The 71811-nt window shown below is 58.1% G+C and overlaps 1 long non-coding RNA gene across 1 annotated transcript; it reads right to left on the bottom strand.

The window, feature by feature from the left end:
- Positions 1-14111: 14111 nt before the first annotated feature.
- On the bottom strand, positions 14112-27093 carry LOC139245308 (uncharacterized). Its single transcript, XR_011589959.1, has 3 exons — positions 26869-27093; positions 24074-24160; positions 14112-15068 (listed from the first exon to the last, which is right to left on the bottom strand). It is a non-coding gene; the product is annotated as an uncharacterized lncRNA (long non-coding RNA).
- Between the last annotated feature and the right edge of the window lie 44718 nt (positions 27094-71811).

Consider the following 71811-nt stretch of genomic DNA (forward strand, 5'->3'; position numbering starts at 1 on the left):
CTCTGGGAGATGGGACATGTGCCGTGTGAGGGTCCTCTAGGATATGGGACATGTGCTGTGGGCGGGACCTCCGGGAGATGGGACATGTGCCGTGTAAGGATACTCCGGGAGATGGGACATGTGCTGTGTGCGGGTCCTCTGGGAGATGGGACATGTGCTGTGTGAGGGTCCTCTGGGAGATGGGACATGTACTGTGTGAGGGTCCTCCGGGAGATGGGACATGTGTTGTGTGAGTCCCTCTGGGAGATTGGACATGTAGTGTGTGAGTCTTTCTGGGAGGTGGGACATGTGCTGTGTGAGGGTCCTCTGGGAGATGGGACATGTGCTGTGTGAGGGTCCTCCGGGAGATGGGACATGTGCAGTGTGAGGGTCCTCCGGGAGATGGGACATGTGTTGTGTGAGTGTCCTCCGGGAGATGGGACATGTGCTGTGTGAGTCCCTCTGGGAGATGGGACATGTGCTGTGTGAGGGTCCTCCGGGAGATGGGACATGTGCTGTGTGAAGGTCTTCCAGGAGATGGGACATGTGCTGTGTGAGGGTCCTCCGGGAGATGGGACATGTGCTGTGTGAGGGTCCACCGGGAGATGGGACATGTGCTGTGTGAGGGTCCTCCGGGAGATGGGACATGAACTGTGTGAGTCCCTCTGGGAGGTGGGACATGTGCTGTGTGAAGGTCCTCCGGGAGATGGGACATGTGCTGTGTGAGGGTCCTCCGGGTGATGGGACATGTGCAGTTTGAGGGTCCTCCGGGAGATGGGACATGTGTTGTGTGAGGGTCCTCCAGGAGATGGGACATGTGCTGTGTGAGGGTCCTCTGGGAGATGGGACATGTGCTGTGTGAAGGTCTTCCGGGAGATCGGACATGTGCTGTGTGAGGGTCCTCCAGGATATGGGACATGTGCTGTGGGCGGAACCTCCGGGAAATGGGACATGTGCTGTGTGAGGGTCCTCCGGGAGATGGGACATGTGCTGTGTGAGGGTCCTCTGGGAGATGGGACATGTGCTGTCTGAGTTTGCTCCGGGAGATGGAACACGTGCTGTCTAAAGTTCCTCCAGGAGATGGGACATGTGCTGTGTGAGGGTCCTCTGGGAGATGGGACATGTGCTGTGTAAAGGTCCTCTGGGAGATGGGACATGTGCTGTGTGAGTATCCTCCGGGAGATGCGACATGTGCTGTGTGAGGGTCCTCTGGGAGATGGGACATGTGCCGTGTAAGGATACTCCGGGAGATGGGACATGTGCTGTGTGAGCCCCTCCGGGAGATGGGACATGTGCTGTGTGCGGGTCCTCTGGGAGATGGGACATGTGCTGTGTGAGGGTCCTCTGGGAGATGGGACATGTACTGTGTGAGGGTCCTCCGGGAGATGGGACATGTGATGTGTGAGGGACCTCTGGGAGATGGGACATGTGCTGTGTGAGCCCCTCCGGGAGATGGGACATGTGCTGTGTGAGGGTCCTCCGGGAGATGGGACATGTGCAGTGTGAGTCCCTCTGGGAGATGGGACATGAACTGTGTGAGTCCCTCTGGGAGGTGGGACATGTGCTGTGTGAGGGTCCTCTGGGAGGTGGGACATATGCTGTGTGAAGGTCCTCCGAGAGATGCGACATGTGCTGTGTGAGGGTCCTCCGGGAGATGGGACATGTGCTGTGTGAGTGTCCTCCGGGAGATGGGACATGTGCAGTGTCAGGGTCCTCTGGGAGATGGGACATGTGCCGTGTGAGGGTCCTCCAGGATATGGGACATGTGCTGTGGGCGGGACCTCCGGGAAATGGGACATGTGCTGTCTGAGGGTCCTCCGGGAGATGGGACATGTGTTGTGTGAGGGTCCTCCAGGAGATCGGACATGTGCTGTGTGAGGGTCCTCTGGGAGATGGGACATGTGCTGTGTGAAGGTCTTCCGGGAGATGGGACATGTGCTGTGTGAGGGTCCTCCGGGAGATGGGACATGTGCTGTGTGAGGGTCCACCGGGAGATGTGACATGTGCTGTGTGAGGGTCCTCCGGGAGATGGGACATGAACTGTGTGAGTCCCTCTGGGAGGTGGGACATGTGCTGTGTGAAGGTCCTCCGGGAGATGGGACATGTGCTGTGTGAGGGTCCTCCGGGAGATGGGACATGTGCTGTGTGAGCCCCTCCAGGATATGGCACATGTGCTGTGGGCGGGACCTCCGGGAAATGGGACATGTGCTGTGTGAGGGTCCTCCGGGAGATGGGACATGTGTTGTGTGAGGGTCCTCCGGGAGATGGGACATGTGCTGTGTGAGTCCCTCTGGGAGATGGGACATGTGCTGTGTGAGGGTCCTCCGGGAGATGGGACATGTGTTCTGTGAGGGTCCTCCGGGAGATGGGACATGTGCTGTGTGAGGGTCCTCCGGGAGATGGGACATGTGCTGTGTGAGGGTCCACCGGGAGATGTGACATGTGCTGTGTGAGGGTCCTCCGGGAGATGGGACATGAACTGTGTGAGTCCCTCTGGGAGGTGGGACATGTGCTGTGTGAAGGTCCTCCGGGAGATGGGACATGTGCTGTGTGAGGGTCCTCCGGGAGATGGGACATGTGCTGTGTGAGCCCCTCCAGGATATGGCACATGTGCTGTGGGCGGGACCTCCGGGAAATGGGACATGTGCTGTGTGAGGGTCCTCCGGGAGATGGGACATGTGTTGTGTGAGGGTCCTCCGGGAGATGGGACATGTGCTGTGTGAGTCCCTCTGGGAGATGGGACATGTGCTGTGTGAGGGTCCTCCGGGAGATGGGACATGTGTTCTGTGAGGGTCCTCCGGGAGATGGGACATGTGCTGTGTGAGTCCCTCTGGGAGATGGGACATGTGCTGTGTGAGGGTCCTCTGGGAGATGGGACATGTGCTGTGTGAAGTTCTTCCGGGAGATGGGACATGTGCTGTGTGTGGGTACTCCGGGAGATGGGACATGTGCTGTGTGAGGGTCCTCCGGGAGATGGGACATGTGCTGTGTGAGTGTCCTCTGGGAGATGGGACATGTGCCGTGTGAGGGTCCCCCAGGATATGGGACATGTGCTGTGGGCGGAACCTCCGGGAAATGGGACATGTGCTGTGTGAGGGTCCTCCGGGAGATGGGACATGTGCTGTGTGAGCGTCTCTGGGAGATGGGACATGTGCTGTCTGAGTTTCCTCCGGGAGATGGAACACGTGCTGTCTGAAGTTCCTCCGGGAGATGGGACATGTGCTGTGTGAGGGTCCTCCGGGAGATGGGACATGTGCTGTGTGAGGGTCCTCCGGGAGATGGGACATGTGCAGTGTGAGGGTCCTCCGGGAGATGGGACATGTGCTGTGTGAGTGTCCTCCGGGAGATGGGACATGTGCTGTGTGAGGGTCCTCCGGGAGATGGGACATGTGTTGTGTGAGGGTCCTCCGGGAGATGGGACATGTGATGTGTGAGGGTCCTCTGGGAGATGGGACATGGGCTGTGTGAGCCCCTCCGGGAGATGGGACATGTGCTGTGTGAGGGTCCTCCGGGAAATGGGACATGTGCTGTGTGAGGGTCCTCCGGGAGATGGAACATGTGTTGTGTGAGTCCCTCTGGGAGATGGGACATGAACTGTGTGAGTCCCTCTGGGAGGTGGGACATGTGCTGTGTGAGGGTCCTCTGGGAGATGGGACATATGCTGTGTGAAGATCCTCCGGGAGTTGGGACATGTGCTGTGTGAGGGTCCTCCGGGAGATGGGACATGTGCAGTGTGAGGGTCCTCCGGGAGATGGGACATGTGTTGTGTGAATGTCCTCCGGGAGATGGGACATGTGCTGTGTGAGTAACTCTTGGAGATGGGACATGTGCTGTGTGAGGGTCCTCTGGGAGATGGGACATGTGCTGTGTGAAGGTCTTCCGGGAGATGGGACATGTGCTGTGTGAGGGTCCTCCGGGAGATGGGACATGTGCTGTGTGAGGGTCCACCGGGAGATGTGACATGTGCTGTGTGAGGGTCCTCCGGGAGATGGGACATGAACTGTGTGAGTCCCTCTGGGAGGTGGGACATGTGCTGTGTGAAGGTCCTCCGAGAGATGCGACATGTGCTGTGTGAGGGTCCTCCGGGAGATGGGACATGTGCAGTGTGAGGGTCCTCCGGGAGATGGGACATGTGCTGTGTGAGTGTCCTCCGGGAGATGGGACATGTGCAGTATGCAGGTCCTCTGGGAGATGGGACATGTGCTGTGTGAGGGTCCTCCGGGAGATGGGACATGTGCTGTGAGTCCCTCTGGGAGATGGGACATGTGCTGTGTGAGGGTCCTCCGGGAGATGGGACATGTGCTGTGTGAGGGTCCTCCGGGAGATGGGACATGAACTGTGTGAGTCCCTCTGGGAGGTGGGACATGTGCTGTGTGAAGGTCCTCCGGGTGATGGGACATGTGCTGTGTGAGTGTCCTCCGGGAGATGGGACATGTGCAGTGTGAGGGTCCTCCGGGAGATGGGACACGTGCTGTGTGAGTCCCTCTGGGAGATGGGACATGTGCTGTGTGAGGGTCCTCCGGGAGATGGGACATGTGTTGTGTGAGGGTCCTCCGGGAGATGGGACATGTGCTGTGTGAGTCCCTCTGGGAGATGGGATATGTGCTGTGTGAGGGTCCTCCGGGAGATGGGACATGTGTTGTGTGAGGGTCCTCCGGGAGATGGGACATGTGCTGTGTGAGTCCCTCTGGGAGATGGGACATGTGCTGTGTGAGGGTCCTCTGGGAGATGGGACATGTGCTGTGTGAAGGTCGTCCGGGAGATGGGACATGTGCTGTGTGAGGGTCCTCCGGGAGATGGGACATGTGCTGTGTGAGGGTCCTCCGGGAGATGGGACATGTGCTGTGTGAGTGTCCTCCGGGAGATAGGACATGTGCAGTGTGAGGGTCCTCCGGGAGATGGGACATGTGCTGTGTGAGTGTCCTCAGGGGGATGGGACATGTGCAGTGTGCGGGTCCTCTGGGAGATGGGACATGTGCCGTGTGAGGGTCCTCTAGGATATGGGACATGTGCTGTGGGCGGGACCTCCGGGAGATGGGACATGTGCCGTGTAAGGATACTCCGGGAGATGGGACATGTGCTGTGTGCGGGTCCTCTGGGAGATGGGACATGTGCTGTGTGAGGGTCCTCTGGGAGATGGGACATGTACTGTGTGAGGGTCCTCCGGGAGATGGGACATGTGTTGTGTGAGTCCCTCTGGGAGATTGGACATGTAGTGTGTGAGTCTTTCTGGGAGGTGGGACATGTGCTGTGTGAGGGTCCTCTGGGAGATGGGACATGTGCTGTGTGAGGGTCCTCCGGGAGATGGGACATGTGCAGTGTGAGGGTCCTCCGGGAGATGGGACATGTGTTGTGTGAGTGTCCTCCGGGAGATGGGACATGTGCTGTGTGAGTCCCTCTGGGAGATGGGACATGTGCTGTGTGAGGGTCCTCCGGGAGATGGGACATGTGCTGTGTGAAGGTCTTCCAGGAGATGGGACATGTGCTGTGTGAGGGTCCTCCGGGAGATGGGACATGTGCTGTGTGAGGGTCCACCGGGAGATGGGACATGTGCTGTGTGAGGGTCCTCCGGGAGATGGGACATGAACTGTGTGAGTCCCTCTGGGAGGTGGGACATGTGCTGTGTGAAGGTCCTCCGGGAGATGGGACATGTGCTGTGTGAGGGTCCTCCGGGTGATGGGACATGTGCAGTTTGAGGGTCCTCCGGGAGATGGGACATGTGTTGTGTGAGGGTCCTCCAGGAGATGGGACATGTGCTGTGTGAGGGTCCTCTGGGAGATGGGACATGTGCTGTGTGAAGGTCTTCCGGGAGATCGGACATGTGCTGTGTGAGGGTCCTCCAGGATATGGGACATGTGCTGTGGGCGGAACCTCCGGGAAATGGGACATGTGCTGTGTGAGGGTCCTCCGGGAGATGGGACATGTGCTGTGTGAGGGTCCTCTGGGAGATGGGACATGTGCTGTCTGAGTTTGCTCCGGGAGATGGAACACGTGCTGTCTAAAGTTCCTCCAGGAGATGGGACATGTGCTGTGTGAGGGTCCTCTGGGAGATGGGACATGTGCTGTGTAAAGGTCCTCTGGGAGATGGGACATGTGCTGTGTGAGTATCCTCCGGGAGATGCGACATGTGCTGTGTGAGGGTCCTCTGGGAGATGGGACATGTGCCGTGTAAGGATACTCCGGGAGATGGGACATGTGCTGTGTGAGCCCCTCCGGGAGATGGGACATGTGCTGTGTGCGGGTCCTCTGGGAGATGGGACATGTGCTGTGTGAGGGTCCTCTGGGAGATGGGACATGTACTGTGTGAGGGTCCTCCGGGAGATGGGACATGTGATGTGTGAGGGACCTCTGGGAGATGGGACATGTGCTGTGTGAGCCCCTCCGGGAGATGGGACATGTGCTGTGTGAGGGTCCTCCGGGAGATGGGACATGTGCAGTGTGAGTCCCTCTGGGAGATGGGACATGAACTGTGTGAGTCCCTCTGGGAGGTGGGACATGTGCTGTGTGAGGGTCCTCTGGGAGGTGGGACATATGCTGTGTGAAGGTCCTCCGAGAGATGCGACATGTGCTGTGTGAGGGTCCTCCGGGAGATGGGACATGTGCTGTGTGAGTGTCCTCCGGGAGATGGGACATGTGCAGTGTCAGGGTCCTCTGGGAGATGGGACATGTGCCGTGTGAGGGTCCTCCAGGATATGGGACATGTGCTGTGGGCGGGACCTCCGGGAAATGGGACATGTGCTGTCTGAGGGTCCTCCGGGAGATGGGACATGTGTTGTGTGAGGGTCCTCCAGGAGATCGGACATGTGCTGTGTGAGGGTCCTCTGGGAGATGGGACATGTGCTGTGTGAAGGTCTTCCGGGAGATGGGACATGTGCTGTGTGAGGGTCCTCCGGGAGATGGGACATGTGCTGTGTGAGGGTCCACCGGGAGATGTGACATGTGCTGTGTGAGGGTCCTCCGGGAGATGGGACATGAACTGTGTGAGTCCCTCTGGGAGGTGGGACATGTGCTGTGTGAAGGTCCTCCGGGAGATGGGACATGTGCTGTGTGAGGGTCCTCCGGGAGATGGGACATGTGCTGTGTGAGCCCCTCCAGGATATGGCACATGTGCTGTGGGCGGGACCTCCGGGAAATGGGACATGTGCTGTGTGAGGGTCCTCCGGGAGATGGGACATGTGTTGTGTGAGGGTCCTCCGGGAGATGGGACATGTGCTGTGTGAGTCCCTCTGGGAGATGGGACATGTGCTGTGTGAGGGTCCTCCGGGAGATGGGACATGTGTTCTGTGAGGGTCCTCCGGGAGATGGGACATGTGCTGTGTGAGGGTCCTCCGGGAGATGGGACATGTGCTGTGTGAGGGTCCACCGGGAGATGTGACATGTGCTGTGTGAGGGTCCTCCGGGAGATGGGACATGAACTGTGTGAGTCCCTCTGGGAGGTGGGACATGTGCTGTGTGAAGGTCCTCCGGGAGATGGGACATGTGCTGTGTGAGGGTCCTCCGGGAGATGGGACATGTGCTGTGTGAGCCCCTCCAGGATATGGCACATGTGCTGTGGGCGGGACCTCCGGGAAATGGGACATGTGCTGTGTGAGGGTCCTCCGGGAGATGGGACATGTGTTGTGTGAGGGTCCTCCGGGAGATGGGACATGTGCTGTGTGAGTCCCTCTGGGAGATGGGACATGTGCTGTGTGAGGGTCCTCCGGGAGATGGGACATGTGTTCTGTGAGGGTCCTCCGGGAGATGGGACATGTGCTGTGTGAGTCCCTCTGGGAGATGGGACATGTGCTGTGTGAGGGTCCTCTGGGAGATGGGACATGTGCTGTGTGAAGTTCTTCCGGGAGATGGGACATGTGCTGTGTGTGGGTACTCCGGGAGATGGGACATGTGCTGTGTGAGGGTCCTCCGGGAGATGGGACATGTGCTGTGTGAGTGTCCTCTGGGAGATGGGACATGTGCCGTGTGAGGGTCCCCCAGGATATGGGACATGTGCTGTGGGCGGAACCTCCGGGAAATGGGACATGTGCTGTGTGAGGGTCCTCCGGGAGATGGGACATGTGCTGTGTGAGCGTCTCTGGGAGATGGGACATGTGCTGTCTGAGTTTCCTCCGGGAGATGGAACACGTGCTGTCTGAAGTTCCTCCGGGAGATGGGACATGTGCTGTGTGAGGGTCCTCCGGGAGATGGGACATGTGCTGTGTGAGGGTCCTCCGGGAGATGGGACATGTGCAGTGTGAGGGTCCTCCGGGAGATGGGACATGTGCTGTGTGAGTGTCCTCCGGGAGATGGGACATGTGCTGTGTGAGGGTCCTCCGGGAGATGGGACATGTGTTGTGTGAGGGTCCTCCGGGAGATGGGACATGTGATGTGTGAGGGTCCTCTGGGAGATGGGACATGGGCTGTGTGAGCCCCTCCGGGAGATGGGACATGTGCTGTGTGAGGGTCCTCCGGGAAATGGGACATGTGCTGTGTGAGGGTCCTCCGGGAGATGGAACATGTGTTGTGTGAGTCCCTCTGGGAGATGGGACATGAACTGTGTGAGTCCCTCTGGGAGGTGGGACATGTGCTGTGTGAGGGTCCTCTGGGAGATGGGACATATGCTGTGTGAAGATCCTCCGGGAGTTGGGACATGTGCTGTGTGAGGGTCCTCCGGGAGATGGGACATGTGCAGTGTGAGGGTCCTCCGGGAGATGGGACATGTGTTGTGTGAATGTCCTCCGGGAGATGGGACATGTGCTGTGTGAGTAACTCTTGGAGATGGGACATGTGCTGTGTGAGGGTCCTCTGGGAGATGGGACATGTGCTGTGTGAAGGTCTTCCGGGAGATGGGACATGTGCTGTGTGAGGGTCCTCCGGGAGATGGGACATGTGCTGTGTGAGGGTCCACCGGGAGATGTGACATGTGCTGTGTGAGGGTCCTCCGGGAGATGGGACATGAACTGTGTGAGTCCCTCTGGGAGGTGGGACATGTGCTGTGTGAAGGTCCTCCGGGAGATGGGACATGTGCTGTGTGAGGGTCCTCCGGGAGATGGGACATGTGCAGTGTGAGGGTCCTCCGGGAGATGGGACATGTGCTGTGTGAGCCCCTCCAGGATATGGCACATGTGCTGTGGGCGGGACCTCCGGGAGATGGGACATGTGTTGTGTGAGGGTCCTCCGGGAGATGGGACATGTGCTGTGTGAGGGTCCTCCGGGAGATGGGACATGTGCTGTGGGCGGGACCTCCGGGAAATGGGACATGTGCTGTGTGAGGGTCCTCCGGGAGATGGGACATGTGCAGTGTGAGGGTCCTCCGGGAGATGGGACATGTGCTGTGTGAGGGTCCTCTTGGAGATGGGACATGTGCTGTGTGAGGGTCCTCTGGGAGATGGGACATGTGCTGTGTGAGGGTCCTCTGGGAGATGGGACATGTGTTGTGTGAGGGACCTCCGGGAGATGGGGCATGTGCTGTGTGAGGGTCCTCCGGGAAATGGGACATGTGTTGTGTGAGTGTCCTCTGGGAGATGGGACATGTGTTATGTGAGGTTCCTCTGGGAGACGGGACTTGTGTTGTGTGAGGGTCCTCTGGGAGATGGGACATGTGCTGTGTGAGCCCCTGGCATGTATGTATAATAGCTCACTCTGAAATAGTTCCTACAGATTGGAAGGAGGCTAATGAAGTCCCCATTTTAATAAAAAGGTGACAAGGCAGACCCGAATAACGAGAGTCCCAACACTTTAACATCAGTAATAGGTAAGATTTTTGAAAGAATCATAAGGGATGCAATATATGAATACTTGGCTCGGGAGGGACATGTTAGGGACACCACAAGCCATAATAAAGAGTTCATGTCTCACAACTCTAATTGTATTTTTTGAAGTTACAAAGTTGATAGATGAGGGAAGCCCAGTAGACATTGTCTGCTTAGATTTCCAAAAACCTTTTGACAAGGTACCGCACAAGAGGCTTCTCTATAAGATCTGGTATTAGTGGAAATTAATTGAGCTGGATACAGAACTGGCTGGCAGGATGTAGGTAAAGAGCAGTTATCGATGCATTTGGATCTGTTTGGAGACCGGTCACCAGTGGTGTCCCGCAGGGATCAGTTTTGGGATCATTACTTTTTACTATTTTTATTAATGATTTGGATTGTGGGGGTTGGGACACAATTTGCAAATTTGGAAATTATTCCAAGATCTGTGCGAGTGCTCGAGCTGTAGAAGAGGCTCATCTGATTCAGGCAGATCTTGAAGTGTTGGGAGACTGGTCTCATGACTGGAAAATGATGTCTAACTTAGATAAGTTCAGTGTTATGCATATGGGTAGGGCAAATGCTCAACATTCATACACCCTCCAGGGAAAGGCATTAAAGACGGGGGAGATCGAGACTTAGGCATTCTCGTGAATACATCCTTAAAGGTACACGAGCAATGTTGTGCAGCGATAGCTAGAGTCAATAGGGTGTTGGGGTGTATCCATAGGACAAGTTGAGGCAAACTCTTTTGTCCTTATACAAGACCTTAGTCAGCCTGCACTTGGAATACTGTGTCCAGTTTTGGTCTCCTCACATGGTGGGTGATATTGCGGCTCTGGAAAGGGCCACGAGACTAATTCCAAGTCTGAAGCATCTTAGTTACCAAGATAGGTTAAAAGAGTTGTGACTCTTTACCTTTGAACAGCGTAGACTTAGGGCGATATGATTGCGGTTTATAAGATAATGAAATGTTCCAGCTGACCGTTTATTTCAATTAAGTAGGTTAGGCAGGACCAGGGACACAAATTTCAGTTGTACAAGGCTAGATATAGGTTAGACATCAGGAGGTGGTTCTTTTCCCAGAGAACAGTAGACCTCTGGAACAAGCTGCCCTCTCATGTGGTGGCTGCAGACTCACTGAATTCCTTCAAGTAAAAGCTGGATTTGTTTCTGGCTGCGGCGGAGATTAACACTTACAGAAGGTAGGTACTGCAGGGAATTTAATGGTCAGAGTGATCTCCTGGACTAGTTTCCATCACTTAGATGGGTCGGAGAGGAATTTCCCAGATTTTATTTTCCCAAATTGGCCTAGGTTTTTTTTTTAATCTGTATTTTTGCCTCTCCCAGGAGATCACATGGATTCGGGTGGAGTGGAGTGTATACGCTGAGATATATCGCAATTGTGTGGGACAGGCTTGATGGAAGAGATGGTTTTTACCTGTCCGTAATTTTTCTTATGTATTAAAACGTTTCCTCTACACTGTCCCATCGAACACTACCAGAGCAGGTACAGCACTGATTCGATTCAGAGTAAAGCTCCCTCTACACTATCTCATCAAACAATCCCAGGCCAGGTACAGCACGGCTTAGATACAGAATAAATCTCAGGCCCCGAATTAGAGCCCACAGGCCCCGTGGTGACAGGCCCGGGTGAGCTGGGTCACGAGCCGCCATCTTGCATAGGGCGGGATCAGGGTGCATGCGTGGCTATCTTGCTTCAGGAAGCGAGAGTGGGCAGGGCTTCAGAATCTCTGTTCCCAACTGGGTCCCAGTGCCCGGGAGATGGAACATCCTGGGCAACACATTTTTCATCATCTTAGAATCAGAGACTGGTTACAACATGGAAGGAGGCCATTTGGCCCATTGAGCCCATGCCGGCTATCTGCAAGAGCTTCTGCTAATCCCACTCTATCTATTCTGTCCAGACCCCTCATGATTTTGAGCACCTCTGTCAAATCTCCTCTCAATCTTCTCTGTTCTGTGAACAACCCCAACTTCTCCAGTCTATCCACGTAACTGAAGTCCCTCATCCCTGGAATCATTCTCCTAAATCTTTTCTGCATGCTTTCAAAAGGCCTTCGTATACTTACTAAAATGTGGTAGCCAGAATTGCTCCACCTCAGTCAACAAGCTCCTCGCTGGAGTGGAACTAAACTACAGAACCGGTGGGAACCTGTTCAACCTTCGTCATCTCCAGGCCAGGTCCAAGACCACCCCAACCTCTGTCGTTGAGCTACCGTACGCGGACAATACCTGCGTCTGCGCACACACAGAGGCTGAACTCCAAGTCATAGTTGACGTATTTACTGAGGCGTATTAAGCATGGGCCTTACACGAAACATCCGTAAGACAAAGGTCCTCCACCAGCCTGTCCTCGCTGCACAGCACTCCCTCCACCCACCCCCCGCCCCCGCAATCATCAAGATCCATGGCATGGCCCATACCTCGGGAACCTCTTATCAACAGCAGCAGACATTGACGACAAGAGTCAACACCGCCTCCAGTGCAGCCTTCGGCCACTTGAGGAAAAGAGTGTTTGAAGAGCATGTCCTCAAATCTACCACCAAGTTCATGGTCTACAGGGCTGTAGTAATACCCACCCTCCTGTATGGCTCAGAGACATGGACCATGTACAGTAGACACCACAAGTTGCTGGAGAAATACCGCCAACAAGGTCTCCGCAAGATCCTACAAATTCCCTGGGAGGACAGACGAACCAACGTTAGCGTCGACGACCAGGCCAACATCCCCAGCATTGAAGCACTGATCACATTTGATCAGCTCCACTGGACAGGCTACATTGTTCGCATGCCAGACACGAGACTCCCAAAGCAAGCACTCTACTCGGAACTCCCTCACAGCAAACGAGCCAAAGCTGTGGCAGAGGAAACGTTTCAAGGACACCCTCAACGCCTCCCTGATAAAGTGCAACCTCCCCACCGACACCTGGGAGGCCCTGGCTAAAGACCGCCCTAAGTGGAGGAAGAGCATCCGGGAGGGCGCTGAGCACCTCGAGTCTCATCGCCGAGAGCATGCAGAAATCAACCGCAGGCATCAGAAAGAGCGTGCAGCAAACCTGTCCCACCCACCCCTTCCCTCAACGACTATCTGTCCCACGTGTGACTCTCGTATTGGACTGTTCAGCCACCTAAGGACTCATTTTTAGAGTGGAATCAAGTCTTCCTCGATCCGAGGGACTGCCTATGATGATGATGATGATGATGATCCAGAACTGCACACAATACTCCAGTTGAAGCCGAACCAGTATTTTATGCAGGTTCAACATAATATCCACACTTCTGTACTCTATACCTCTATTCATGAAGCCTAGGATCCCGTAAGTCTTTGTAACCACTTTCTCAACCTGTGCTGCCACCATCAGTGATTGGTGCACACATACTCCTGGGTCTCTCTGTTCATGCACCCCTTTACAATTGTACCCTTTAGTTTATAGTTCCTCTCCTCTTTCTTCCGACCAAAATGTATCACTTTTGAACTTTTCTAGGTTAAGTTTCATCTGCCACATGTCTGCCCATTCCACCAGCCTGTCTCTGTCTTTCTGAAGTCTATCACTATCCTCCTCACTGTTCACTGTACTTCCAAGTTTTGTGTGAGCTGTAGATTTGGAAATTGTGCCCTGTCACCCAAGTCTTGGTCATTAATATAGATCTAAAAAAGCAGTAGCCCCAGTACCGACCCCTGGGGAACACCACTTCCTCCAGTCTGAAAAACAACCCTTCACCACGACTCTGTTTGTGTCACTTAGCCACTTTCATATCCATGCTGCCACTGTCCCAGTTATTCCATGGGCTTCGATTTTGCTGGTATTGGTAACACGCCCGGGATCACTAAACACAAAACCCAGTCTGTCAATCACTTTCAGCTACTGGACTTAAAATGTGCCCCACAGCATCTCTTCTACCTTCAATATGTGAATAGAGCATCACGCCTGTAAACCTGGTTTAAGTTTATATCCACTCAGCAAATCTATTTAGGAAAAGCCTGTACGCCGATGAGACACTGTTAAGGTGCCAGTGTGCTGCTGGTTTGCTTGGCATTTTGCCTGTAATGGACTCCGTATTTTGGTCTCCATATTTAAGGAAGGATATACTTGCATTGGAGGCTGTTCAGTGAAGGTTCACTACATTGATTCTGGAGATGAGGGGATTGACTTATGAAGATAGCTTGAGTAGGTTGGGCCTATACACATTGGAGTTCAGAAGAATGAGGTGATCTCAGTGTGGCCCTGAAGGACTGTGTCCAGGCTGAAGTTCTGTTCCCCCTGTACGATCCTCCGCACAGATTGCCCTTTCTCAGCTCCAGCCAGGTGATGCTAAACATTCAGGTGGGAAAGACAAAAATCCACAGCAATGTGTTGAAAGCAAAACGAATTTATGTGTCTATAGCCCAAATATTAAACCCCTTTCCAGTTATAGGAGTCATTACCATCAGCATTACAGGAGTTATAAACCCCAACTGTCAGAATAAAGACGATGCAGTCCAGGATGTGATTACCAGCAGCAATAACAGCAGAATCCAACCCCTGCAGTCACTTGTGAACTCGCTGGTGTCTCAGCAGGTTGCCTGACAGAGAGAATCCCTTCCCACACTCACAGCAGGTGAACGGCCTCTCCCCAGTGTGAACTCGCTGGTGTCTCTGCAGGTCGGATGACTGAGGGAATCCCTGCCCACACTCAGAGCAGGTGAACGGCCTCTCCTCAGTGTGAACTCGCTGGTGTGTCAGCAGATCATGACCGAGTGAATCCCTTCCCACAGTCGGAGCAGGTGAACGGCCTCTCCCCAGTGTGAACTCGCTGGTGTGTCAGCAGGTCGGGTGACCGAGTGAATCCCTTCCCACACTCGGAGCAGGTGAACAGCCTCTCCCCAGTATGAAGTCGCTGATGCCTTAGCAGGTGGGATGATGTAGTGAATCCCATCCCACAGTCAGAGCAGATGAATGGCCTCTCCCCAGTGTGAACTCACTGGTGTGTCAGCAGGTCGGATGACAGAGTGAATCCCTTCCCACACTCGGAGCAGGTGAACAGCCTCTCCCTAGTGTGAACTCGCCGATGTGTTTCCAGCTGGGGCGGGTAGTTGAAACGTTTCCCACAATCCCCACATTTACACGGTTTCTCCCCAGTGCGACTGCACTTGTGTCTCTCCAGTTTGGATGATTGGTTGAAGCTTTGTCCACACACAGAGCATGTGTACCGTTTCTCCCCACTGTGAATGGTGCCTTCTGCTTCCATGGTCAAAGGCTAATGATATTCCAGTCCTGATGGATCGAGTGACTCTGTCAGATCTTGAGGTGATGTTTGGTTTGAGCTTCCAGTCTACAAATCTTCCCCTTTTAACACCCTGCAAAGTAAATTTCCAACAGGAAAAAGGGAGTGTGAGAGAGAACCCACAAAAACACAAAGGCAGGTTGTGAAATTGAGCTTAATGAATCTGGTCATTTGGGGGGCCGGCACTAGAAAAAAGTGACCATGAAATCTGCCGGATTGTCATAAAAACACATCTGGGTCACTGCTGTCCTTCTGGGAAGGGAACCCACCTCCCTCGACAGGCCCACATGGGAAATTGTTGGTCCCACTGGGCCCAGAAGTACTGGGGGTGAAACCCAGCAGTTTCTCCCCACTCTCTATCTAGCTCAAACTGATGTAACAAACAGAGCCACACAGGAGGCCAGAGAGAACATAAGAACATAAGAATTAGGAACAGGAGTAGCCCATCTAGCCCCTCGAGCCTGCTCCGCCATTCAACAAGATCATGGCTGATCTGGCCGTGGACTCAGCTCCACTTACCCGCCTGCTCCCCGTAACCCTTAATTCCCTTATTGGTTAAAAATCTATCTGTGACTTGACTGCTTCCTTGGGCAGAGAATTCCACAGATTCACAACCCTCTGGGAGAAGAAATTCCTTCTCAACTCGGTTTTAAATTGGTTCCCCCCGTATTTTGAGGTGGTGCCCCCTAGTTCTAGTCTCCCCTACCAGTGGAAACAACCTCTCCGCCTTTATCCGCCTTTCATTATTTTAAATGTTTCTATAAGATCACCCCTCATCCTTCTGAACTCCAACGAGTAAAGACCCAGTCTACTCAATCTATCATCATAAGGTAACCCCCTCATCTCCGGGATCAGCCTAGTGAATCGTCTCTGGACCCCCTCCATAGCCAGTATATCCTTCCTTAAGTAAGGTGACCAAAAGTGCACGCAGTACTCCAGGTGCAGCATCACCAATACCCTGTACAGTTGCAGTAGGACCTCCCTGATTTTGTACTCCATCCCTCTCGCAATGAAGGCCAACATTCCATTTGCCTTCCTGATTACTTGCTGCACCTGCAAACAAACTTTTTGGGATTCATGCACAAGTACCCCCAGGTCCCTCTGCACCGCAGCATGTTGTAATTTCTCCCCATTCAAATAATATTCACTTTTACTGTTTTTTTTTCCCCAAGGTGGATGACCTCACACTTTCCGACATTGTATTCCATCTGCCAAACTTTAGCCCATTCGCTTAACCTATCTAAATCTCTTTGCAGCCTCTCTGTGTCCTCTACACAACCTGCTTTCCCACTAATCTTTGTGTCATCTGCAAATGTTGTTACACTACACTCTGTCCCCTCTTCCAGGTCATCTATGTATATTGTAAACAGTTGTGCTCCCAGCACCGATCCCTGTGGCACACCACTAACCACCGATTTCCAACCCGAAAAGGACCCATCTATCCCGACTCTCTGCTTTCTGTTCGCCAGCCAATTCTCTATCCCTGCTAATACATTTCCTCTGACTCCGCGTACCTCTATCTTCTGCAGTAACCTTTTGTGTGGCACCTTATCGAATGCCTTTTGGAAATCTAAATACACCACATCCATCAGTACACCTCTATCCACCATGCTCGTTATATCCTCAAAGAATTCCAGTAAATTAGTTAAACATGATTTCCCCTTCATGAATCCATGAGCGACTTCCACATCCAGCACCCACCTGATAAAGAGCGGCTGGGAATTGCTGGGCATGCTGTATAAATGAAAGTTGTTGTTTTCCTGGTGTGGGGGAGGTGCTGCCCCCGGGGGATGCTGGTGCTGGGCCCAGCGGCTCTGACTCAGGGCCTGAGAGCCACGCTCGGTGTTGCCCGGGGCCCGAGAGCCACACTCGGTGTTGCCCGGGGCCCGAGAGCCACACTCGGTGTTGCCCGGGGCCCGAGAGCCACACTCGGTGTTGCCCGGGGACTGAGAGCCACACTCGGTGTTGCCCGGGGACTGAGAGCCACACTCGGTGTTGCCCGGGGACTGAGAGCCACACTCGGTGTTGCCCGGGGACTGAGAGCCACACTCGGTGTTGCCCGGGGCCCGAGAGCCACACTCGGTGTTGCCCGGGGACTGAGAGCCACACTCGGTGTTGCCCGGGGACTGAGAGCCACACTCGGTGTTGCCCGGGGACTGAGAGCCACACTCGGTGTTGCCCGGGGACTGAGAGCCACACTCGGTGTTGCCCGGGGACTGAGAGCCACACTCGGTGTTGCCCGGGGACTGAGAGCCACACTCGGTGTTGCCCGGGGACTGAGAGCCACACTCGGTGTTGCCCGGGGACTGAGAGCCACACTCGGTGTTGCCCGGGGACTGAGAGCCACACTCGGTGTTGCCCGGGGACTGAGAGCCACACTCGGTGTTGCCCGGGGACTGAGAGCCGCACTCGGTGTTGCCCGGGCCCTGAGAGCTGCACTCGGTGTTACCCGGGGACTCAGAGCCACACTCGGTGTCACCCGGGGACTGAGAGCCACAGTCAGTGTTACCTCGGGACTGAGAGCCACACTCGGTGTTAACCGGGGACGGAGAGCCACACTCGGTGTTGCCCGGGGACGGAGAGCCACACTCGGTGTTGCCCGAGAGCCGCACTCGGTGTTACCCGGGGACCGAGAGACACACTGTTTTAAACCAGCTTCTTCCGCTCACTGAGTGAATGGTGATCACAGGCAGGGCTGGGGGAGGGGAGGGTGCATGCGCTCTTCTGCTCACTGGAAATCGACATGGGGGTGGGGCTGAACCGCGCATGCGCAGCTCTCTGCACTAATTCAGCCTGTAAAAATCAAAGTGCACTTTTCCCAATTTACTTTTCTCAGAATCTGAGCAAAGGAACTGGGCCTGGGGGGAAAGGACAGAGAATGATTAAAGCTGGGAGCCTTGTCCCTTGGAGATGCTCAATTTGGGATCATTCCGTGCAGGGTGTTTCTCTCCATGAGCCCGTCTTCACAAAGCAATCCTGCAGAAACATCGGAGGGACGAGGGAGTGGGAGTGATTGCTGGGATCGTGCAGGAGTTAATATCTGACAGAAACAGTCCGTGATTAGTTTAATTAGAGTAAAACACTCGGTCACTGAGAGTAATACCGAAGGGGCTATAGTGAGAAAGGACTTAATACAATCACTATTCATAATAAAGTACTACTCGGTAAAATAACGGGACTAAAGGCAGACAAGTCACCTTGCCCTGATGGCTTACATCGTAGGGTCTTAAGAGAAGTGGCTGCAGAGATAGTGGACACATTGGTTGTAATCTGCCAAAATTCCCTGGATTCTGGGGTGGTCCCAACAGCTTGGAAACCAAAAATTTAATGCCTCTATTTAAAAAATGAGGCAGACAAAAAGCAGGAAACTATAGACCAGTCAGCCTAACATTTGTGGTTGGGAAAATGTTGGAGTTCATTCTTAAAGAAGCATTAGCAGGACATTTGGAAAAGCATAATTCGTTCAGGCAGAGTCAGCATGGATTTATGAAGGGGAAGTCATGTTTGACAAATTTGCTGGAATTCTTTGAGCATGTAATGAACAGGGTGGATAAAGTGGGTGTGGTATATTTGGACTTCTAGAACGCATGTGATAAGATGCCACATAAAAGGTTACTGCAGAAGATAAAAGTTCACGGGGCTGGGGGTAATATATTAGCATGGATAGAGGATTGGCTAACTAACAGAAAACAGAGAGTCGGGATAAATGGTTCATTCTCGGGTTGGTAATCAGTAACTAGTGGGGTGTCGCAGGGATCAGTGCCGGGACCCCAACTATTTACAATCTATATTAACGACTTGGAAGAAGGGACCGACTGTAACGTAGCCAAGTTTGCTGGCAATACAAAGGTGGGAGGAAAAGCAATGTGTGAGGAGGACACAAATAATCTGCAAAAGGTCACAGATAGGCAACGTGAGAGGGTAAAAATTTGGCAGATGGAGTATAATGTTGGAAAGTGAGGTCATGCACTATGGCAGAGCAAGTTATTATTTAAATGGAGAAAGATTGCAAAGTGCTGCAGTACAGCGGGACCTGGGGGTACTTGTGCATGAAACACATAAGGTTAGTATGCAGGTACAGCAAGTGATCTGGAAGGCCAAGGCCAATTGAATTCAGAAGAATGAATCAGAGGTGATTTATCGAAACGTAAAAGATAATGAGGGGGCTTGACAAGGTGGTAGCAGAGAGGATGTTTTCACTGATAGGGGAGACTAGAACTAGGGGGCATAATCTTAGAATAATGGGCCCCCCATTTAAAACTGCGATGAGGAGGAATTTGTTCTCTCAGAAGGTTTTAAATCAGTGGAATTCGCTGCCTCAGGGAGCTGTGGAAGCTGGGACATTGAATATATTTAAGACAGAGATAGACAGTGTCTTAACCAATAAGGGAATAAGGGGTTATGGGGAGCGGGCGGGGAAGTGGACCCGAGTCCATGATCGGATCAGCCACATGATCGTATTAAATGGCAGAGCAGGCTCGAGGGGCCGTATGGCCTGCTCTTGCTCCTATTTCTTAAGTTCTTATTTTCTTATGTAGTGGGTGTCTGGTATGGGAGTGTGGATTTTACTCATATCTGTCCATCTCTGGTATGTGGATGAGGATTTTACTCTCTATGTTAGTTTCTGATACGAGAGCGTGGATTTTATCCTGTACCTGTCAATTTCTGGTAATTGCCTGTGGGTTATTCTGTATCAAAAAGGGCCACATTACAACATAATTCTAAAAGGACAAAGAGTGTTAAAAAAACAAGCCTGAAGGCTGAGTCACAAAACGAGGAGCATTCGTAATAAGGTGGAAGAATTAACTGCACAGATAGCTATTAACGGATATGATGTAATTGGGATTACTGAGACATGGTTCCAGGGTAACCAAAGCTGGGAACATAACATCCAGGGGTATTCAATATTCAGGAAGGATAGCCAGAAAGGAAAAGGAGGTGGGGTAGTGTTAATGGTTAAAGAAGAGGTTAATGCAACAGTAAGGAAGGACATTAGCTGGGATAATGTGGAATCTGTATGGGTAGAGCTGCAAAACACCAAAGGGCAGAAAACGTTAGTTGGGGTTGTGTACAGACCACCAAGCAGTAGTAGAGAGGTTGGAGATGGTATCAAACAGGAAATTAGGGACGCGTGCAATAAGGGGACAGCAGTTATCATGGGGGTGACTTTAACCTACATATTGATTGGGAGAACCAAACTTGTGGCAATACTGTGGAGGAGGATTTCCTGGAGTGTATAAGGGATGGTTTTCTAGACCAATATGTCGAGGAACCAACTGGAGAGCGGGCCATCCTAGACTGGGTCTTGTGTAACGAGAGAGGATTAATTAGCAATCTGGTCGTGCATGGCCCCTTGGGGAGAGTGACCATAATATGGTAGAATTCTTCATTAAGATGGAGAGCGACACAGTTAACTCAGAGACTAGGTTCCTGAACTTAAAGGAAACTTCAATGGTATGAGACGTGATTTGGCTAGGATAAACTGGCGAATGATACTTAAAGGGTTGACGGTGGATAGGCAATGGCAGATATTTAAAGATCACATGGATGAATTGCAACTATTGTACTTCCCTGTCTGGCGTAAAAATAAAACCGGAAAGGAGGCTCAACCGTAGCTAACAAGGGAAATTAGGGACAGTGTTACATCCAAGGAAGAGGCATATAAATTGGCCAGAAAAAGCAGCAAAGCTGAGGACTGGGAGAAATTTAGAATTTAGCAGAGGAGGACTAAGGATCTAATTAGGAGGGGGGAAAATAGAGTATGAGAGTAAGCTTGCAGTGAACATTAAAAACTGACTGCAAAAGCTTTTATAGATATGTGAAGAGAAAAAGATTAGTGAAGTCTAATGTAGGCCCCTTGCAGTCAGAATCAGGTGAATTCATAATGGGGAACAAGGAAATGGCAGACCAATTGAACAAATACTTTGGTTCTGTCTTCACTAAGGAAGACACGAATAACCTCCTGAAAATACTAGGGGACCGAGGGTCTCGCGGGAAGGAGGAACTGAGGGAAATCCTTATTAGTCTGGAAATGGTAGTAGGGAAACTGATGGGACTGAAGGCCGATAAATCCCCAGGGCCTGATAGTCTGCATCCCAGAGTAGTTAAAGAAGCGGCCCTAGAAATAGTAGATGCATTGGTAGTCATTTTCCGGAATTCCATGTACTCTGGATCAGTACCTATGGATTGGAGGGTAGCTAATGTAACTCCATTTTTTAAAAAAGGAGGGAGAGGGAAACAGGGAATTATAGACCGGTTAGCCTGACATTGGTGGTGGGGAAAATGCTGGAATCAATTATTAAAGATGTAATAGCAGAGCATTTGGAAAGCAGTGACAGGATCGGTCCAAGTCAGCATGGATTTATGAAAGGGAAATCATGCTTGACAAATCTTTGAGTTTTTTGAGGCTGTAACTAGTAGAGTGGATAAGGGAGAACCAGCGGATGTGGTGTATTTGGAATTTCAAAAGGCTTTTGACAAGGTGCCACACAAGAGATTAGTGTGCAAAATTAAGGCACATAGTATTGGGGGTAATGTATTGATGTGGAGGGAGAACTGGTTGGCAGACAGGAAGCAGAGAGTTGGGATAAACTGGTCCTTTCCAGAATGGCAGGCAGTGACTAGTGGGGTGCCGCAAGGTTCAGTGCTGGGATCTCAGCTATTTACAATATACATTAATGATTTAGACGAAGGAATTTAATGTAATTTCTACAAATTTACAGATGACACTAAGCTGGGTGGCGGTGTGAGCTGTGAGGAGGATGCTCAGCAGGGTGACTTGGACAGGTTAGGTGAATGGGCAATTGCATGGCAGATGCAGTATAATGTGGATAAATGTGAGGTTATCCACTTTGGGGGCAAAAACAGGAAGGCAGATTATCTGAATGGTGACAGATTAGTAAAATGGGAGGTGCAAAGAGACCTGTGTGTCATGGTACATCATGCAGGTACGGCAGGCAGTAAAGAAAGAAACTGGCATGCTGGCCTTCATAGCGAGGGGATTTGAGTATAGAGGCAGGGAAGTCTTACTGCAGTTGTACAGGGCCTTGGTTAGACCACACCTTGAGTATTGTGTGCAGTTTTGGTCTCTTAATCTGAGGAAGGACGTTCTTGCTATTGAGGGAGTGCAGCGAAGGTTCACCAGACTAATTCCCGGGATGGCAGGACTGACATATAAAGAAAGACTGGATCAGCTAGGCTGGAAACTCACTGGAATTTAGAAGAATGAGAGGGTATCTCATAGAAACATATAAAATTATGACGGGACTGACAGGTTAGATGCAGGAAGAATGTTCCCGATGTTGGGGAAGTCCAGAACCAGGGGTCACAGTCTAAGGATAAGGGGTAAGCCATATCGGATTGAAATGAGGAGAAACTTTTTCACCCAGAGAGTGGTAAACCTGTGCAATTCTCTACCACAGAAAGTTGTGGAGTCCAGTTTGTTGGATATATTCAGCAGGGAGTTAGATGTGGCCCTTACAGCTAAGGGGATCAGGGGGGATGGAGAGAAAGTGGGAGTGGGGTACTGAAGTTGCATGATCAACCATGATCATATTGAATGACGGTGCAGGCTCGAAGGGCCGAATGGCCTGCTCCTGCACCTATTTTCTATGTTTCTTTACATTCCTGGTGTGTGTGTGTATTTTGCGCTGTATCTTTCCATCTCTGTTATGTGAATGTGAGCTCCACTCCATACCCGTCATTCTTCAGTATGTTAATATTGTTTTACTGTGTACCACCAATTCCTGATAGAGTATCCGTTTTACTTTCTAACTGTCAATTTGTGTTATGGAGGTGAGTGTTTATGTTGAATCTGTCAGTCTCTGGTAAATGAGTCTGAGTTTCACTCTGTATCTATCTGTCTCTGCTGTGTGAGTGTGGGCCATTCTCTGTATCTCCATTTCTGTTAGGGGAGTCTGGCTTTTATTCTGTACCTGTCATGTTCTGACATGTGATTGTGGACCTTACTCTATACCTGCCAGTTTCTGCTTAATTGTGAGTGGACTTTCCTTTGTAGCTGTCAGTTTCTGGAATGAAAGAGAGGTCTTTACCCTGTACCTGTCAATTATTGGTTCGTGAGTATGGGCATGTCACTGTATGTCAATTTATGTTATGGGAATATGGATTGTAATATGTCAGCCTCTGATGTGTGAGTGTGGGTTTTATATGTATCTCTCAGTCTCTGATATGTGAGTGTGTGTATTATTCTGTAACTGTCAGGTTTTGTTGTGTGTTGAGGTTTAATCTGTGCTTCTCAGTTTCTGCTATGTTAGACTGTACCTATTTGTTCCTGCTACTTGATTGTATGTTTTAGATTGTACCTGTCAGTTCCTGCTATGTGAGTGTGGAATTTACTCTGTATTTGCCAGTCTCTGGTATGTGAACATGAGAATCAATTTTACTTTTAACCTGTATTTCTCTGATATGTGAATGAAGATTTTGCCTTCTACGTGTCATTGTTCTGATGTGTGCGTGTGGGTTTTACTCTGCCCCTATCAGTTTCTGCGATGTAAGTAACAATTTTACTTACTGCCTTTCAGTTTTCCGATATGTGCACGTTGGATTTACACTTTACCTGTCACTCTCTGGTATGCAAGTGGGGATTTTATTCTGTTACTGTCACTTTCATATATGTGGGTATGTGTTGTATACTGTATCTCTCAGTCTATGGTATGGGAATGTGGGGTTTATTCTGCACCTGTCATCTTCTGGTATGTTCAGGGGGTTAAATCCTGAATCCGTCAGATTCTGAAACATGGCTTTTGCTCTGTACCCATCAGCTTCTGATATGCGAGTGTGGTTTATACTACCTATTTGACATTTTTTCTGATAGATGATTGTCTTTTATTCTCTACCTGCCAGTTTCTGGCAAGTGAGTGTGGGTGTTTAATGTACCTGTCAGTGTGATCTGTTTCAATGGTGAAACAGCATCAGATTCTACTGTTCCATGTGGCTGTAAGATTCACAATGTAACTCTGCCACTTCGGATCACTGTGGGACTGACAGCTTCTGCTGCCTGTGATAATAGGATTGAGCCAGTTCTGTGTCTCTGCGGTCTGTGAGTGATAATCTACTTACTGTATGTGAGAAGGAGCTGCCTGCACTGTTCCTTGTGTTCTGGGTGGAGGAAAGATCACATTTGTTCTGGCTGGTTGAAGAATTTTGCTATGAGAATAATAATACGAGAACATTATTAGTTCTACGAGATGGATGTGGGGAGAATATGATGTATCTGAGGGAGCGACAATGTATCTCTCGATCACCAGCAACACGGTTCTGGAGAAGTCAGCTCACCGAAACAATATAACCCGTCTTTAAAATATCTTCTCCCACACTCCTCTCCTGGTGCCTGCAATAGATGCACCTTGTGAAACTCCCCACATCCTCACTGTCAGGCTGTGTTTCCCCCCCGACTCAATGCGATCTCTGAGCCCATCTGCGGACACGCTCCCAAAGCGCTGCACTGCTGTAAGGAGGCTGCTGCTCGCTGCCTTACCCCGGGGTCGTGGTGTCTCCATTCCCGGCTGTTTTAAACCAGCTTCTTCCACTCACTGAGTGAATGGTGATCACAGGCAGGGCTGGGGGAGGGGAGGGCGCATGCGCTCTTCTGCTCACTGGAAATCGACACAGGGAGCGGGGCTGAACCGCGCATGTGCAGCTCTCTGCACTAATTCAGACTGTAAAAATCAAAGTGCACTTTTCCCAATTTACTTTTATCAGAATCTGAGCAAAGGAACTGGGCCTAGGGGGAAAGGACAGAGAATGATTAAAGCTGGGAGCCTTGTCCCTTGGAGATGCTCAATTTGGGATCATTCCGTGCAGGGTGTTTCTCTCCATGAGCCCTTCTTCACAAAGCAATCCTGCAGAAATATCGGAGGGACGAGGGAGTGGGAGTGTTTGCTTGGTCCGTGCAGGAGTTAATATCTGACAGAAACAATCCGAGTTCAGTTTAATTAGAGTAAAACACTCGGTCACTGAGAGTAATACCGAAGGGGCTATAGTGAGGGAGGAACTTATTACAATCACTATTCATAATAAAGTAGTGCTCGGTAAAATAACGGGATTAAAGGCAGACAAGTCACCTTGCCCTGATGACTTACATTGTAGGGTCTTAAGAGAAGTGGCTGCAGAGATAGTGGACACATTAGTTGTAATCTACCAAAATTCCCTGGATTCTGGGGTGTTCCCAACAGATTAGAAACCAAAAATGTAATGCCTCTATTTGAAAAAAGGAGGCAGACAAAAAGCAGGAAACTATCGACCAGTTGGCCTAACATCTGTCATTGGGAAAGTGCTGTAGTCCATTATTAAGAAAGCAGTAGCGGGACATTTGGAAAAGCATAATTTGGTCAGGCAGAGTCAGCATGGATTTATGAAAGGGAAATCATGTTCGACAAATTTGCTGGAGTTCTTTGAGGATGTAATGAGTAGGATGGATAAGCCGGAACCAATGGATGTGGTGTATTTGGATTTCCAGAAGGCATTTTATAAGGTGCCACATAAGAGGTTACTGCACAAGATAGCATTGAGGGCAGTATATTAGCATAGATAGAGGATTGGTTAACTAACAGAAAACAGAGAGTCGGGATAAATGGGTCTTTTTCCGGTTGGCAAATGGTGACTAGTGGGGTACTGTAGGTATTGATACTGGGTCCTCAACTATTTACAATCTATATTAATGAGTTGGAAGAAGGGACCGAGTGTAATAGAGCCAAGCTTGCTGATGATACAAAGATGGGTGGGAAAGCAAATTGAGAACACAACAAATCTGCAAAGGGATATAGACAGGTGAAATGAGTGGGCAAAAATTTGTCAGATTTAGTATAATATGGGAAAATGTGAGGTTTATCCACTTTGGCAGAAATAATAGAAAAGCAAATTATAATTTAAATGGAGAAAAATTGCAGAGTGCTACAGGACAGAGAGACCTGAGGATGTTTGTGCATAAAACACAAAAAGTTAGTGTGTAGGTACAGCAAGTAATCAGGAAGGCAAATGGAATGTTGGCCTTTATTGCAAGGGGTATAAAACAGAGAAATCCTGCTACAACTGTACAGGGTATTGGTGAGACCACACCTAGAATACTGCATGCAGTTTTGGTCTCTGTATTTAAGGAAGGATACACTTGCATTGGAGGCTGTTCAGAGGTTAATTCCGGTGATAAGGTATGAGGATAGGTTGAGCCGATATACATTGGAGTTCAAAAGAATGAGAGGTGATCTTATCGAAACATATGATAACGAGGGGACTGGACAAGGTGGATCCAGGGAGGATATTTCCACTCATAAGGTAAACTAAAACTAGGGTGCATAGTCTCAGAATAAAGGGGCCACCCATTTAAAACTGAGATGAGGAGAAATTTCTTCGCTCAGAGGGTTGTAAATCTATGAAATTCTCTGCCCGAGAGCTGTGGAGGCTGGGTCATTGAATATATTTAAGGCAGAGATAGACAGATTTTTGAGCGATAAGGGATTAAAGGGTTATGGGGAGCGGGCAGGGAAGTGGAGCTGAGTCCATGATCAGATCAGCCATGATCTTATTGAATGGTTGAGCAGGATCCAAGGGCCAAATGATCCACTCCTGCTCCTATTTCTTATGTTATTATGTTCTTATGAGATAATAACCTGAGACTGTTGACGGGGATTCCAACCCTGGGACTGTACATGGGGATTGTAACACTGAGAGTGAACAGCTCTGGGGCTTTCCTGTTACAATTGTCTGGGACGTAAATCATAAGCTCAGCACTGAGCAGCACCTTTAGGAGACGGTGAGAAATCCGAGGTGTCGAGAATAAAATAACTAAGCTATTACTTTACCAAGATTGCCGCGCATGCGCTTTGTTGCTCGCTGAATAAAGATGGCGGAGAACTGACCCTGCCTTCCTGTACAAAGGTGGCTGCCGATACCCTGAGCCTGTGATTGGGAGAAAACCTCGAGGCTGCAGTCGCCGATATTCCGGTTATTATTCCAGGCTTCCGGCGAGCACCAGTTGTTTATGAAGCCTTCCCGGCTACCCGCTGGTCCATTATTCCCCTCCGCCCCGCTGAAATTGAGCTGTTTTGCGGAGCACATTTCACCATGCCTGCCACGCCATTACATGCTCCAAATACAGCCAGGTCCCGCGCCTGCGCACTGGACCCCTGTAGTCTGGGGTCGGCACATTCTCCGTCGCGGGGAATGCTGGGTAAATAGGAATGGCCAATCAGTGAATGGAAGAGGATTTACTGGGCTCCCATTGGCCACTGAACCATGTTCATTCCGGCACTTCGACTTTGTTTCTGCTGCTCTTCATAACCGCGAAATCTGAGCTGGAGATTAATGTTCTGTATAAATATTAAATAAATCAGCTTGTTTCAAACACCGTATGTCCAATATTTGATTTGTACATAACCATCATCATCATAGGCAGTCCCTGGAAGCGAGGATGATTTGCTTCCGCGCCAAAAAGGAATGAGTTCACAGGTGTTTTAATGAAGGACCTAACATTCCAGATCCCGAGCTACATCTTGAAGGGTGGAAGATGCCTGTGCTTGGATTTTTTTAATGGTGTGGTGGCCGTTGCACACCAGCCACCACACGGGCTTGACAGAGCTCGGTCTTGAGCCAGTGGCAAGGATTACCCCAGACGACTGGAGACCAGCTCTGCTGCACGGACTGAGTGCACACATCTCGTAGTCTGGGCTGGCCCATGCTGCCCCTAGGCCCTTGTCCCTTCTGGGCCCCAGACTCATGCCTCTCCTAGGCCCCGGTCACTTCCTTCTATAATCTCTTGCCGCTCCTTCGCCCCTCCTGCTGTGCCTGCCCGCACTGCAATTCGCGACATGACTTTGCAGCCGTCACCATCCTGCAATGGAATGCCACCGCCGCACACTGCTCCCTCTGATGGCCCCGACCTGCTGATGGTCATGCAGGCCGGGACTGTGCCGCTGCACGGGAGACTAATTAATGTTCCCTTCCCTTCCATTTTGGGCCTTTTCTTACTCTAGATTATTTCACTTCTCACGCAGTTCATCTTTTGCCACATCAAATCCCAAGCTTGTTTCGTTTGAGCATACGGCTTGTGGATGTCATACACTGAACCGGTGTGTCTCACTTTACACACATTTGACGTTCCTTGAAAGAACTATCTTGCTTAAGACTGGAACTCTCTTATTTTCTATTTTGTTTAATGATTTTTGAATGCGGTTAATAGATCTCCACACATACTGCATGTGATCGTCTTTGAAATGTTCTGGTCTTTGTAATTGACTTTGCTAATTTTGATGGGTTAGTTGATTATAATTACTTGTTACAACATACGTTGCAGAATTTTTTTGCATCAAAATAATTGTTTAAATACTTCCTTTATTGGGTCTTTAGCTTCCCCACTGATCTCTGCTTCCTCTTGTGGGGTGAATCGAGAACTAGGTGGCAAAGTCTGAGAATAATTTAAAACAGAAATGAGGAGGAATTTCTTCTCTCAGAGGGTCGTGAATCTTTGAAATTCTCTACCCCAGAGAGCAATGGAGGCTGGGTCATTGAATATATTTAAGTTGCAGATAGACTGATTTTTGAAAGATAGGAGAGTCAAGGTTTATGCGGAGAGGGCAGGGAAGTGGAATTGAGGCCAAGATCAGATCAGCCATGATATTATTGAATGGCAGAGCGGGCTCAAAAGGCTAGATGGCCTACTTCTGCTGCTATTTCTTATGTTCTTAGCATTGGTTAGGGGCTGGGTTTAGATGTAGGTTTAATGGTTAGTGGGTTTGGTTTGTGGTTATTTGTTAGGATTGGGATTAGTGATTGGGATAGTCAATACGATATTCGGCTTAGGATATAGTGATTAACGTAGAAAGCACTATTGGCAATATAAGTGTCACTGAACTTGCCCTTTTCCATTTCATGTTTTTAACCTCTCACAGATGAGTCACAAAACAGCCTCACAATGTTTTCATTCAAGGAACCTTCGTTCCTGCGCAAGCCTCATTTCCTCCCTTCTTTTACATCTCTACATTTCTCACAAAAAAATAAATTAGTGACATTAGATTTGGGGATTTTGGGACAATAACCAATGGATACAGTTGTTGTGCTGGGTACATCTAATCATCAGCCTGCCTGAAAAGGGCTTCTGACAATAATCTGTCACCAGGCCTCACCAGTCGCCGTCTGATTCCACCATCATATCTTCATTCATTACCCACCTTTTGCCCGAACTAGAGTTGCTTTCACCGGCATGGCCATTCCCCATACTGAGGCTCTCTAATTACCGAGCAGAGCATGAACACTGGCATGGACTGGTTAGTCTGAATGGCCCATTTCTGTCCCATATATCTGATGTAATTTTGTAGTCTCAGTGTAAGTGGTCCAAGGATTTGGTGCCTCAGTGTTATTGGTCCCTGGATTTGTTGTCACGGTATTAGTAATCCCTCAATTTGGTGTCATGATGTAATTCATCATGGATTTGATCTCTCATTGTAACTGGTCTCTGGATTTGGTGCCTCAGTGTAAGGGGTCCCTGGATTTGATGCCTCAATGTAAGTTGTCCCTGGATTTGAAGTCACAATGTATGTGGTCCCTGGATTTGGTGTCACAATGTAAGTGGTCCCTGGATTTGGTGTCAACAACACCTCGTTACTGGGACTGAGGGCAAACCCGCCGCCCAGCCACGCATTCAGCACAAAATGATCCCACTCAAATCTATTCCCAATTAACACAGCCCACATTAATTCACCAGAAACAGTCCAGTGCCTGCAAGGAACTGCAGCCCCACGTCTAACTTCAGTGAACCACACAATACAAAACATTTTAAAGGAAAAATAAACCCCATCATAGTTCAACAAAGGTAATTAAAGGGCTGTAAATCCCACTCACTCATACACCTTCTTCACCCCTACTCTCCACCTCCCCCTCCCCAACTCCTCTTTCAACCCAACTCTCCAAACCCCTCACCCCAACTCCTCTTTTATGCCTACTCTCCAAATCCTCCTCACCCAACTCCTCCTTTAACCCTACAATTTAATTTTTAACATCACTTACACAAGTTATCCACACTGGAGGTAAACCTAAGGAGCTTCTGTGTGATGGTGATGTGATCACTGGGCAATAAAGTGCAGAGATTCGTGGGTGGCTGCTCATTATCCTCGGTGTGATTTAAACCCCTTTCCCACTGAATACTGCGGGCAGACATGGTCACCTTGGTAACGGAATGGTCAGTGTGATATCACTTTCTAAACAAGGGCACACAAGTCAATGTTTCATCAATACATAATAAAGATATTAAACACTCTGCAATTACATTGTAAATAATAGCAAATAAAATGCTGGAAAATAACTGGCGAAGACAATAGCTCAGCTCTGTGGAATTCACTACCAAACATTAAGAATGATGTGTTTTGTTCACACACACACATATCTAGCAAAGACTTTGATTGTGCACTTTTCAGTTGTTGTGCTTAACCAGATGCGTTCAGTTTATTCGGCCTTTAGGACCTTGCGGGAGCCCACCGGCGGTGCTTGCTGTGTGAGGATATAAGGAGACCGTGCGCGTTTGCTCCTCCCAAACCTCCCAAATGGAGCAGATATTTAAAGGGACTCGGACTCCCTTTTCACTGCCTATTTATACTTAAAGGAACAGTCCAGTTTATCTCGGAGTGTCGGGGGACTTCACGAACCGAGCTCCCATTGACAGTCGCTCCCTTCTGTACTGTGCAATGATTGAAATAAATAGCTTTTCAGTGACTTGCGCCTTTCCAAAATGTCTCACTCTTTGATGATCCGTTTGACTTGAATTTGGAAAGACTTCACAATTTGTGCAGTGTGACGAAGGTTTCGTTTAAAGCTGGAGTAAAATGTGTTTCAAAAAATTATTTCTAACCCTTCCCCAATCCCCCAAATTTTAGAACACTCTGCAATACTGACTGGGAAGTCCCCAAGTTCGTTCCTTGATCTGGGCTGTCAGTTGATCTCAGCCAAGGCAGCAGTTCAGGGGTTATAAATATTCTTAATACTGGGCTAAATATGATTAAAAATTAGCCAGTGCCCCTGCTCTTGATACCGATCCAATGACCTCAACTGGGAAATGACCTCAACTTGGAAGTTTGTGGATGTCATTTGAGGGCAGGATTGGACTCGACTCTGATGCCTATCACAGTGGAAATTTCTATCCTGTATTTTAAGTAATAACGTTTGTAACCTCCATTTGCAGGGTACTGGAAGGGGAGGGTCTACAGCTGGGAAACTCAAACCAAACATCACGTCACGATTTGAGAGATTCGCCGGATTCATCAGGATCACCTGATCATCAGCCTTTGGAAAAACACCAATCACAGCGGGGAGATACAGGACACATGTTCTATGTGTGGATGCATCTTCAACCAATCGTCTAGCCTGTGAGTCGTGTGCCCAGCTGACTCAACACTGCAAATGTGGGGACAGTGGGAATGGATGCAGATGTGCATCAGGTGGAAACACATCAGAGAGAGGCCGTTTACCAGCTGAGTGTGGAAAGGGATTCAGTCTCTCATCTCACCAACTGACATTCGAGGACTTGGATAACAGACTTTCTCCTGTGAATATAGAGCTGGGTTATTGGGCCGTGATGTTTTTACTTGTTCATCTTGTTGACTGTAAACCTTTGCCAATTACTTGATGTGATGGGTTTACTTGTACATTTTTCTTTAAATAAATTTACTGAGTAGATTCAAATTTAAATTGAAACCAGATTTGCACGATTCTCTATTCACACATCGAAGGTGAGAGAGATGCTGCCAGGAACGCGCTAAGTCCTGTAGCAGAAAGGAATTAACAGACTGTGTTTTGTGTTTAGTGATCCCAGGCGTGATAGCTATCCCTACTCTGGACACCAAGACAAAAAGAGGCACCCTGGAAGGTATAAGGAACTCGGACTTGTCCCTGAGAGTAACCACAGCATGTGAACTGAAACAATCTAGAGTTAGAAAGGAGAAAATGACCAACATGTAACAGGACATCACTTAGTCTCCTCTTATCATGGATATATCAAATATCGACACATTGTATTATTTGAAATATCAAAATATTAAACTCCATCCCAGTTTTCGGGGTTAGTAATATCAGCAGAAACAAATTCAGATCACTGAGTGAATCCCTTCCCACGCTTCCCCAGTGTGAACTCGCTGGAGTTTCAACAGATCGAATGACTGAGTGAACCCCTGCCCACACACAGAGCAGGTGAACGGCCTCTCTCCGGTGTGACTACGACAATGAATTTCTTGATCAGACGGGGAACTGAATCCCTTCCCACAGTCCCCACATTCCCATGGCTTCTCCATGGTGCAGGTGTCCATGTGTCTCTCCAGGTTGGACGATCAGTTGAAGTTTTGTCCACACACAGAACATGTGTAGTTTCTACTCGCTGTGAATGGTGCAATGTTTTTTCAGGCTGTGTAACTGGTTGAAGCTCTTTCCACAGTCCGTGCACTGGAACACTCTCACTCGGGTGTGTGTGTGTCGGTGCTTCTGCAGTCACACTGATGTTTGAAATATTTTCCCACAGACTGAACAGACAAACATTGCTCCTTCCACATTCAAAGGCCAATGATGTTCATAATTTCCAGCTCACATGTTTGGGTTCAGACCTGCACCAGCTGTGTGCAAAGTGAGAATAAAATCAATCAGCTGCTGATTTTCTCTGCTGGTCACTGGGCCTTTTGTGCCGGCCCAATAGGGTGAGCCTGGGCTGGCCCAATAGGATCAGCCTGGGCTGGCCCAATAAGGTGAGCCTGGGCTGGCCCAATAGGGTGAACCTGGGCTGGCCCAATAGGTTGAGCCTGGGCTGGCCCAATAGGATCAGCCTGGGCTGGCCCAATAAGGTGAGCCTGGGCTGGCCCAATAGGGTGAGCCTGGGCTGGCCCAACAGGTTGAGCCTGGGCTGGCCCAAGAGGATGAGCCATGGCTGGCCCAATAGGGTGAGCCTAGGCTGGCCCAAGAGTGTGAGCCTGTGCTGGCCCAATAAGGTGAGCCTATGCTGGCCCTTGAGGGTGAGCCAGTGCTGGCCCAATAGGATGAGCCCGGCCCTAGGGTCACCAGACAACAATCAGAACAACAAGACTCTCTTCCAGGGGTCACTGACCTGGGCACAAATATGTGACCAATCTAACTGATAGACACCCTGAAGCCCCGCCCACACTTTGTCCCTGCACAAAGGTCGCGCATGCACCGTGAGTCCCGCCCTGACTAAGATGGCGGCAGACGTGCCCGCAGCCCTCGGCGCCCTGCCCAAGATGGCGGCCATTGAGCCTGCTCCCACCAGCGGGAAAAACATTTACGGCCAAGAAAGGCGCCAAGTGTCCCCCAGTGTCTGCACCTATCCTTCCCCAGTGTCTGCACCCACCCCTCCCCCAGTGTCTGCACCCACCCCTCCCCCAGTGCTTGCATCCACCCCTCCCCCAGTGTCTGCACCCACCCTCCCCCCAGTGTCTGCACCTACCCCTCCCCCAGTGTCTGCACCCACCCCTCCCCCAGTGTCTGCACCCACCACTCACCTAGTGTCTGCACCCCCACCCCGCCCCCAGTGCCTGCACCCACCACTCACCTGGTGTCTGCACCCCCACCCCTCCCCCAGTGTCTGCACCCACCCCTCCCCCAGTGTCTGCATCTAACCAGCCCCCAGTGTCTGCACCCACCCCTCCCCCAGTGCCTGCACCCACCCCACCCCCAGTGTCTGCACCCACCCCTGCCCCAGTATCGGCACCCACCCCTCCGCCAGTGTCTGCACACAACCCTCCCCCAGTGCCTGCACCCACCCCTCCCAAAGTGTCTGCACCCACCCCTCCCCCAGTGTCTGCACCCACCCCTCCCCCAGTGTCTGCACCCAACCCTCCCCCAGTGCCTGCACCCACCCCTTACCCCAGTGTCTGCACCCACCGCTCCCCCAGCGTCTGCACCCACCCCTTATCCAGTGTCTGCACCCACCATCCACTAGTGCCTTCACCCAACCTCCCGCAGTGTCTGCATCCACCCTCCCCCAGTGTTGGCAGCCGACCATTCCCCAGTGTCTGCAACCACCCCTCCCCCAGTGTCTGCACCCACCCTCCCCCAGTGTCTGCACCCACCCCTCCCCCAGTGTCTGCACCCAACCTCCCTCAGTGTCTGCACCCACCGCTCCCCCAGTGTCTGCACCCACCCATCCCCCAGTGTCTGCATCCCCTTCCCCCAGTGTCTGCAACCCACTTCGCCCAGTGTCTGCACACCCTTCCCCCAGTGCCTGCACCCACCCCTCTCCCAGAGTCTGCACCCACCCCTCCCGGAGTGCCTGCACCCACCCCTCCACCAGTGTCTGCACCCACCCCTCCCCCAGTGTCTGCACCCACCCTTCCCCCAGTGTCTGCATCCACCCTCCCCCAGTGTCGGCAGACACCCTTCCCCCAGTGTCTGCACCCACACCTCCCCCAGTGTCTGCACCAATCCCTCCCTCAGTGTCTGCACCCAAACCTCACCCAGTGTCTGCACCCACACCTCCCCCAGTGTGTGCACCCACACCTCCACCAGTGTGTGCACCCACCCCTCACCCAGTGTCTGCACACAACCGTCCCCCAGTGTCTGCACCCACCGCTCCCCCAGTGTCTGCACCCAACCCTCCCCCAGTTTCTGCACACATCCCTCCCCCAGTGTCTGAAACTATCCTTCCCACAGTGTCTGCATCCACCCACCCCCAGTGTCGGCAGCCGACCTTTTCCCAGTTTCTGCGCCCACACCTCCCCCAGTGTCTGCACCGCCTTCCCCCAATGTCTGCACTTACCCCTCCCCCAGTGTCTGAACCCACCCCTCCCCCAGTGTCTGCATCCACCCTCCCCCAGTGTCGGCAGCCGAACCTCCCGCAGTGTCTGCACCCACCCCTCCCCCAGTGTCTGCACCCCCTTCCCCCAGTGTCTGCACCCACCCCTTACCCCAGTATCTGCACCCACCGCTCCCCCAGTGTCTGCACCCACCCCTCCCCCAGTCTCTGCACCCACCCCTCCCCCAGTGTCTGCATCCACCACTCCCCCAGTTTCAGCACCCAACCCTCCCACAGTTTCTGCACCCACCCCTCCCCCAGTATCTGCAACCACCCCTCACCCAGTTTCTGTTCACACCCTTCCCCATTGTCGGCACCCACACACATCTCCAGTGTCTGCACCCACCCCTCCCCCAGTGTCTGCACCCAACCCTCCCCCAGTGCCTGCACCCACACCTCCCCCAGCGTCTGCACATATCCCTCCCGCAGTGTCTGCATCCACCCCTTCCCCCAGTGTCTGCACCCCCTCCCCCAAAGTCTGCACCCACCCCTTACCCCAGTGTCTGCACCCACCGATCCCCCAGCGTCTGCACCCACCCCTTATCCAGTGTCTGCACCCACCATCCACTAGTGCCTGCACCCAACCTCCCGCAGTGTCTGCATCCACCCTCCCCCAGTGTTGGCAGCCGACCATTCCCCAGTGTCTGCAACCACCCCTCCCCCAGTGTCTGCACCCACCCTCCCCCAGTGTCTGCACCCACTCCTCCCCCAGTGTCTGCACCCACCCCTCCCGGAGTGCCTGCACCCACCCCTCCACCAGTGTCTGCACCCACCCCTCCCCCAGTGTCTGCACCCATCCTTCCCCCAGTGTCTGCATCCACCCTCCCCCAGTGTCGGCAGACACCCTTCCCCCAGTGTCTGCACCCACACCTCCCCCAGTGTCTGCACCAATCCCTCCCTCAGTGTCTGCACCCTTCCCTCCCACAGTGTCTGCATCCACCCACTCCCAGTGTCTGCACACCCTTCCCCCAGTGCCTGCACCCAACCCTCCCCCAGTGTCTGCAGCCACACCTCCCCCAGTGTGTGCACCCACACCTCCACCAATGTGTGCACCCACCCCTCACCCAGTGTCTGCACACAACCTCTCCCAGTGTCTGCACCCACCGCTCCCCCAGTGTCTGCACCCAACCCTCCCCCAGTTTCTGCACACTCCCCTCCCCCAGTGTCTGAACCTATCCTTCCCACAGTGTCTGCATCCACCCACCCCCAGTGTCGGCAGCCGACCTTTTCCCAGTGTCTGCACCCACCTCTCCCCCAGTGTCTGCACCCACCTCTCCCCCAGTGTCTGCACCCACCCCTCCCCCAGTTTCTGCGCCCACACCTCCCCCAGTGTCTGCACCCACCCCTCCCCTAGTGTCTGCAACCAGCCCTCACCCAGTGTCTGTTCACACCCTTCCCCATTGTCGGCACCCACACACATCTCCAGTGTCTGCAGCCACCCCTCCCCGAGTGTCTGCACCAACTCCTCCCCCAGTGTCTGCACCCACCACTCCCCCACTGTCTGCACCCACCTCTCCCCCAGTGTCTGCAGCCCCTCCCGCAGTGGCTGTACTCCCTTCCCCGAGTGTCTGCACCCACCCCTGCCCCAGTGGCTGCACCCACCCCTGCCCAGGTGTCGGCACCCACCCCTCCCCAAGTGTCTGCACCCATCCCTCCCCCCAGTGTCTGCACCCACCGCTCCTCCAGTGTCTGCATCCACCCCTCATCCAGTATCTGCACCCACCCTCCACCAGTGTCTACACCCACCCCTCTCCCATTGTCTGCACCCACCCCTCCCCCAGTGTCTGCACCCACCCACCCCCAGAGTCTGCACTCACCCCTCCCGCAGAGTCTGCATCCACCTTCCCCCAGTGTCTGCACCCACCCCTCCCCCATTGTCTGCACCCACTCCTCCCCCAGTGTCTGCACCCACCCCTCTCCCGGTGTCTGCAACCACCCCTCCCCCAGTGTCTGCAACCACCCCTCATCCAGTGTCTGCACCCACCCCTCCCCCAGTGTCTTCACCCACCCCTTCCCCTAATGTCTGCAGCCCCTCCCTCAGTGTCGACACCCATACCTCCCCCAGTGTATGCACCCACCCCTCCACCACTGTCTGCACTCCCTTCCCACAGTGTCTGCATCCACCCACCACCAGTGTCGGCAGCCGACCTTTTCCCAGTGTCTGCACCCACCTCTCCCCCAGTGTCTGCACCCACCCCTCCCCCAGTTTCTGGCCCACACCTCCCCCAGTGTCTGCACCGCCTTCCCCCAATGTCTGCACTTACCCCTCCCCCAGTGTCTGAACCCACCCCTCCCCCAGTGTCTGCATCCACCCTCCCCCAGTGTCGGCAGCCGAACCTCCCGCAGTGTCTGCACCCACCCCTCCCGCAGTGTCTGCATCCACCCCTTCCCCCAGTGTCTGCACCCCCTCCCCCAAAGTCTGCACCCAACCCTCCCCCAGTGCCTGCACCCACACCTCCCCCAGTGTCTGCACATATCCCTCCCGCAGTGTCTGCATCCACCCCTTCCCCCAGTGTCTGCACCCACTCCCCCAAAGTCTGCACCCACCCCTTACCCTAGTGTCTGCACCCACCGATCCCCCAGCATCTGCACCCACCCCTTATCCAGTGTCTGCACCCACCATCCACTAGTGTCTGCACCCAACCTCCCGCAGTGTCTGCATCCACCCTCCCCCAGTGTTGGCAGCCGACCATTCCCCAGTGTCTGCAACCACCACTCCCCCAGTGTCTGCACCCACCCTCCCCCAGTGTCTGCACCCACCCCTCCCCCAGTGTCTGCACCCAACCTCCCTCAGTGTCTGCACCCACCCCTCCCCCAGTGTCTGTACCCAGCCATCCCCCAGTGTCTGCATCCCCTTCCCCCAGTGTCTGCAACACACTTCGCCCAGTGTCTGCACACCCTTCCCCCAGTGCCTGCACCCACCCCTCCCCCAGTGTCTGCACCCACCCCTCCCGGAGTGCCTGCACCCACCCTTCCACCAGTGTCTGCACCCACCCCTCCCCCAGTGTCTGCACCCACCCTCCCCCCAGTGTCTGCATCCACCCTCCCCCAGTGTCGGTAGACACCCTTCCCCCAGTGTCTGCACCCACACCTCCCCCAGTGTCTGCACCAATCCCTCCCTCAGTGTCTGCACCCACCCTTCCACCAGTGTCTGCACCCACCCCTCCCCCAGTGTCGGCACCCGCCTTTTCCCAGTCTCTGCACACCCTTCCCCCAGTGCCTGCACCCAACCCTCCCCCAGTGTCTGCAGCCACACCTCCACCAGTGTGTGCACCCACCCCTCACCCAGTGTCTGCACACAACCTCTCCCAGTGTCTGCACCCACCCCTCCCGAAGTGTCTGCACCAATCCCTCCCACAGTGTCTGCATCCACTCACCCCCAGTGTCGGCAGCCGACCTTTTCCCAGTGTCTGCACCCACCTCTCCCCCAGTGTCTGCACCCACCCCTCCCCCAGTTTCTGCGCCCACAACTCCCCCAGTGCCTGCACCGCATTCCCCAGTGTCTGCATCCACCCTCCCCCAGTGTCGGCAGCCGAACCTCCCGCAGTGTCTGCACCCACCCCTCCCCCAGTGTCTGCATCCACCACTCCCCAAGTTTCAGCACCCAACCCTCCCACAGTTTCTGCACCCACCTCTCCCCTAGTGTCTGCAACCAGCCCTCACCCAGTGTCTGTTCACACCCTTCCCCATTGTCGGCACCCACACACATCTCCAGTGTCTGCACCCACCCCTCCCCGAGTGTCTGCACCCACCCCTCCCCCAGTGTCTGCACCCACCCCTCCCCCAGTGTCTGCACCCAGCACTCCCCCACTGTCTGCACCCACCTCTCCCCCAGTGTCTGCAGCCCCTCCCCCAGTGGCTGTACTCCCTTCCCCCAGTGTCTGCACCCACCCCTGCCCAGGTGTCGGCACCCACCCCTCCCCAAGTGTCTGCACCCATCCCTCCCCCAGTGTCTGCACCCACCGCTCCCCCAGTGTCTGCATCCACCCCTCATCCAGTATCTGCACCCACCCTCCACCAGTGTCTACACCCACCCCTCTCCCATTGTCTGCACCCACCGCTCCCCCAGTGTCTGCATCCACCCCTCATCCAGTATCTGCACCCACCCTCCACCAGTGTCTACACCCACCCCTCTCCCATTGTCTGCACCCACCCCTCCCGCAGAGTCTGCATCCACCTTCCCCCAGTGTCTGCACCCACCCCTCCCCCATTGTCTGCACCCACTCCTCCCCCAGTATCTGCACCCACCCCTCTCCCGGTGTCTGCAACCACCCCTCCCCCAGTGTCTGCAACCACCCCTCACCCAGTGTCTGCACCCACCCCTCCCCCAGTGTCTTCACCCACCCCTTCCCCTAATGTCTGCAGCCCCTCCCTCAGTGTCTGCACCGACCCCTCCCCCAGTGTCTGCACCGACCCCTCCCCCAGTGTCTGCACTCCCTTCCCCCAGTGTCTGCACCCACCCCTGCCCCAATGTTGGCACCTACCCCTCCCCCAGTGTCTGCACCGACCCCTCCCCCAGTGTCTGCACTCCCTTCCCCCAGTGTCGGCACCCACCCCTCCCCCAGTGTCTTCAACCACCCCTCCACCAGTGTCTGCACTCCCTTCCACCAGTGTCTGCACCCATCCCTCCCCCAGTGTCGGCACCCACCCCTCCCCCAGTGTCTGCAACCACCCCTCCATCACTGCCTGCACTCCCTTCCCACAGTGTCTGCATCCACCCACCCCCAGTGTCGGCAGCCGACCTTTTCCCAGTGTCTGCACCCACCTCTCTCCCAGTGTCTGCACCCACCCCTCCCCCAGTTTCTGCGCCCACACCTCCCCCAGTGTCTGCACCGCCTTCCCCCAATGTCTGCACTTACCCCTCCCCCAGTGTCTGAACCCACCCCTCCCCCAGTGTCTGCATCCATCCTCCCCCAGTGTCGGCAGCCGAAACTTCCGCAGTGTCTGCACCCACCCCTCCCCCAGTGTCTGCACCCACCCCTTACCCCAGTGTCTGCACCCACCCCTCCCCCAGTGTCTGCACCCACCCCTCCCCCAGTCTCTGCACCCACCCCTCCCCCAGTGTCTGCATCCACCACTCTCCCAGTTTCAGCACCCAACCCTCCCACAGTTTCTGCACCCACCCCTCCCCCAGTATCTGCAACCACCCCTCACCCAGTGTCTGTTCACACCCTTCCCCATTGTCGGCACCCACACACATCTCCAGTGTCTGCACCCACCCCTCCCCCAGTGTCTGCACCCACCCCTCTCCCAGTGTCTGCACCCAACCCTCCCCCAGTGTCTGCACCCACCCCTCCCCCAGTGTCGGCATTCAACCCTCCCCCAGTGTCTGCAACCACCCATCACCCAGTGTCTGCACCCCCTTCCCCCAGTGTCTGCATCCCCTTCCCCCAGTGTCTGCACCCACCGCTCCCCCAGTTTCTGCACCATCTCTGCCCAGTGCCTGCAGCCCATTCTCCCAGTGTCTGCACCCAACCTACTCCAGTGTCTGCACCCACACTTCCCCCAGTGTCTGCACTGACACTTCCCCAGTGTCTGCACCCACCCTTCCCCCAGTGTCTGTACCCACACCACACCCTGTGTCTGCAGCCACCCCCTCCCCCAGTGTCTGCACTCAACCCCACCCCAGTGTCTGCACACACGCTTCCCCCAATGTCTGCACCCACCCTCACCCAGTGTCTGCACCCATACCTCCTGCAGCGTCTGCACCCACACCTCCCTCAGTTTCTGCACCCACCCCTCCCCCATACTTACGCCAGAATATGCATACACCCCTCCCCCAGTGTCTGCACACACCCTTCCCCCAGTATCTGCACCCACAACTCCCCCAGTGTCTGCACCCACACTTACCCCAGTGTCTGCATCCACCCCTCCTCCAGTGTCTGCACCCACCCCTTCCCGCAGTGTCTGCACCCACCTTCCCCCAGTGACAGCACACGTCCCTCGCCCAGTGCGTACACCCACCCCTCACCCAGTGTCTGCACCCACCCTCCCCCTGTGTCTGCACCCACCCCTCCCCCAGTGTCTGCACCCACCACTCCCCCAGTGTCTGCACCCTTCCCCCAGTATCTGCACCCCCATTCCCCAAGTATCTGCACCCGCATTCCCCCAGTGTGTGCACCTACCACTCCCCCAGTGTGTGCACCCACCCCTCCCCCAGTGTCTGCAACCCCCTTCCCCCAATGTCTGCACACTCCCCTCCCCCAGTTTCTGCACCCACCTTTCCCTAGTGTCTGCACCCACCACTCCCCGGTGTCTGCACCCCCCCTGCCCCCAGTGTCTGCATCCCCACTTCCCCCAGTTTCTGCGCCGACTCTACACCAGTGCCTGCATCCACCATTCCCCCAGTGTCTGCACCCACCTCTCACTCAGTGTCTGCACCCACCGCTCCCCCTGTGTCTGCACCCACCCCTCCCCCAGTGTCTGCACCCCCCTTCCCCCAGTGTCTGCACCCACCCACCCCTCCCCCAGTGTCTGAACCCAACTTCCACCAGTGACTGCACCCACCCCTCACCCAGTGTCTGCACCCACCCTCCACCAGTGTCTGCACCCACCCTCCACCAGTGACTGCACCCACCCCTCCCCCGGTGTCTGCACCGACCCCTCCCCCAGTGTCTGCACCCACCCCTCCCCCAGTGTCTGCACCCAACCCTCCCCCAGTGTCTGCACCCACCCCTCCCCCAGTGTCGGCATTCAACCCTCCCCCAGTGTCTGCAACCACCCATCACCCAGTGTCTGCACCCCCTTCCCCCAGTGTCTGCATCCCCTTCCCCCAGTGTCTGCACCCACCGCTCCCCCAGTTTCTGCACCATCTCTGCCCAGTGCCTGCAGCCCATTCTCCCAGTGTCTGCACCCAACCTACTCCAGTGTCTGCACCCACACTTCCCCCAGTGTCTGCACTGACACTTCCCCAGTGTCTGCACCCACCCTTCCCCCAGTGTCTGTACCCACACCACACCCTGTGTCTGCACCCACCCCCTCCCCCAGTGTCTGCACTCACCCCCACCCCAGTGTCTGCACACACGCTTCCCCCAATGTCTGCACCCACCCTCACCCAGTGTCTGCACCCATACCTCCTGCAGCGTCTGCACCCACACCTCCCTCAGTTTCTGCACCCACCCCTCCCCCAGTATCTGCACCCACACTTACGCCAGAATATGCATACACCCCTCCCCCAGTGTCTGCACACACCCTTCCCCCAGTATCTGCACCCACAACTCCCCCAGTGTCTGCACCCACACTTACCCCAGTGTCTGCATCCACCCCTCCTCCAGTGTCTGCACCCACCCCTTCCCGCAGTGTCTGCACCCACCTTCCCCCAGTGACAGCACACATCCCTCGCCCAGTGCGTACACCCACCCCTCACCCAGTGTCTGCACCCACCCTCCCCCTGTGTCTGCACCCACCCCTCCCCCAGTGTCTGCACCCACCACTCCCCCAGTGTCTGCACCCTTCCCCCAGTATCTGCACCCCCATTCCCCAAGTATCTGCACCCGCATTCCCCCAGTGTGTGCACCTACCACTCCCCCAGTGTGTGCACCCACCCCTCCCCCAGTGTCTGCAACCCCCTTCCCCCAATGTCTGCACACTCCCCTCCCCCAGTTTCTGCACCCACCTTTCCCTAGTGTCTGCACCCACCACTCCCCGGTGTCTGCACCCCCCCTGCCCCCAGTGTCTGCATCCCCACTTCCCCCAGTTTCTGCGCCGACTCTACACCAGTGCCTGCATCCACCATTCCCCCAGTGTCTGCACCCACCTCTCACTCAGTGTCTGCACCCACCGCTCCCCCTGTGTCTGCACCCACCCCTCCCCCAGTGTCTGCACCCCCCTTCCCCCAGTGTCTGCACCCACCCACCCCTCCCCCAGTGTCTGAACCCAACTTCCACCAGTGACTGCACCCACCCCTCACCCAGTGTCTGCACCCACCCTCCACCAGTGTCTGCACCCACCCTCCACCAGTGACTGCACCCACCCCTCCCCCGGTGTCTGCACCGACCCCTCCCCCAGTGTCTGCACCCACCCCTCCACCAGTGACTGCACACACCCCTCCCCCAGTGTCTGCACCCACCCCTCTCCCAGTGTCTGCACCCACCCATCACCCAGTGTCTGCACCCACCCCACCCCCATTGTCTGCTCCCACCCCTCGCCCAGTGTCTGCACCCACCCCGCCCCCAGTGTCTGCCCACACCCCTCCCCCAGTGCCTGAACCCACCCCTCCCCCAGTGTCTGCATCCACACTCCCCCAGTGTCGGCAGCCGACCCTCCCGCAGTGTCTGCACCCACCCCTCGTTCAGTGCCTGCACCGACCCCTCCCCCAGTGTGTGCACCCACACCTCCACCAGTGTCTGCACCCACCCCTCACCCAGTGTCTGCACACAATCGTCCCCCAGTGTCTGAACCTATCCTTCCCACAGTGTCTGCACCACTCCTTCCCCCAGTTTCTACATCCCCACTTCCCCCAGTTTCTGCGCCGACTCGACTCCAGTGCCTGCATCCACCATTCCCCCAGTGTCTGCAACCACCACTACCCAATTTCTGCACCCACCCCTCCCCCAGTGTCTGAACCCCACTTCCCCCAGAGTCTGCACCCACCATTCCCTCAGTGGCTACACCCGCCTCGACCCCAGTTTCTGCACCCATCCTTCCCCCAGTGTCTGCACGCACCCCTCCCACAGTGTCTGCAACCACCCTTCCTCCAGTTCTGCACTCACCCCTCCCCCAGTGTCTGCACCCACCCCTCCCCCAGTGTCTGCACCCACCTCTCCCCCAGTGTCTTCACCGACCCCTCCCCCAGTGCCTGCACCCACCCCTCCCTCAGTGTCTGCACCTACCCTAAACCAGGGTCTGCATCCCCCCTTGTCCCAGTGCCTGCACCGGACTCTTCCCCTGTGTCTGCTCCCAACCCTCCCCCAGTGTCTGCAACCACCCTTCCCCCAGTGTCTGCACCCTCCCCTCCCCCAGTTTCTGCACCCACCGCTCCCCCAGTATCTGCACCCACCCTCCCCCAGTGTCTGCACCCACCGCTCCCATAGTGTCTGCACCCACCCCTCCCCCAGTTTCTGCACCCACCCATCCCCCAGTGTCTGAATCTATCCTTCCCCCAGTGTCTGCATCCACCCACCCTCAGTGTCGGCAGCCGACCTTTTCCCAGTGTCTGCACCCACCCCTTCCCCAGTGTCTGCAGCCACCCCTCCCTCAGCGTCTGCACGCACTCCTCCGCCAGTGTCTGCACCCACACCTGCCGCAGTGTCTGCACCCACCCTCCCCCCAGTGTCTGAAACCACCTTCCACCAGTGACTGCACCCACCCCTCACCCAGTGTCTGCACCCACCCTCCACCAGTGTCTGCACCCACCCTCCACCAGTGACTGCACTCACCCCTCCCCTGGTGTCTGCACCAACCCCTCCCCCAGTGTCTGCACCCACCCCTCCACCAGTGACTGCACACACCCCTCCCCCAGTGTCTGCACCCACCCCTCTCCCAGTGTCTGCACCCATCCCTCACCCAGTGTCTGCACCCACCCCTCCCCCATTGTCTGCTCCCAGCCCTCGCCCAGTGTGTGCACCCACCCCGCCCCCAGTGTCTGCACACACTCGCCCCCAGTGTCTGCACACACCGCTCCCCCAGTACCTGAACCCACCCCTCCCCCAGTGTCTGCGCCCACCCCTCCCCCAGTGTATGCACCCCATTCCCCCAGTGTCTGCACCCACCCCTTACCCCAGTGTCTGCACCCATCGCTCACCCAGTGTCTGCACCCACTCCTCATCCAGTGTCTGCAACCTGCCTCCCCCAGTGTCTGCACCCACTCCTCCCCTGGAGTCTGCACTCACCCCTCCCGCAGTGTCTGCATCCACCTTCCCCCAGTGTTGGCAGCCGACCTTGGCCCAGTGTCTGCACCCAACCCTCCCCCAGTGTCTGCAACCACCCCTACCCCAGTGTCTGCACCCACCCTCCACCAGTGACTGCACCCACCCCTCCCCCAGTGTCTGCACCCACCCCTCCCGCAGTGTGTGCATCCACCCCTCCCCCAGTCTCTGCACCTAACCCTCCCCCAGTGTCTTCAACCACCCCTCACCCAGTGTCTGCTCACACCCTTCCCCATTGTCGGCACCCACACCCATCTCCAGTGTCTGCACCAACCCTCCCTCAGTGTCTACACCCACCCTTCCCCCAGTTTCTGCCCCCTCCCCTCCCCCAGTTTCTGCACCCACCGCTCCCCCAGTGTCTGCACCCACCCTCCCCCAGTGTCTGCACCCACCGCTCCCATAGTGTCTGCACCCACCCCTCCCCCAGTTTCTGCACCCACCCATCCCCCAGTGTCTGAACCTATCCTTCCCCCAGTGTCTGCATCCACCCACCCCCAGTGTCGGCAGCCGACCTTTTCCCAATGTCTGCACCCACCCCTTCCCCAGTGTCTGCAGCCACCCCTCCCTCAGCATCTGCACGCACTCCTCCGCCAGTGTCTGCACCCACACCTGCCGCAGTGTCTGCACCCACCCTCCATCAGTGTCTGCACCCACCCTCCACCAGTGACTGCACCCACCCCTCCCCCACTGTCTGCACCCACCCCTCTCCCAGTGTCTGCACCATCCCTCACCCAGTGTCTGCACCCACCCCTCCCCCATTGTTTGCTCCCAGCCCTCGCCCAGTGTGCGCACCCACCCCGCCCCCAGTGTCTGCACACACTCGCCCCCAGTGTCTGCACCCACCCTTCCCCAGTGTGTGCATCCACCCCTCCCCCAGTCTCTGCACCTAACCCTCCCATCGTTTCTGCACCCACCCCTCCCCCAGTGTCTGCAACCACCCCTCACCCAGTGTCTGATCACACCCTTCCCCAGTGTCTGCACCCACCCCTCCCCCAGTGTCTGCACCCGCCACTCCCCCACTGTCTGCACCGACCTCTCCCCCAGTGTCTGCAGCCCCTCCCCCAGTGGCTGCACTCCCTTCCCCCAGTGTCTGCACCCACCCCTGCCCAGGTGTCGGCACCCACCCATCCCCAAGTGTCTGCACCCATCCCTCCCCCAGTGTCTGCACCCACCGCTCCCCCAGTGTCTGCATCCACCCCTCCCCCAGTGTCTGAACCCACCCATCCCCCAGTGTCTGCATCCACCCTCCCCCAGTGTCGGCAGCCGAACCTCCCGCAGTGTCTGCACCCACCCCTCCCCCAGTGTCTGCACCCCTTTCCCCAGTGCCTGTACCCTCTCCTCCCCCAGTTACTGCACCCACCTTCCCCTCGTGTCTGCACCCACCCCTCCCCGTTGTCTGTACCCCCTCTTCCCCCAGTGTCCACATCCCCACTTCCCCCAGTTTCTGCGCCGACTCGACTCCAGTGCCTGCATCCACCATTCCCCCAGTGTCTGCACCCACCAATACCCAATTTCTGCACCCACCCCTCCCCCAGTGTCTGCACCCGACTTCCCCCAGAGTCTGCACCCACCACTCCCTCAGTGGCTACACCCGCCCCGACCCCAGTTTCTGCACCCATCCTTCCCCCAGTGTCTGCACCCACTCCTCATCCAGTGTCTGCAACCTGCCTCCCCCAGTGTCTGCACCCACTCTTCCCCCATTGTCTGCACCCACCCCTCCCGCAGTGTCTGCACCCACCCCTCCCCTAGAGTCTGCACTCACCCCTCCCGCAATGTCTGCATCCACCTTCCCCCAGTGTTGGCAGCCGACCTTGCCCCAGTGTCTGCACCCAACCCTCCCCCAGTGTCTGCAACCACCCCTACCCCAGTGTCTGCACCCACCCCTCACCCAGTGTCTGCACCCACCCTCCACCAGTGACTGCACCCACCCCTCCCCCAGTGTCTGCACCCACCCCTCCCGCAGTGTGTGCATCCACCCCTCCCCCAGTCTCTGCACCTAACCCTCCCACCGTTTCTGCACCCACCCCTCCCCCAGTGTCTGCAACCACCCCTTACCCAGTGTCTGCTCACAGCCTTCCCCATTGTCGGCACCCACAACCATCTCCAGTGTCTGCACCAACCCTCCCCCAGTGTCTGCACCCACCCTTCCCCCAGTTTCTGCCCCCTCCCCTCCCCCAGTTTCTGCACCCACCGCTCCCCCAGTGTTTGCACCCACCCTCCCCCAGTGTCTGCACCCACCGCTCCCATAGTGTCTGCACCCACCCCTCCCCCAGTTTCTGCACCCACCCATCCCCCAGTGTCTGAACCTATCCTTCCCCCAGTGTCTGCATCCACCCACCCCCAGTGTCGGCAGCCGACCTTTTCCCAGTGTCTGCACCCACCCCTCCCCCAGTGTCTGCACCCCCCTTCCCCCAGTGTCTGCACCCACCCACCCCTCCCCCAGTGTCTGAACCCACCTTCCACCAGTGACTGCACCCACCCCTCACCCAGTGTCTGCACCCACCCTCCACCAGTGTCTGCACCCACCCTCCACCAGTGACTGCACCCACCCCTCCCCCGGTGTCTGCACCAACCCCTCCCCCATTATCTGCACTCACCCCTCCCGCAGTGTCTGCATCCACCTTCCCACAGTGTCGGCAGCCGACCTTTTCCCAGTGTCTGCACCCACCTCTCTCACAGTGTCTGCACCCACCCCTCCCCCAGTTTCTGCGCCCACACCTCCCCCAGTGTCTGCACCGCCTTCCCCCAATGTCTGCACTTACCCCTCCCCCAGTGTCTGCACCGCCTTCCCCCAATGTCTGCACTTACCCCTCCCCCAGTGTCTGAACCCACCCCTCCCCCAGTGTCTGCATCCACCCTCCCCCAGTGTCGGCAGCCGAACCTCCCGCAGTGTCTGCACCCACCCCTCCCCCAGTGTCTGCACCCCCTTCCCCCAGTGTCTGCACTCACCCCTTACCCCAGTATCTGCACCCATCCCTCCCCCAGTGTCTGCATCCACCACTCCCCCAGTTTCAGCACCCAACCCTCCCCCAGTATCTGCAACCACCCCTCACCCAGTTTCTGTTCACACCCTTCCCCATTGTCAGCACCCACACACATCTCCAGTGTCTGCACCCACCCCTCCCCCAGTGTCTGCACCCAACCCTCCCCCAGTGCCTGCACCCACACCTCCCCCAGCGTCTGCACATATCCCTCCCGCAGTGTCTGCATCCACCCCTTCCCCCAGTGTCTGCACCCCCTCCCCGAAAGTCTGCACCCATCCCTTACCCCAGTGTCTGCACCCACCGATCCCCCAGCGTCTGCACCCACCCCTTATCCAGTGTCTGCACCCTCCATCCACTAGTGCCTGCACCCAACCTCCCGCAGTGTCTGCATCCACCCTCCCCCAGTGTTGGCAGCCGACCATTCCCCAGTGTCTGCAACCACCCCTCCCCCAGTGTCTGCACCCACCCTCCCCCAGTGTCTGCACCCACCCCTCCCCCAGTGTCTGCACCCAACCTCCCTCAGTGTCTGCACCCAGCCCTCCCCCAGTGTCTGCAACCACCCATCCCCCAGTGTCTGCATCCCCTTCCCCCAGTTTCTGCAACCCACTTCGCCCAGTGTCTGCACACCCTTCCCACAGTGCCTGCACCCAGCCCTCCCCCAGTGTCTGCAACCACCCATCCCCCAGTGTCTGCATCCCCTTCCCCCAGTGTCTGCAACCCACTTCGCCCAGTGTCTGCACACCCTTCCCCCAGTGCCTGCACCCACCCCTCCCCCAGTGTCTGCACCCACCCCTCCCGGAGTGCCTGCACCCACCACTCCACCAGTGTCTGCACCCACCCCTCCCCCAGTGTCTGCACCCATCCTTCCCCCAGTGTCTGCATCCACCCTCCCCCAGTGTCGGCAGACACCCTTCCCCCAGTGCCTGCACCCAACCCTCCCCCAGTGTCTGCAGCCACACCTCCCCCAGTGTGTGCACCCACACCTCCACCAATGTGTGCACCCACCCCTCACCCAGTGTCTGCACACAACCTCTCCCATTGTCTGCACCCACCGCTCCCCCAGTGTCTACACCCAACCCTCCCCCAGTTTCTGCACACACCCCTCCCCCAGTGTCTGAACCTATCCTTCCCACAGTGTCTGCATCCACTCACCCCCAGTGTCGGCAGCCGACCTTTTCCCAGTGTCTGCACCCACCCCTCCCCCAGTTTCTGCGCCCACACCTCCCCCAGTGTCTGCACCGCCTTCCCCAGTGTCTGAACCCACCACTCCTCCAGTGTCTGCAACCAGCCCTCACCCAGTGTCTGTTCACACCCTTCCCCATTGTCGGCACCCACACACATCTCCAGTGTCTGCACCCACCCCTCCCCGAGTGTCTGCACCCACTCCTCCCCCAGTGTCTGCACCCACCACTCCCCCACTGTCTGCACCCACCTCTCCCCCAGTGTCTGCAGCCCCTCCCCCAGTGGCTGTACTCCCTTCCCCGAGTGTCTGCACCCACCCCTGCCCAGGTGTCGGCACCCACCCCTCCCCAAGTGTCTGCACCCATCCCTCCCCCAGTGTCTGCACCCACCCTCCACCAGTGTCTACACCCACCCCTCTCCCATTGTCTGCACCCACCCCTCCCCTAGTGTCTGCACCCACCCACCCCCAGAGTCTGCACTCACCCCTCCCGCAGTGTCTGCATCCACCTACCCCCAGTGTCTGCACCCACCCCTCCCCCATTGTCTGCACCCACTCCTCCCCCAGTGTCTGCACCCACCCCTCTCCCGGTGTCTGCAACCACCCCTCCCCCAGTGTCTGCAACCACCCCTCACCCAGTGTCTGCACCCACCCCTCCCCCAGTGTCTTCACCCACCCCTTCCCCTAATGTCTGCAGCCCCTCCCTCAGTGTCTACACCCATACCTCCCCCAGTGTATGCACCCATCCCTCCACCAGTGTCTGCACTCCCTTCCCCCAGTGTCTGCACCCACCCCTGCCCCAATGTCGGCACCCACCCCTCCCCCAGTGTCTTCAACCACCCCTCCACCACTGTCTGCACTCCCTTCCCACAGTGTCTGCATCCACCCACCACCAGTGTCGGCAGCCGACCTTTTCCCAGTGTCTGCACCCACCTCTCCCCCAGTGTCTGCACCCACCCCTCCCCCAGTTTCTGCGCCCACACCTCCCCCAGTGTCTGCACCGCCTTCCCCCAATGTCTGCACTTACCCCTCCCCCAGTGTCTGCACCCACCCCTCCCCCAGTGTCTGCACCCCCTTCCGCCAGTGTCTGCACCCACCCCTTACCCCAGTGTCTGCACCCACCACTCCCCCAGTTTCAGCACCCAACCCTCCCACAGTTTCTGCACCCACCCCTCCCCCAGTATCTGCAAACACCCCTCACCCAGTGTCTGTTCACACCCTTCCCCATTGTCGGCACCCACACACATCTCCAGTGTCTGCACCCACCCCTCCCGCAGTGTCTGCATCCACCCCTTCCCCCAGTGTCTGCACCCCCTCCCCCAAAGTCTGCACCCAACCCTCCCCCAGTGCCTGCACCCACACCTCCCCCAGCGTCTGCACATATCCCTCCCGCAGTGTCTGCATCCACCCCTTCCCCCAGTGTCTGCACCCCCTCCCCGAAAGTCTGCACCCACCCCTTACCCCAGTGTCTGCACCCACCGATCCCCCAGCATCTGCACCCACCCCTTATCCAGTGTCTGCACCCACCATCCACTAGTGTCTGCACCCAACCTCCCGCAGTGTCTGCATCCACCCTCCCCCAGTGTTGGCAGCCGACCATTCCCCAGTGTCTGCAACCACCCCTCCCCCAGTGTCTGCACCCACCCTCCCCCAGTGTCTGCACCCACCCCTCCCCCAGTGTCTGCACCCAACCTCCCTCAGTGTCTGCACCCACCCCTCCCCCAGTGTCTGCACCCACCCATCCCCCAGTGTCTGCATCCCCTTCCCCCAGTGTCTGCAACCCACTTCGCCCAGTGTCTGCACACCCTTCCCCCAGTGCCTGCACCCACGCCTCCCCTAGTGTCTGCACCCACCCCTCCCGGAGTGCCTGCACCCACCCTTCCACCAGTGTCTGCACCCAGCCCTCCACCAGTGTCTGCACCCACCCTTCCCCCAGTGTCTGCATCCACCCTCCCCCAGTGTCGGCAGACACCCTTCCCCCAGTGTCTGCACCCACACCTCCCCCAGTGTCTGCACCAATCCCTCCCTCAGTGTCTGCACCCACCCCTCCCACAGTGTCTGCATCCACCCACCCCCAGTGTCGGCACCCGCCTTTTCCCAGTGTCTGCACACCCTTCCCCCAGTGCCTGCACCCAATCCTCCCCCAGTTTCTGCACCACCTCTCCCCCAGTGTCTGCAGCCCTTCCCCCAGTGCCTGCACCCAAGCCTCCCCCACTGTCTGCACCCACCCCTCCCCACTGTCTGCACCCACCCCTCCCCCAGTGTCTGCACCCACCCTCCCCCAGTGTCTGCACCCACCTCTCCCCCAGTGCCTGCACCCACCCCTCCCCCAGTGCCTGCACCCACCCCTCCCCCAGTGTCTGCACCCACTTCCCCCAGTTTCTGCACCACCTCTCCCCAGTGCCTGCACCCAACCTTCTCCAGTGTCTGCGCCCACACTTCCCCCAGTGTCTGCAGCCACACTTCCCCAGTGTCTGCACACACCCCACCCACAGTGTCTGCACCCGCCCCACACACAGTGTCTGCACCCACCCCCTCCCACAGTGTCTGCACTCACCCCCTCCCCCAGTGTCTGCATCCCCCCTTCCCCCAGTTTCTGTGCCCACACTCCACCAGTGTCTGCACCCACCGCTCTCCGGTGTATGCACCCCCCTTCCCCCAGTGTATGCACCCTCCCTTCCCCCAGTGTCTCCACCCCCTTCCCCCAGTGTCTGCATCTACCTTTCCCCCTATGTCTGCACCCAACTCTCCCTCAGTGTCTGCACCCACCACTCTCCCAGTGTCTGCACCGACCCATCCCCCAGTGTCAGCACCCACCCATCCCCCAGTGTCTGCATCACTTTCCCCAGTGTCTGCACCCCACTTCCCCCAGTGTTTGCACCGCCTTCCCCAAGTGTCTGCACCCACCCCTCCCCCAGTGTCTGCACCCACCCCTCCCCCATTGTCAGCTCCCACCCCTCCCCCAGTTTCTGCACCCACCCCTCCACCAGTGTCTGCACTCCATTCCCCCAGTGTCTGCAACCACCCCTGCCCCAGTGTCGGCACCCAGCCTTCCCCCAGTGTCGGCACCTACCACTCCCCCAGTGTCTGCACCCATCCTCCCCCAGTGTCTGCACCCATCCTCCCCCAGTGCCTGCACCCACCCCTCGCCCAGTGTCTGCACCCACCCCTCCCCCAGTGTCTGCACCCACCACTCCCCCAGTGTCTGTACCCACCCCTCCCCCAGTGTCTGCACCCACCCCTTTTGCAGTGTCTGTACCTATCCTTCCCCCAGTGTGCACCCAACCCTGCCGCAGAGTCTGCATCCACCCTCGCCAAGTGTCGGCAGCCGACCTTTCCCCAGTGTCTGCACCCACCCCTCCACCAGTGCCTGCACCCACCCCTCACTCAGTGTCAGCACCCACCCTCCCCCAGTGTCTGCAGCCCTTCCCCCAGTGCCTGCACACAAGCCTCCCTCACTGTCTGCACCCACCCCTCCCCACTGTCTGCACCCACCCCTCCCCCAGTGTCTGCACCCACTCCTCCCACAGTGCCTGCACTCACCCCTCACCTATTGTCTGCACCCACCCCTCACCCAGTGTCTGCACCCACCCTCCCCCAGTGTCTGCACCCACCTCTCCCCCAGTGCCTGCACACACCCCTCCCCCAGTGTCTGCACACATCCCTCCCCCAGTTTCTGCACCCACCCCTTACCCCAGTGTCTGCACCCACCGCTTCCCCAGTGTCTGCACCCAACCCTCCCCCAGTGCCTGCAACCCCCCAGTGTCTGCACCCACCTCTCCCCCAGTGTCTACAACCACCCCTTCCCCCAGTGTCTACAACCACCCCTTCCCCCAATGTCTGCATACCCCCTCCCCCAGTTTCTGCACCCACACCATCGCCCAGTGTCTGCATCCCCCCCCTCCCCCAGTGTCTGCACCCACCACTCCACCAGTGTCTGAATTCCCTCTCCCACAGTGTCTGCACCCGAAACTCCTCCCGGGTCTGCACCCATCCTTCCTCCCAGTTTTGCTCCCACCCCACCCCCAGTGTATGCACCCACTCTTGCCCCAGTGTCTGCACCCACCGCTCCCCCAGTGTCTGCTCCCACCCTTCACCCATTGTCTGCACACAACCCTCCCCCAGTGTCGGCACCCACCCCTCCCCCAGTGTCTGCACCCAACCCTCCTCCAGTTTCTGCACCCCCCCTCCCTCAGTGTCTGCACCCAGCCCTCCACCAGTGTCTGCATCCCCCCTCCCACAGTGTCTGCACCCACCTCCCCCAATGTCAGCACCCACCTCTTCCCACAGTGTCTGCATTCCCCCTCCCCCAGTGCCTGCAGCAGCACCTCCCCCAGTATCTGCACACATATCTCACCCAGTGTCTGCACACAAATCTCACCCAGTGTCTGCAAACCAATCCCCCACTGTCTGCAACCACCCCCTCCCCCAGTGTCTGCAACAAGCCTTCCACCAGTGTCTGCATCCCCCCTCCCACAGTGTCTGCACCCACCTCTTCCCAATGTCTGCACCCACCCTTTACCCCAGTATCTGCACCCACCTCTTCCCCCAGTATCTGCACAACCCCTCTCCCAGTGTCTGCACCCATCCCTCACCCAGTGTCTGCATACATCCCTCCCCCAGTTTCTGCACCCACCCCTTACCCCAGTGTCTGCACCCACCGCTTCCCCAGTGTCTGCACCCAACCCTCCCCCAGTGCCTGCAACCCCCCAGTGTCTGCACCCACCCTCCCCCAGAGTCTGCACCCACCCCTCCCGCAGTGTCTGCATCCACCCTCCCCCAGTGTTGACAGCCGACCTTTCCCCAGTGTGTGCACCCAGCACTCCCCCAGTGTCTGCACCCACCTCTCCCCCAGTGTCTACACCCACCCCATCGCCCAGTATCTGCATCCCCACTCCCCCATTGTCTGCAACAAGCCTTCCACCAGTGTCTGCATCCCCCCTCCCCCAGTGTCTGCACTCGAAACTCCCCCCGTGTCTGCACCCACCCTTCCTCCCAATTTTGCTCCCACCCCTCCCCCAGTGTATGCACCCACTCTTGCCCCAGTGTCTGCACCCACCGCTCCCCCAGTGTCTGCTCCCACCCTTCACCCATTGTCTGCACACAACCCTCCCCCAGTGTCGGCACCCACCCCTCCCCCAGTGTCTGCACCTAACCCTCCTCCAGTTTCTGCACCCACCTCTCCCCCAGTGTCTGCATTCACCCCATCGCCCAGTGTCTGCATCCCCCCTCCCCCAGTGTCTGCACCCACCCTTCCCCCAGTGTCTGCATCCCCCCTCCCCCAGTGTCTGCATCCCCCCTCCCCCAGTGTCTGCACCCAACCTTCTCCAGTGTCTGCGCCCACACTTCCCCCAGTGTCTGCACCCACCCCTCCCCCAGTGTCTGCATCCCCCCTCCCCTATTGTCTGCACCCAACTCTCCCCCAGTGTCTGCACCCACCTCTCCCCCAGTGCCTGCACCCACCCCTCCCCCAGTGCCTGCACCCACCCCTCCCCCAGTGTCTGCAGCCCTTACCCCAGTGCCTGCACCCAAGCCTCCCCCACTGTCTGCACCCACCCCTCCCCACTGTCTGCACCCACTCCTCCCCCAGTGTCTGCACCCACCCTCCCCCAGTGTCTGCACCCACCTCTCCCCCAGTGCCTGCACCCACCCCTCCCCCAGTGCCTGCACCCACCCCTCCCCCAGTGTCTGCACCCACTTCCCCCAGTTTCTGCACCACCTCTCCCCAGTGCCTGCACCCAACCTTCTCCAGTGTCTGCGCCCACACTTCCCCCATTGTCTGCACCCACACTTCCCCAGTGTCTGCACACACCCTCCCCCAGTGTCTGCATCCACCCCTCCATCAGTGTCTGTACCTAACCTTCCCCCAGTGTCTGCACCTACCCATTCCCCAGTGTCAGCACCCACCCATTCCCCAGTGTCTGCATCACCTTCCCCGAGTGTCTGCACCCCCCTTCTCCCAGTGTTTGCACCCACCACTTCCCCAGTGCCTGAACCCACCCCTTCCTCAGTGTCTGTACCCCCCTTCCCCTAGTGTTTGCACCGCCTTCCCCAAGTGTCTGCACCCACCCCTCCCCCAGTGTCTGCACCCACCACTCCCCCAGTGTCTGCACCCACCCCTCCACCAGTGTCTGCACCCACCCCTCCACCAGTGTCTGCACCCACCCCTGCCCCAGTGTCGGCACCCAGCCTTCCCCCAGTGTCGGCACCTACCACTCCCCCAGTGTCTGCACCCATCCTCCCCCAGTGTCTGCACCCATCCTCCCCAAGTGCCTGCACCCACCCCTCCCCCAGTGTCTGCACCCACCCCTCCCCCAGTTTCTGCACCCACCACTCCCCCAGTGTCTGCACCCACCCCTCCCCCAGTGTCTGTAACCCCTTCCCCCAGTGTCTGCACCCACCACTCCACCAGTGTCTGCAGCCACCCCTCGCCAAGTGTCTGCACCCACCACTCCCCCAGTGTCTGCACCCACCCCTCCCCCAGTGTCTGCACCCACCACTCCCCCAGTGTCTGCACCCACCACTCCCCCAGTGTCCGCACCCACCCCTCTTGCAGTGTCTGTACCTATCCTTCCCCCAGTGCCTGCACCCACCCCTCACTCAGTGTCAGCACCCACCCTCCCCCAGTGTCTGCAGCCCTTCCCCCAGTGCCTGCACACAAGCCTCCCCTACTGTCTGCACCCACCCCTCCCCACTGTCTGCACCCACACCTCCCCCAGTGTCTGCACCCACTCCTCCCACAGTGCCTGCACTCACCCCTGCCCTATTGTCTGCACCCACCCCTCACCCAGTGTCTGCACCCACCCCTCCCCCAGTGTCTGCACCCAACCCCCGCCCAGTGCCTGCACCCCCCCCCAGTGTCTGCACCCACCCTCCCCCAGAGTCTGCACCCACCCCTCCCGCAGTGTCTGCACCCAACCCCCGCCCAGTGCCTGCACCCCCCCCCCAGTGTCTGCACCCACCCTCCCCCAGAGTCTGCACCCTCCCCTCCCCCAGTGTCTGCACCCCGCCTTCCACCAGTATATGCACCCCCCTTCCCCCAGTGTCTGCACCCACCCCTCCCCCAGTTTCTGCACCCACACCTCCCCCAGTGTCTGCACCCACCTTCCCCCAGTGTCTGCAACACCTTCCCCCAGTATCTTTACCCCCCTTCCCCCAGTGTCTGCACCCAACACGCCCCCAGTATTTGCACCTCTTCCCTCAGTGCCTGCACCCTCATTCACGCAGTATCTGCACCCCCTTCCCCCAGTGTCTGCACCCAACCCTCCCCCAGTGTCTGCAGCCACACCTCCCCCAGTGTGTGCACCCACACCTCCACCAGTGTGTGCACCCCCCTTCCCCCAGTGTCTGCACCCACACCTCCCCCAGTGTCTGCACCCACCTCTCCCCCAGTGTCTGCACCGACCCCTCCCCCAGTGCGTGCACCCACCCCTCACTCAGTGTCTGCGTCCACCCTCAACCAGGGTCTGCATTCCCCCTTGTTCCAGTACCTGCATCGGACTCTTCCCCTGTGTCTGCTCCCAACCTTCCCCCAGTGTCTGCACCCACCCTTCCCCCAGTGTCTGCACCCTCCCCTCCCCCAGTTTCTGCACCCACCGCTCCCCCAGTGTCTGCACCCACCCTCCCCCAGTGTCTGCATCCACCGCTCCCCGAGTGTCTGCACCCACCCCTCCCCCAGTTTCTGCACGTACCCTTCCCCCAGTGTATGCACCCACCCCTCCCCCTGTCTCTGCACCCACCCATCCCCCAGTGTCTGCATCCCCTTCCCACAGTGTCTGCACCCACCCTCCACCAGTGTCTACACCCACGCCTTTTCCATTGTCTGCACCCACCCCTCCCCCAGTGTCTGCACCCCCTTCCCCCAGTGTCTGCATCCCCTTCCCCAGTGTCTGCACCCACCCCTCCCCCAGTTTCTGCACCATCTCTCCCCAGTGCCTGCAGCCCATTCCCCCAGTGTCTGCACCCACCGCTCCCCCAGTGTCTGCACCCACTCCTCATCCAGTGTCTGCAACCTGCCTCCCCCAGTGTCTGCACCCATCCTTCCCCCATTGTCTGCACCCACCGCTCCCCCAGTGTCTGCATCCACCCCTCATCCAGTGTCTGCACCCACCCTCCACCAGTGTCTACACCCACGCCTTTTCCATTGTCTGCACCCACCCCTCCCCCAGTGTCTGCACCCACCCCTCCCCCAGTGTCTGCACCCACCCACCCCCAGAGTCTACACTCACCCCTCCCGCAGAGTCTGCATCCACCTTCCCCCAGTGTCTGCACCCATCCTTCCCCCATTGTCTGCACCCACTCCTCCCCCAGTGTCTGCACCCACCCTCCCCTAGAGTCTGCACTCACCCCTCCCGCAGTGTCTGCATCCATCTTCCCCAAGTGTTGGCAGCCGACCTTGCCCCAGTGTCTGCACCCACCCCTCCCCCAGTGTCTGCACCCACCCTTCCCCCAGTGTCTGCATCCACCCTCCCCCAGTGTCGGCAGACACCCTTCCCCCAGTGTCTGCACCCACACCTCCCCCAGTGTCTGCACCAATCCCTCCCTCAGTGTCTGCACCCAACCCTCACCCAGTGTCTGCACCCACACCTCTCCCAGTGTGTGCACCCACACCTCCACCAGTGTGTGCACCCACCCCTCACCCAGTGTCTGCACACAACCGTCCCCCAGTGTCTGCACCCAACCCTCCCCCAGTTTCTGCACACATCCCTCCCCCAGTGTCTGAAATTATCCTTCCCACAGTGTCTGCATCCACCCACCCCCAGTGTCGGCAGCCGACCTTTTCCCAGTGTCTGCCCCCACCTCTCCCCCAGTGTCTGCACCCACCCCTCCCCCAGTTTCTGCGCCCACATCTCCCCCAGTGTCTGCACCGCCTTCAACCAATGTCTGCACTTACCCCTCCCCCAGTGTCTGAACCCACCCCTCCCCCAGTGTCGGCAGCCGAACCTCCCGCAGTGTCTGCACCCACCCCTCCCCCAGTGTCTGCACCCCCTTCCCCCAGTGTCTGCACCCACCCCTTACCCCAGTATCTGCACCCACCGCTCCCCCAGTGTCTGCACCCACCCATCCCCCAGTCTCTGCACCCACCCCTCCCCCAGTGTCTGCATCCACCACTCCCCCAGTTTCAGCACCCAACCCTCCCACAGTTTCTGCACCCACCCCTCCCCCAGTATCTGCAACCACCCCTCACCCAGTTTCTGTTCACACCCTTCCCCATTGTCGGCACCCATACACATCTCCAGTGTCTGCACCCACCCCTCCCCCAGTGTCTGCACCCACCCCTCCCCCAGTGTCTGCACCCAACCCTCCCCCAGTGCCTGCACCCACACCTCCCCCAGTGTCTGCACATATCCCTCCCGCAGTGTCTGCATCCACCCCTTCCCCCAGTGTCTGCACCCCCTCCCCCAAAGTCTGCACCCACCCCTTACCCCAGTGTCTGCACCCACCGATCCCCCAGTGTCTGCACCCACCCCTTATCCAGTGTCTGCACCCACCATCCACTAGTGCCTGCAGCCAACCTCCCGCAGTGTCTGCATCCACCCTCCCCCAGTGTTGGCAGCCGACCATTCCCCAGTGTCTGCAACCACCCCTCCCCCAGTGTCTGCACCCACCCTCCCCCAGTGTCTGCACCCACCCCTCCCCCAGTGTCTGCACCCAACCTCCCTCAGTGTCTGCACCCACCCCTCCCCCAGTGTCTGCACCCACCCATCCCCCAGTGTCTGCATCCCCTTCCCCCAGTGTCTGCAACCCACTTCGCCCAGTGTCTGCACACCCTTCCCCCAGTGCCTGCACCCACCCCTCCCCCAGTGTCTGCACCCACCCCTCCCGGAGTGCCTGCACCCACCCTTCCACCAGTGTCTGCACCCACCCCTCCCCCAGTGTCTGCACCCACCCCTCCCGGAGTGCATGCACCCACCCTTCCACCAGTGTCTGCACCCACCCCTCCCCCAGTGTCTGCACCCACCCTTCCCCCAGTGTCTGCATCCACCCTCCCCCAGTGTCGGCAGATACCCTTCCCCCAGTGTCTGCACCCACACCTCCCCCAGTGTCTGCACCAATCCCTCCCTCAGTGTCTGCACCCACCCCTCCCACAGTGTCTGCATCCACCCACCCCCAGTGTCGGCAGCCGACCTTTTCCCAGTGTCTGCACACCCTTCCCCCAGTGCCTGCACCCAACCCTCCCCCAGTGTCTGCAGCCACACCTCCCCCAGTGTGTGCACCCACACCTCCACCAGTGTGTGCACCCCCCTTCCCCCAGTGTCTGCACCCACACCTCCCCCAGTGTCTGCACCCACCTCACCCCCAGTGTCTGCACCGACCCCTCCCCCAGTGCGTGCACCCACCCCTCCCTCAGTATCTGCACCCACCCTCAACCAGGGTCTGCATCCCCCCTTGTTCCAGTACCTGCATCGGACTCTTCCCCTGTGTCTGCTCCCAACCCTCCCCCAGTGTCTGCACCCACCCTTCCCCCAGTGTCTGCATCCACCGCTCCCCTAGTGTCTGCACCCACCCCTCCCCCAGTTTCTGCACGTACCCTTCCCCCAGTGTATGCACCCACCCCTCCCCCTGTCTCTGCACCCACCCATCCCCCAGTGTCTGCATCCCCTTCCCACAGTGTCTGCACCCACCCTCCACCAGTGTCTACACCCACGCCTTTTCCATTGTCTGCACCCACCCCTCCCCCAGTGTCTGCACCCCCTTCCCCCAGTGTCTGCATCCCCTTCCCCAGTGTCTGCACCCACCCCTCCCCCAGTTTCTGCACCATCTCTCCCCAGTGCCTGCAGCCCATTCCCCCAGTGTCTGCACCCACCGCTCCCCCAGTGTCTGCACCCACTCCTCATCCAGTGTCTGCAACCTGCCTCCCCCAGTGTCTGCACCCATCCTTCCCCCATTGTCTGCACCCACCGCTCCCCCAGTGTCTGCATCCACCCCTCATCCAGTGTCTGCACCCACCCTCCACCAGTGTCTACACCCACGCCTTTTCCATTGTCTGCACCCACCCCTCCCCCAGTGTCTGCACCCACCCCTCCCCCAGTGTCTGCACCCACCCACCCCCAGAGTCTACACTCACCCCTCCCGCAGAATCTGCATCCACCTTCCCCCAGTGTCTGCACCCATCCTTCCCCCATTGTCTGCACCCACTCCTCCCCCAGTGTCTGCACCCACCCTCCCCTAGAGTCTGCACTCACCCCTCCCGCAGTGTCTGCATCCACCTTCCCCCAGTGTCGGCAGCCGACCTTGCCCCAGTGTCTGCACCCAACCCTCCCCCAGTGTCTGCAACCACCCCTACCCCAGTGTCTGCACCCACCCCTCACCCAGTGTCTGCACCCACCCTCCACCAGTGACTGCACCCACCCCTCCCCCAATGTCTGCACTCACCCCTCCCGCAGTGTGTGCATCCACCCCTCCCCTAGTCCCTGCACCCATCCCTCCCCCAGTGTCTGCATCCACCACTCCCCCAGTTTCAGCACCCAACCCTCCCACAGTTTCTGCACTCACCCCTCCCCCAGTGTCTGCAACCACCCCTCACCCAGTGTCTGCTCACACCCTTCCCCATTGTCGGCACCCACACCCATCTCCAGTGTCTGCACCCACCCCTCCCCCAGTGTCTGCACCCACCCCTCCCCCAGTGTTTGCACCCACCACTCCCCCAGTTTCTGCAGCCCCTCCCCCAGTGGCTGCACTCCCTTCCCCCAGTGTCTGCACCCACCCCTGCCCCAGTGTCGGTACCAACCCCTGCCCAGGTGTCGTCACCCACCCCTCCCCAAGTGTCTGCACCCATCCCTCCCCCAGTGTCTGCACCCACCGCTCCCCCAGTGTCTGCGTCCACCCCTCATCCAGTGTCTGCACCCACCTTCCACCAGTGTCTACACCCCCGCCTTTCCCATTGTCTGCACCCACCCTTCCCCCAGTGTCTGCACCCACCCCTCCCCCAGAGTCTGCACTCACCCCTCCCGCAGAGTCTGCACCCACCCACCCCCAGAGTCTGCACTCACCTCTCCCGCAGAGTCTGCATCCACCTTCCCCCAGTGTCTGCACCTACCCCTCCCCCATTGTCTGCACCCACTCCTCCCCCAGTGTCTGCACCCACCCTCCCCTAGAGTCTGCACTCACCCGTCCCGCAGTGTCGGCACTCACCCCTCCCCCAGTGTCTGCACCCACCGCTCCCCCAGTGTCTGCACCCACCCTCCCCCAGTGTCTGCACCCACCCCTCCCCCAGTTTCTGTGCGTACCCTTCCCCCAGTGTCTGCACCCACCCCTCCCCCAGTGTCCGCAACCACCCCTCCCGCAGTGTGTGCATCCACCACTCCCCCAGTTTCAGCACCCAACCCTCCCACAGTTTCTGCACTCACCCCTCCCCCAGTGTCTGCTCACACCATTCCCCATTGTCGGCACCCACACCCATCACCGGTGTCTGCACCCACCCCTCCCCCAGTGTCTGCACCCACACCTCCCCCAGTGTCTGCACCCACCACTCCCCCAGTTTCTGCAGCCCCTCCCTCAGTGGCTGCACTCCCTTCCCCCAGTGTCTGCACCCACCCCTGCCCCAGTGTCGGTACCCACCCCTGCCCAGTTGTCGGCACCCATCCCTCCCCCAGTGTCTGCACCCACCCACCCCCAGGGTCTGCACCTACCCCTCCCCCATTATCTGCACCCACTCCTCCCCCAGGGTCTGCACCCACCCTCCCCTAGAGTCTGCACTCACCCCTCCCGCAGTGTCTGCATCCACCTTCCCCCAGTATTGGCAGCCGACCTTGCCCCAGTGTCTGCACCCAACCCTCCCCCAGTGTCTGCAACCACCCCTACCTCAGTGTCTGCACCCACCCCTCACCCAGTGTCTGCACCCACTCTCCACCAGTGACTGCACCCACCCCTCCCCCAGTGTCTGCACCCACCCCTCCCCCGGTGTCTGCAACCACCCCTCCCCCAGTGTCTGCAACCACCCCTCACCCAGTGTCTGCACCCACCCCTCCCCCAGTGTCTTCACCCACCCCTTCCCCTAATGTCTGCAGCCCCTCCCTCAGTGTCCGCACACACTCCTCCACCAGTGTCGGCACCCACCCCTTCCCCAGTGTCCGCAACCACCCCTCCACCAGTGTCTGCACTCCCTTCCCCCAGTGTCTGCACCCACCCCTCCCCCAGTGTCGGCACTCACCCCTCCCCCAGTGTCTGCACCCACCGCTCCCCCAGTGTCTGCACCCACCCTCCCCCAGTGTCTGCATCCAACACTCCCCTAGTGTCTGCACCCACCCCTCCCCCAGTTTCTGCACGTACCCTTCCCCCAGTGTCTGCACCCACCCCTCCCCCTGTGTCTGCACCCACCCATCCCCCAGTGTCTGAATCCCCTTCCCACAGTGTATGTACCCCTCTTCCCCCAGTGTCTGCACCCCCTTCCCCCAGTGTCTGCATCCCCTTCCCCAGTGTCTGCATCCACCCCTCCCCCAGTATCTGCAACATCTCTCCCCAGTGCCTGCAGCCCATTCCCCCAGTGTCTGCACCCACCGCTCCCCCAGTGTCTGCACCCACTCCTTATCCAGTGTCTGCAACCTGCCTCCCCCAGTGTCTGCACCCATCCTTCCCCATTGTCTGCACCCACCCCTCCCCAAGTGTCTGCACCCACCCTCCCCTAGAGTCTGCACTCACCCCTCCCGCAGTGTCTGCATCCACCTTCCCCCAGTGTTGGCAGCCGACCTTGCCCCAGTGTCTGCACCCAACCCTCCCCCAGTGTCTGCAACCACCCCTACCCCAGTGTCTGCACCATCTCTCCCCAGTGCCTGCAGCCCATTCCCCCAGTGTCTGCACCCACCGCTCCCCCAGTGTCTGCACCCACTCCTCATCCAGTGTCTGCAACCTGCCTCCCCCAGTGTCTGCACCCATCCTTCCCCCATTGTCTGCACCCACCGCTCCCCCAGTGTCTGCATCCACCCCTCATCCAGTGTCTGCACCCACCCTCCACCAGTGTCTACACCCACGCCTTTTCCATTGTCTGCACCCACCCCTCCCCCAGTGTCTGCACCCACCCCTCCCCCAGTGTCTGCACCCACCCACCCCCAGAGTCTACACTCACCCCTCCCGCAGAGTCTGCATCCACCTTCCCCCAGTGTCTGCACCCATCCTTCCCCCATTGTCTGCACCCACTCCTCCCCCAGTGTCTGCACCCACCCTCCCCTAGAGTCTGCACTCACCCCTCCCGCAGTGTCTGCATCCACCTTCCCCCAGTGTTGGCAGCCGACCTTGCCCCAGTGTCTGCACCCAACCCTCCCCCAGTGTCTGCAACCACCCCTACCCCTGTGTCTGCACCCACCCCTCACCCAGTGTCTGCACCCACCCTCCACCAGTGACTGCACCCACCCCTCCCCCAATGTCTGCACTCACCCCTCCCGCAGTGTGTGCATCCACCCCTCCCCTAGTCCCTGCACCCATCCCTCCCCCAGTGTCTGCATCCACCACTCCCCCAGTTTCAGCACCCAACCCTCCCACAGTTTCTGCACTCACCCCTCCCTCAGTGTCTGCAACCACCCCTCACCCAGTGTCTGCTCACACCCTTCCCCATTGTCGGCACCCACACCCATCTCCAGTGTCTGCACCCACCCCTCCCCCAGTGTCTGCACCCACCCCTCCCCCAGTGTTTGCACCCACCACTCCCCCAGTTTCTGCAGCCCCTCCCCCAGTGGCTGCACTCCCTTCCCCCAGTGTCTGCACCCACCCCTGCCCCAGTGTCGGTACCAACCCCTGCCCAGGTGTCGTCACCCACCCCTCCCCAAGTGTCTGCACCCATCCCTCCCCCAGTGTCTGCACCCACCGCTCCCCCAGTGTCTGCATCCACCCCTCATCCAGTGTCTGCACCCACCCTCCACCAGTGTCTACACCCCCGCCTTTCCCATTGTCTGCACCCACCCCTCTCCCAGTGTCTGCACCCACCCACCCCCAGAGTCTGCACTCACCCCTCCCGCAGAGTCTGCATCCACCTTCCCCCAGTGTCTGCACCTACCCCTCCCCCATTGTCTGCACCCACTCCTCCCCCAGTGTCTGCACCCACCCTCCCCTAGAGTCTGCACTCACCCGTCCCGCAGTGTCTGCATCCACCTTCCCCCAGTGTTGGCAGCCGACCTTGCCCCAGTGTCTGCACCCAACACTCCCCCAGTGTCTGCAACCACCCCTACCCCAGTGTCTGCACCCACCCCAAACCCAGTGTCTGCACCCACCCTCCACCAGTGTCTGCACCCACCCCTCCCCCAGTGTCTACACCCACCACTCCCCCAGTTTCTGCAGCCCCTCCCCCAGTGGCTGCACTCCCTTCCCCCAGTGTCTGCACCCACCCCTGCCCCAGTGTCGGCACCCACCCCTGCCCAGGTGTCAGCACCCACCCCTCCCCAAGTGTCTGCACCCATCCCTCCCCCAGTGTCTGCACCCACAGCTCCCCCAGTGTCTGCATCCACCCCTCATCCAGTGTCTGCACCCACCCTCCACTAGTGTCTACACCCACCCCTTTCTCATTGTCTGCACCCACCCCTCCCCCAGTGTCTGCACCCACCCACCCCCAGAGTCTACACTCACCCCTCCCGCAGAGTCTGCAACCACCCCTCACCCAGTGTCTGCACCCACCCCTCCCCCAGTCTCTTCACCCACCCCTTCCCGTAATGTCTGCAGCCCCTCCCTCAGTGTCTGCACACACTCCTCCCCCAGTGTCGGCCCCCACCCCTCCCCCAGTGTCCGCAACCACCCCTCCACCAGCGTCTGCACTCCCTTCCCCCAGTGTCTGCACCCACCCCTCCCCCAGTGTCGGCACTCACCCCTCCCCCAGTGTCTGCACCCACCGCTCCCCCAGTGTCTGCACCCACCCTCCCCCAGTGTCTGCATCCACCGCTCCCCTAATGTCTGCACCCATCCCTCCCCCAGTTTCTGCGCGTACCCTTCCCCCAGTGTCTGCACCCACCCCTCCCCCAGTGTCTGCAACCACCGCTCCCCCAGTGTCTGCACCCACCCCTCACCCAGTGTCTGCACCCACCCTCCACCAGTGACTGCACCCACCCCTCCCCCAGTGTCTGCACTCACCCCTCCCGCAGTGTGTGCATCCACCCCTCCCCCAGTCTCTGCACCCAACCCTCCCCCAGTGTCTGCATCCACCACTCCCCCAGTTTCAGCACCCAACCCTCCCACAGTTTCTGCACTCACCCCTCCCCCAGTGTCTGCAACCACCCCTCACCCAGTGTCTGCACCCAGCCCTCCCCCAGTGTCTGCATCCACCCCTCCCCCAGTGTCTGCACCCACACCTCCCCCAGTGTCTGCACCCACCACTCCCCCAGTTTCTGCAGCCCCTCCCTCAGTGGCTGCACTCCCTTCCCCCAGTGTCTGCACCCACCCCTGCCCCAGTGTCGGTACCCACCCCTGCCCAGTTGTCGGCACCCATCCCTCCCCCAGTGTCTGCACCCACCCACCCCCAGGGTCTGCACCTACCCCTCCCCCATTGTCTGCACCCACTCCTCCCCCAGGGTCTGCACCCACCCTCCCCTAGAGTCTGCACTCACCCCTCCCGCAGTGTCTGCATCCACCTTCCCCCAGTATTGGCAGCCGACCTTGCCCCAGTGTCTGCACCCAACCCTCCCCCAGTGTCTGCAACCACCCCTACCTCAGTGTCTGCACCCACCTTTCACCCAGTGTCTGCACCCACCCTCCACCAGTGACTGCACCCACCCCTCCCCCAGTGTCTGCACCCACCCCTCCCCCGGTGTCTGCAACCACCCCTCCCCCAGTGTCTGCAACCACCCCTCACCCAGTGTCTGCACCCACCCCTCCCCCACTGTCTTCACCCACCCCTTCCCCTAATGTCTGCAGCCCCTCCCTCAGTGTCTGCACACACTCCTCCTCCAGTGTCGGCACCCACCCCTCCCCCAGTGTCCGCAACCACCCCTCCACCAGTGTCTGCACTCCCTTCCCCCAGTGTCTGCACCCACCCCTCCCCCAGTGTCGGCACTCACCCCTCCCCCAGTGTCTGCACCCAACCCTCCCCCAGTGTCTGCAACCACCCCTACCCCAGTGTCTGCACCCACCCCTCACCCAGTGTCTGCACCCACCCTCCACCAGTGACTGCACCCACCCCTCCCCCAATGTCTGCACTCACCCCTCCCGCAGTGTGTGCATCCACCCCTCCCCTAGTCCCTGCACCCATCCCTCCCCCAGTGTCAGCATCCACCACTCCCCCAGTTTCAGCACCCAACCCTCCCACAGTTTCTGCACTCACCCCTCCCCCAGTGTCTGCAACCACCCCTCACCCAGTGTCTGCTCACACCCTTCCCCATTGTCGGCACCCACACCCATCTCCAGTGTCTGCACCCACCCCTCCCCCAGTGTCTGCACCCACCCCTCCCCCAGTGTTTGCACCCACCACTCCCCCAGTTTCTGCAGCCCCTCCCCCAGTGGCTGCACTCCCTTCCCCCAGTGTCTGCACCCACCCCTGCCCCAGTGTCGGTACCAACCCCTGCCCAGGTGTCGTCACCCACCCCTCCCCAAGTGTCTGCACCCACCCCTGCCCAGGTGTCGGCACCCACCCCTCCCCAAGTGCCTGCACCCATCCCTCCCCCAGTGTCTGCACCCATCCCTCCCCCAGTGTCTGCACCCACCGCTCCCCCAGTGTCTGCATCCACCCCTCATCCAGTGTCTGCACCCACCCTCCACCAGTGTCTACACCCCCGCCTTTCCCATTGTCTGCACCCACCCCTCTCCCAGTGTCTGCACCCACCCACCCCCAGAGTCTGCACTCACCCCTCCCGCAGAGTCTGCATCCACCTTCACCCAGTGTCTGCACCTACCCCTCCCCCATTGTCTGCACCCACTCCTCCCCCAGTGTCTGCACCCACCCTCCCCTAGAGTCTGCACTCACCCGTCCCGCAGTGTCTGCATCCACCTTCCCCCAGTGTTGGCAGCCGACCTTGCCCCAGTGTCTGCACCCAACACTCCCCCAGTGTCTGCAACCACCCCTACCCCAGTGTCTGCACCCACCCCAAACCCAGTGTCTGCACCCACCCTCCACCAGTGTCTGCACCCACCCCTCCCCCAGTGTCTACACCCACCACTCCCCCAGTTTCTGCAGCCCCTCCCCCAGTGGCTGCACTCCCTTCCCCCAGTGTCTGCACCCACCCCTGCCCCAGTGTCGGCACCCACCCCTGCCCAGGTGTCAGCACCCACCCCTCCCCAAGTGTCTGCACCCATCCCTCCCCCAGTGTCTGCACCCACCGCTCCCCCAGTGTCTGCATCCACCCCTCATCCAGTGTCTGCACCCACCCTCCACCAGTGTCTACACCCACCCCTTTCCCATTGTCTGCACCCACCCCTCCCCCAGTGTCTGCATCCACCCCTCATCCAGTGTCTGCACCCACCCTCCACCAGTGTCTACACCCACCCCTTTCCCATTGTCTGCACCCACCCCTCCCCCAGTGTCTGCATCCACCCCTCATCCAGTGTCTGCACCCACCCTCCACCAGTGTCTACACCCACCCCTTTCCCATTGTCTGCACCCACCGCTCCCCCAGTGTCTGCATCCACCCCTCATCCAGTGTCTGCACCCACCCTCCACCAGTGTCTACACCCACCCCTTTCCCATTGTCTGCACCCACCCCTCCCCCAGTGTCTGCACCCACCCACCCCCAGAGTCTACACTCACCCCTCCCGCAGAGTCTGCAACCACCCCTCACCCAGTGTCTGCACCCACCCCTCCCCCAGTCTCTTCACCCACCCCTTCCCCTAATGTCTGCAGCCCCTCCCTCAGTGTCTGCACACACTCCTCCCCCAGTGTCGGCACCCACCCCTCCCCCAGTGTCCGCAACCACCCCTCCACCAGCGTCTGCACTACCTTCCCCCAGTGTCTGCACCCACCCCTCCCCCAGTGTCGGCACTCACCCCTCCCCCAGTGTCTGCACCCACCGCTCCCCCAGTGTCTGCACCCACCCTCCCCCAGTGTCTGCATCCACCGCTCCCCTAGCGTCTGCACCCACCCCTCCCCCAGTTTCTGCGCGTACCCTTCCCCCAGTGTCTGCACCCACCCCTCCCCCAGTGTCTGCAACCACCGCTCCCCCAGTGTCTGCACCCACCCCTCACCCAGTGTCTGCACCCACCCTCCACCAGTGACTGCACCCACCCCTCCCCCAGTGTCTGCACTCACCCCTCCCGCAGTGTGTGCATCCACCCCTCCCCCAGTCTCTGCACCCAACCCTCCCCCAGTGTCTGCATCCACCACTCCCCCAGTTTCAGCACCCAACCCTCCCACAGTTTCTGCACTCACCCCTCCCCCAGTGTCTGCTCACACCATTCCCCATTGTCGGCACCCACACCCATCACCGGTGTCTGCACCCACCCCTCCCCCAGTGTCTGCACCCACACCTCCCCCAGTGTCTGCACCCACCACTCCCCCAGTTTCTGCAGCCCCTCCCTCAGTGGCTGCACTCCCTTCCCCCAGTGTCTGCACCCACCCCTGCCCCAGTGTCGGCACCCACCCCTGCCCAGTTGTCGGCACCCATCCCTCCCCCAGTGTCTGCACCCACCCACCCCCAGGGTCTGCACCTACCCCTCCCCCATTGTCTGCACCCACTCCTCCCCCAGGGTCTGCACCCACCCTCCCCTAGAGTCTGCACTCACCCCTCCCGCAGTGTCTGCATCCACCTTCCCCCAGTATTGGCAGCCGACCTTGCCCCAGTGTCTGCACCCAACCCTCCCCCAGTGTCTGCAACCACTCCTACCTCAGTGTCTGCACCCACCCCTCACCCAGTGTCTGCACCCACTCTCCACCAGTGACTGCACCCACCCCTCCCCCAGTGTCTGCACCCACCCCTCCCCCGGTGTCTGCAACCACCCCTCCCCCAGTGTCTGCAACCACCCCTCACCCAGTGTCTGCACCCACCCCTCCCCCAGTGTCTTCACCCACCCCTTCCCCTAATGTCTGCAGCCCCTCCCTCAGTGTCTGCACACACTCCTCCCCCAGTGTCGGCACCCACCCCTCCCCCAGTGTCGGCACTCACCCCTCCCCCAGTGTCTGCACCCACCGCTCCCCCAGTGTCTGCACCCACCCTCCCCCAGTGTCTGCATCCAACACTCCCCTAGTGTCTGCACCCACCCCTCCCCCAGTTTCTGCACGTACCCTTCCCCCAGTGTCTGCACCCACCCCTCCCCCTGTGTCTGCACCCACCCATCCCCCAGTGTCTGAATCCCCTTCCCACAGTGTATGTACCCCTCTTCCCCCAGTGGCTGCACCCCCTTCCCCCAGTGTCTGCATCCCCTTCCCCAGTGTCTGCATCCACCCCTCCCCCAGTATCTGCAACATCTCTCCCCAATTGCCTGCAGCCCATTCCCCCAGTGTCTGCACCCACCGCTCCCCCAGTGTCTGCACCCACTCCTTATCCAGTGTCTGCAACCTGCCTCCCCCAGTGTCTGCACCCATCCTTCCCCATTGTCTGCACCCACCCCTCCCCAAGTGTCTGCACCCACCCTCCCCTAGAGTCTGCACTCACCCCTCCCGCAGTGTCTGCATCCACCTTCCCCCAGTGTTGGCAGCCGACCTTGCCCCAGTGTCTGCACCCAACCCTCCCCCAGTGTCTGCAACCACCCCTACCCCAGTGTCTGCACCCACCCCTCACCCAGTGTCTGCACCCACCCTCCAACAGTGACAGCACCCACCCCTCCCCCAGTGTCTGCACTCACCCCTCCCGCAGTGTGTGCATCCACCCCTCCCCCAGTCTCTGCACCCATCCCTCCCCCAGTGTCTGCATCCACCACTCCCCCAGTTTCAGCACCCAACCCTCCCCCAGTGTCTGCACCCACCCCTCCCCCGGTGTCTGCAACCACCCCTCCCCCAGTGTCTGCAACCACCCCTCACCCAGTGTCTGCACCCACCCCTCCCCCAGTGTCTGCATCCAACACTCCCCTAGTGTCTGCAACCACCCCTCACCCAGTGTCTGCACCCACCCCTCCCCCAGTGTCTTCACCCACCCCTTCCCCTAATGTCTGCAGCCCCGCCCTCAGTGTCTGCACACACTCCTCCCCAAGTGTCGGCACCCACCCCTCCCCCAGTGTCCGCAACCACCCCTCCACCAGTGTCTGCACTCCCTTCCCCCAGTGTCTGCACACACCCCTCCCCCAGTGTCGGCACTCACCCCTCCCCTAGTGTCTGCATCCAACACTCCCCTAGTGTCTGCACCCACCCCTCCCCCAGTTTCTGCACGTACCCTTCCCCCAGTGTCTGCACCCACCCCTCCCCCTGTGTCTGCACCCACCCATCCCCCAGTGTCTGAATCCCCTTCCCACAGTGTCTGTACCCCTCTTCCCCCAGTGTCTGCACCCCCTTCCCCCAGTATCTGCATCCCCTTCCCCAGTGTCTGCATCCACCCCTCCCCCTGTATCTGCAACATCTCTCCCCAGTGTCTGCACCCATCCTTCCCCATTGTCTGCACCCACCCCTCCCCAAGTGTCTGCACCCACCCTCCCCTAGAGTCTGCACTCACCCCTCCCGCAGTGTCTGCATCCACCTTCCCCCAGTGTTGGCAGCCGACCTTGCCCCAGTGTCTGCACCCAACCCTCCCCCAGTGTCTGCAACCACCCTTACCCCAGTGTCTGCACCCACCCCTCACCCAGTGTCTGCACCCACCCTCCAACAGTGACAGCACCCACCCCTCCCCCAGTGTCTGCACTCACCCCTCCCGCAGTGTGTGCATCCACCCCTCCCCCAGTCTCTGCACCCACCCCTCCCCCAGTGTCTGCATCCACCACTCCCCCAGTTTCAGCACCCAACCCTCCCACAGTTTCTGCACCCACCCCTCCCCCAGTGTCTGCAACCACCCCTCACCCAGTGTCTGCTCACACCCTTCCCCATTGACAGCACCCACACCCATCTCCAGTGTCTGCACCCACCCCTCCCCCTTGTGCGTACCCACCCCTCCCCCAGTGTCTGCACACACCACTCCCCCAGTTTCTGAAGCCCCTCCCCCAGTGGCTGCACTCCCTTCCCCCAGTGTCTGCACCCACCCCTGCCCCAGTGTCGGTACCCACCTCTGCCCAGGTGTCGGCACCCACCCCTCCCCCAGTGTCTGCTCCCATCCCTCCCCCAGTGTCTGCACCCACCGCTCCCCCAGTATCTGCATCTACCGCTCATCCAGTGTCTGCACCCACCCTCCACCAGAGTCTGCACTCACCCCTCCCGCAGAGTCTGCATCCACCTTCCCCCAGTGTCTGCACCGACCCCTCCCCCATTGTCTGCACCCACTCCTCCCCAAGTGTCTGCACCCACCCTCCCCTAGAGTCTGCACTCACCCCTCCCGCAGTGTCTGCATCCACCTTCCCCCAGTGTTGGCAGCCGACCTTGCCCCAGTGTCTGCACCCAACCCTCCCCCAGTGTCTGCAACCACCCTTACCCCAGTGTCTGCACCCACCCCTCACCCAGTGTCTGCACCCACCCTCCACCAGTGACTGCACCCACCCCTCCCCTAGTGTCTGCACTCACCCCTCCCGCAGTGTGTGCATCCACCCCTCCCCCAGTCTCTGCACCCACACCTCCAACAGTGTCTGCAACCACCACTCCCCCAGTTTCAGCACCCAACCCTCCCACAGTTTCTGCACCCATCCCTCCCCCAGTGTCTGCAACCACCCCTCACCCAGTGTCTGCTCACACCTTTCCCCATTGTCGGCACCCACACCCATCTCCAGTGTCTGCACCCACCCCTCCCCCAGTGTCTGCAACCACCCCTACCCCAGTGTCTGCACCCACCCCTCACCCAGTGTCTGCACCCACCATCCAACAGTGACAGCACCCACCCCTCCCCCTGTGTCTGCACTCACCCCTCCCGCAGTGTGTGCATCCACCCCTCCCCCAGTCTCTGCACTCACCCCTCCCCCAGTTTCTGCATCCACCACTCCCCCAGTTTCAGCACCCAACCCTCCCACAGTTTCTGCACCCACCCCTCCCCCAGTGTCTGCAACCACCCCTCACCCAGTGTCTGCTCACACCCTTCCCC

Source organism: Pristiophorus japonicus, unplaced genomic scaffold (assembly GCF_044704955.1).
Source record: "Pristiophorus japonicus isolate sPriJap1 unplaced genomic scaffold, sPriJap1.hap1 HAP1_SCAFFOLD_217, whole genome shotgun sequence".
Classification (NCBI taxonomy): Eukaryota; Metazoa; Chordata; class Chondrichthyes; family Pristiophoridae; genus Pristiophorus; species Pristiophorus japonicus.